General features: G+C 39.8%; 1 protein-coding gene, 1 long non-coding RNA gene and 1 pseudogene across 5 annotated transcripts; all 3 read right to left on the bottom strand.

The window, feature by feature from the left end:
- Positions 1 to 297: 297 nt before the first annotated feature.
- Positions 298 to 34,893, bottom strand: LOC102912997 (amine sulfotransferase-like). 3 transcript variants are annotated; one of them, XM_076552447.1, is made up of 8 exons: positions 34,741 to 34,805; positions 31,930 to 32,070; positions 14,068 to 14,219; positions 11,545 to 11,753; positions 10,069 to 10,195; positions 8,912 to 9,006; positions 2,614 to 2,800; positions 298 to 898 (listed from the first exon to the last, which is right to left on the bottom strand). In XM_076552447.1, exons 3-8 carry the CDS (start codon positions 14,207 to 14,209, stop codon positions 777 to 779), a joined length of 882 nt encoding a protein of 293 aa, XP_076408562.1. In that variant the 5' UTR covers positions 14,210 to 14,219; positions 31,930 to 32,070; positions 34,741 to 34,805; the 3' UTR covers positions 298 to 776. The 3 variants fall into 3 exon arrangements, with proteins under 3 accessions (XP_076408562.1, XP_006984388.2, XP_006984389.2); XM_006984326.4 differs by lacking the exon at positions 31,930 to 32,070 and having other exon boundaries at positions 34,741 to 34,893; XM_006984327.4 differs by lacking the exon at positions 31,930 to 32,070 and having other exon boundaries at positions 34,755 to 34,860.
- Positions 34,894 to 52,955: 18,062 nt separating this feature from the next.
- Positions 52,956 to 59,993, bottom strand: LOC143268858 (uncharacterized). The gene is made up of 2 exons (XR_013044993.1): positions 57,599 to 59,993; positions 52,956 to 53,810 (listed from the first exon to the last, which is right to left on the bottom strand). It is a non-coding gene; the product is annotated as an uncharacterized LOC143268858 (long non-coding RNA).
- A 39-nt stretch (positions 59,994 to 60,032) lies between these two features.
- LOC143268994 (amine sulfotransferase-like) lies at positions 60,033 to 70,862 on the bottom strand (annotated as a pseudogene). The gene is made up of 5 exons (XR_013045245.1): positions 70,530 to 70,862; positions 65,721 to 65,872; positions 62,435 to 62,644; positions 60,985 to 61,111; positions 60,033 to 60,097 (listed from the first exon to the last, which is right to left on the bottom strand). The product of XR_013045245.1 is annotated as an amine sulfotransferase-like (transcript).
- Between the last annotated feature and the right edge of the window lie 1,227 nt (positions 70,863 to 72,089).

Raw genomic sequence — 72,089 nt, forward strand, 5'->3', positions numbered from 1 at the left:
AGAGACTCTACCCACAGATATTAACATGGCCCTAGGTGGTGGCCCAGGTCCCTGACATCTGTATGGCCCTAAGTGGCACTACGGGCCATAGACATCAATGCAGACTCCATCTGTGATTGGAACATGGACCCAGACATGGTCCTGGGCAGCAGCCCAGGCTCACATGTACCATGGTCCTGATTGGCAGTGCAGGTCACTTAGATCGGCAGGGACCCAACAGCAGCATGGCCCTCAATTCCCCACATGGCCCCAGGTGTGGGCCCAGATCCTGGGCATATGCACTTGGACCAGTATGTGTTTAATCTTTGACTTTCACGTCTTTATTGCAAACTGAGACCTCTTACATTATTTTTAAAAGGCATATGTGTTTGTATATGACATCTCTTCTTTTTTATTTCACGCACCACGTTTTAACAGTCTTATCGATTTTAAAGGCAAAGAATTAAAGTCTAATTAAAAGAGTAAATGGATTTTTAATATTTACTGGATCCTAAATTAATTGAAGGGAAAGAAAATGTGGACTATAGAATATTCTCTGAAGACATCTGCAAGCCTTGTCTGATGCTTTCTGTTAAACCATTTGGTGAAGGATACCAATGCTCATGGTCACCTTTGAAATTAATGTCATGGCACGCAACCTCAGCACAAGTTAATCATTTTGTTCACGAATTGTGCTTTGTGATTAATAGTTAAGTGAGCGGAATTAATTTTAATGTTAAAATATGGCCTCTGGCTAGTACATTTTTATATGATTAATTCACATGGCAATTAAAATTCTACTCCTCATTTATATCCCAGATGAACTTTAAGGGGATGTTTTTCATGTTCTTGTAGAATATTCTGTCAAATCTTTCATTCTGCTCCACAGTCAAATGATGTTTCCAGTCTCCAATGGTACCTGATGGGAGAAGCACAGGGCAGCACCCGCATGAGCAAGGTGCTTAAGAAGCGTACGGCAGCATCTACCATTCTCTACAGCTCACACTGCACATCCCTGAGTTCTCAGCAGGGTTTGGTTGGCTACCTCTCCTCTTGTCACAGAAGAACGTCCAGTAGAAGAAACTTTGGAGTAGCAGCATAGTAAATAGGCATCACTAAGCTATTGCCACTGAGTTGTAACCAATTTTTAGAAAAAAAGAAAACCCTTTAAAAGTTAAAAAATATATTAGAATTTTAAAAATAAATTTTACTGTGCACCAATCATACTAAGAAAACACTCATACTTCAAACACAATATATTTCAAACACAACCTTATGAGGTATGGTTTTTTTTTTTTTTCATTTTAAAGAGAAAAAAATGAGACCCAGAGGTTTTCAGCAAGTCAAGTCAAGGTGACGCAGAACGTTGAAAGAGCTAGTGTTATAATTTTACTGGATAAGAATTTGAAATCATCACTATGCTAGTTAAAATGAAAGTAGACATTTGGGGTCTTCAGTTGTCAGAGACAACGATATGATTGCATTTGGAACAGAGGGCAAGCTATCATGGGCAAGACATTTAGTCTTACTGAGAAGTGGGATGTGAGAGTTTATGTTAAGTGGCAGAAGAGAAAAATAAAAGAGTTTTTGAAAAATATAAAAATGCAGATATTAAAATACAAGCTAATGCTCATAGTAGTGATATGTTAAAAGAGTATCAAGAGGGAAATGCTCATTCTTAACCACATCTCCTGGCATATAATGAGATCATAATAAGTTTATTGCCCATTTACTTAACTGAATTCATATTAGATAAAGTTATTAAGATATCACTCTAATTTTTATGATGAAAATAATCTCACAAAGAGGAAACAGCATTTTAAACATTGTCTTCAATATAAATATACCATAAGTTTACTTGTACAATATCCTAGAAAAAATAGTGAGTAAAACTCTTCTTGTCTAGGAGTTCATGGTGCTTCATGTCTGTAATCCTAGCATTCAGAGAGGGGTATGGTGCAGAGACAGGAGGATTATGAATTTAAGCCAGCCTTGGTTGCTTGGGCTACACTGTGAAACACACACTCTCCCTCTCTGCTCTCTCCCTTTTTCTTTCTCTCTCTTTCTTTCTTTCTTTCTTTCTTTCTTTCTTTCTTTCTTTCTTTCTTTCTTTCTTTCTTTCTCTCTCTCTCTCTCTCTCTCTCTCTCTTTCTTTCTTTCTTTCTTTCTTTCTTTCTTTCTTTTCTCTCTCTCTCTCTCTCTCTCTCTCTCTCTCTCTCTCTCTCTCTCTCTCTCTCACACACACACACACACACACAAACTGAACAAAACAAAACAAAAACCAAAATAAAACAAAAAAACCAACAAAACAACAGCACAAGATTAATTAGAATCTTCACTTCTAACACATCTATTGCCTAGGACAAGACTGCTGACATACTTTAAAAGATTAGGATGTATGGCCCAAAAGGAAGGAAAGTCATATCTATTTAGTAATTGAAATTGTCAGCTTTTTTTTTTTTTAAACTAAAACACTACGAGAAATCCTTCAGGTTCTCTGTCAGCTAAAATATTCGATGCTTCCAAATGTCATTATCACCTGGAGAAATACATTGGAAAACAGAGATTATTTCTCCTAGGTACCCCAAGGAACACTCAACATTTTTTTTTCTGCTGTGGACCACTAAATATCACCTTTGCGGAGGAATTTTCCCTCTTCATTTCTTGTCCCAATTTCATTTTTTATAATATCTTCATAATTTGCTCGTGGGTCAGATTTCATGTTCTGAAACATAGATTGTCTCACAACAGCATCCACATCCTCATCACTCAGTTTTTTCTCCAGAAAACTGCAGATTTTAAGCACTGAGCTTCTGAGGTCCTGAAAAAGTCATGGGTTGAGGAATTACTGACCTTATAATGGGGTATGAGTTACAGCTAACCATGTTACATGAACAGGTAGAATTTACTTTTGAAATGCAAGGATTCTTCAACATGTGAAAGAATTGTAGGAATAAGGTGAAGAAATAACTGAAAACATTATTTATTATCATTGATACAGAATAAGCCATTAATAAAACACACCTTTTTTGAGACTCTGTAGCCTGAAGCTGGCCTGGATTCAAAATGTAATCAGTCTAGGATGCTCTGAATGTCTTAGCATCCCATGGGCTAGGATTAGAAGTAGGAGCTACTACACCTGTCTCAATATCTTTGTTATATAAAAATATCAACAAACTTGCTGTAGAATATTAAGATGTGTTACTTTTGTTTATGTTGCATTTGTTTAACTCTGTGAAGCTGTGTTACTGTGCCTGTCTAAAACACCTGATGGTCTAATAAAGAACAGAACGGCCAATAGTGAGGCAGGAGAAAGGATAGGTGGGGATGGCAGGCATAGTGAATATATAGAAGGAGAAATCTGGGAGAAGAAGCAGCCAGAGAAAGAGGAGGACTCCAGGGGCCAGCCACTTAGCTACACAGCAAGCCATGGAGTAAGAGTAAGATTTATAGAAGTAAGAGAATGGGAAAAGCCCGGAGGCAAAAGACAGGATAATCTAAAGTTAAGGAAAGCTGGCAAGAAACAAGCCAGGCTAAGGCCAGGTATTTATAAGGAAGAATAAGCCTCCGTGTGTAATTTATTTGGGAGTTGGGTGGCAGGTCCCCCAAAAGAGCAAAACCAGCTAACAACACAAACAAGCAGCAACAGTCAAGTACCTCAATGCAAAATACCGTGTATTAAATACTTAGAGCCAGAATCACATTTGGTTGAGAAGAATGTGATCATTTTCTTCTGAGGTCTGCAAAAAGCTAGATTTTACTACTTCTATTTATTTAACATATTGCTGGGAAATGAGAGGCAGAGCATTTAGTCAAGAAAGAGAAACATACCCTCTAAATTAGAGACAAAGAGGTAAGATTATCCCTGTAAAGCAGACTGTATGATCTCATATGTAAAAAGAAAAACTGGGAAAAGCACAAGGGTCTGCTAAAATAGTGAGATTTTACAAAGCTGTAAGATACAAAGTCAAAGTCAATATACAAATATTAGTTGAAAGTTTAAATACTAGTAATGGGTAATCCCAAAGCAAGAAAAGAAAAAAAATACAACAATTTTGAAATGGTAGGATTAAAAAACCTAGGAGTCTTTTGTGGGGGTATCTTTGTGGATTTCTGTGGGCCTCTTTAGCACTTTGTTTCTTCCTTTTCTCATGTGGTCTTCATTTACCATGGTCTCCTATTCCTTGTTCTCCCTCTCTGTTCTTGATCCAGCTGGGATCTCCCGCTCTCTTTCCCTCAACCCTCGCCCTTCATTACTCTCACTCATGTCCAGGTTGTTCATGTAGATCTCAGCCATTTCTCCGTCATTGGGAGATCCTCGTGTCTTTCTTGGGGTCCTGTTTTCCAGGTAGCCTCACTGGTGATGTGAGTAGCAGTCCAGTCATCCTTGTTCCACATCTAGTATCCTCCAATGAGTGAGTACATACCCCACAAAAAACTGCTGGCAATGGTCGAGAGACAGCTGGAACTGACCTACTCTGGTGATGGGATGGCCAAACACCCTAATAGTTGTGTCAGAAACCCCATCCAAGGACTGAGGAATCTGGATGCAAAGATCCACGGCTAGGCCCCGGGTGGAGCGCCGGGAGTCTAATTAACGAGAAAGAGGAGGGTTTATATGAGCAAGAATTGTTGAAACCAAGGTTGGATAAAGCACAGGGACAAATAGCCAAACGAATGGAAACACATGAACTATGAACCAAAGGCTGAGGGGCCCCCAACTGGATCAGGCCCTCTGAATAGGTAAGACAGTTGATTGGCTTGATCTGTTTGGGAGGCATCTAGGCAGTGGAACCAGGTCCTGTGCTCATTGCATGAGTTAGCTGTTTGAAACCTGGGACTTATGCAGGGACGCTTGGCTCAATCTGGGAGGAGGGGACTGGACCTGCCTGGACTGAGTCTACCAGGTAGATCTCAGTCCTGGGGGAGGCTTTGCCCTGGAGGAGGTGGGAATGGGGGGTGGGCTGGGGGGAAGGAGAGGAGGACAGGAAGGGGGAGAACAAGGGAATCTGTGGCTGTACTAAATGTAGAACTGAATGGTATTGTAAAATAAAATAAAAGGAAAAAAATATAAAAAAATGACTCTAGGAGTAAAGTTAAAAAAGGCTAAAGACAGATCCACTGAAACCAACAGAACACTGATGGAAGTAGAAGAAAACAGAAATAAACAGAACAGTGTCCTACACTCATGAATTGGAGGACAGTTATTTTAAAGACACTAGACAAACCAATCCACAAATTCTATGTAGTCTGAATGAAAATTGCAATGATTTTTTTCATTTTTGCAAAAAAAACAGAAAAGAAAATCTGTCCAAAACTCATATGAAATCTCAGAGACCCTGAACAACCAGTTTTGAAATAGAGATTAAATTTGGAGACACATTTTCAGATATCAAAATTACTTTGTTACACTTATTTGTTGATTTATGTATTTGTGTGTGTGACACACACACACACACACACACACACACACACACACACACACACACTCAGTCACAGGACACCTCATAGGAGCTGGCTCTCTTCTTCCACCATGTGTGTCTCAAGGATTGAATTAAGTCACCTGGATCGGCAGCAAGCCCCTTTACCTGCTGAGCCATCTCTACCCACAAAAAGTTACTTTAATGTCTTGTAATTCTATTAGTGTGATAGTGACTTGAAGACAGCTGTGAACCAATAGAACAGAATAGGCTTCCCAGGAATCATCTCTCACTTATAATGGTCAAATGATTTTTGATATGACTGCCAAGAACTTTACATGGGAAAGGTCATTCATTTCAACAAATGTTCTTGGGTAAATTGGATGTGCATATGCAAAAGTATAAAGCTGAATTCTCACCTTAAAATGTATGTCAAACAACTAAAATTTGGGTCAAACATAAAAGTAAGAGCTTAAACTTCAATGCTCTTACAGAGAGACTTAGAGGGAATGATTTACATCAAAGGATTTCACAGTGGTGTCTTGGATATGTCTCTACAAGTACAGATAGCCAAAGAAAAATGAATTAATTGATTACATTAAACTCCATAATTCCTATGTAAAAGGGGACCTATTCAACGGAGTGAAAAGTTAATCTATAGGATGGGAACAATATTTATAAGTCATTTATCTGATACAGGATTATGCCCAGAAACCACAACAACAAAACCAACTCAATTAAAACTTTAAATAAATCATCCTCAAAGGGATTCTAGAAACATCTATTAAATGGAGGAGAAAGATGCTCTGTATCACTAGTCACTTGGGAAATGGAAACGGACAAGGAGAGCCTACCACTTGTAACCTATTATGATGGCTCTTTCTTTTTTTTTTTTTTTTTTTTTGGTTTTTCGAGACAGGGTTTCTCTGTGTAGCTTTGCGCCTTTCCTGGAACTCACTTGGTAGCCCAGGCTGGCCTCGAACTCACAAAGATCCGCCTGCCTCTGCCTCCCGAGTGCTGGGATTAAAGGCGTGCGCCACCACCGCCCGGCGGCTCTTTCTTAATAACTGACATAAACCATAAGTGATGCTGCTGTTGGTGGAGTATAAAGTGGTACATCTGTAGAGGAAAAATATACGATACTTCCTTCACAAAATAAAATCAGAATCACTATACGCTCCAGCAACTTCACTCCTGGCTTTCACTTCTCATTTCAAAACAATTGAGCCCAAAAATCTCTGAAAGATTTGCACATCCATATTCACAGCATCAGTATTCACACCAGCTCAAATGTGGAAACAAGCCAAATATATATAGATCACAGAACATAAATACAATGGGATACTATGCAGACACTGAGAGGGAATCCTGACACGTGATGCAACAAGCCTTGATGACATTGAGGACATCATAGTAAGTAAAATAAGTCAATAAAAATACAACTGCCTGTTTCCATTCATACCAAGTATTGAGCATGAAGAAATTACCGGAGGAGGAAAGCAGGGTGTTGATGTTCAGGGACTGAGAGAAGGAAAAGGAGAAGTTATGGTTTAATGATCCTAGGGTTTCAGTTTGACAAGTAGGAAAGGATTTGGAGAGCAGTAGTGACAAATGGTTGCATAACAAGTCATAAGAGTGAGATGGCAATTTTACCTTATGGACTTTAAAATCATAATTAAGAGTGCAATTGGGGTTCATAACATGACTAGGGATATAGTAGTTGTTTGTGAGAGACTAATTTTACCCAGAAAAGTTACAATATTTGTCATGATGATGAAGTGCTACTTCCAATTCAAGAACAAAAATAAATAAATAAGAATGAACACATGGATTTTCTTGGTCAATGTAATAATGAATATCGATTTAGAGAAGCTTGAAATCTCTTCCATATTTAATGAAAGCTGAACTTTAGAGGACTCTATACATGAAATACAAGAAACAGAGATGTGTTTGCATGTGGGAACCAGATGATTTGGGGCCCTGCTAGGCTGGCTTAAGTGTGTTAGTCTCTATCTTTGTATGTGTTCATTTGTGGAAGAAATTTAGTGTGTTGTGGTGAATAAAATAATAGGATTCTAATGCTAATCACTTTGATGCACAGTGACTGACTGAAAAACCAAGACCTGAAAGAACATGAAAAATAGAACAATGCAGCTAAAAAAAGATAAAAAAAGATGATAAGGCTTTGGGTGCTACCAATAATGGAGTTCTTGGAAATAATTTTAACATAATACTATATTCAAGGAGGTAAAAGACAAAGTTTTGAATTTCCCTTAACCCAATACTATAAACGAGAACAAATTAAAAACAGACTGTCTTTAATTAATGAAAAGTAAATCTCAGTGAATAATTTTAGTAGAAACTTAATCTCAGACAAGCTCAGCAAAGTCAAACTGGGAGCCAGGGGTAGGAGCAAACACTCAGCATAAGGCCTTCATGGAGAACTTTGCCCATCTTGGGTAAGGTGACACACGCTGTTAATTCCAGGACTCAGGAGGCAGAAGCAGGAGGATCTCTGTGAGTTCAAGGCTAGCCTAGTCTAAATAAAGGGTTCTAGACAAACCATGAATACACATTGAGATGCTATCTAAAAAAAAGAAACCAAGTAACAAAAATAAAACAAAGAACTGGTCAATTCTAGTTTATGGCTCTAATTGTCCACAGTTTATAATAGTTATGTGACTCTCTGCTCTTTGCTGGCTCTCATTAGGTAGTGAGCATGGAAAACTATAGTCAAGCGGATCTTCATGTCAGCTATAGCATCTCTGAGTATATAGCCAATAGAAATGAAGTCACCATCCAAAACTTATTGTTATCTAGTGCTATTGCTGTACATTTTCAACCACAATATGTGGACTCAGCCTAGTGTCCATCAACAGATGAAAGAGTACATAATTTATGTGTCATACAATATATATATATATATAATAGATTATTACTCAGACATTAAAATGAAATGAAATTCTGTCATCTGCAGTAAAATGTGTGAAGCTAAGGATATCAGGTCAAGTGAAATAAGCTGGACAATGAGACAAATGTCTGCGTTCTCTCATCTGTGGAAACTTAAAAGTCAACTTTTAAGGAGAATTGTGTTTAATAGTGATCGGGGAGGGTCTTGGGAGAAGAAAGGAATGGCAATTCGAGAAGAGTGGGAAGATGAGATCAGTGCACACTCTACTCCTGGGCCAGAATATCACACCAGATGCCATTAATGGATGCCATTGACATGTGATGATAAAGTTTTTGATTATGAAAGCAACTGCTGCTGTGAATTTTTTGAGGTTTCCTTGACACAGGTGGTCGCATGAGAAGGGATCACAGGAGATGACTGTACAGGGAGAAGAGAGTCCTGAGGAAGTCCAGGGAGTGAGGCAAGCAGGACATTAGGAATCATCTCCAACCCAAAGCCCAAAGGAGAATTCAAGAATGAAGAGAACTGGGAGAACACGGTTTCAACCAAGAGAAGAACAGGGCAAAAGCAATCATTTAAAAATACAACTTTCTTATCTTACCTTCTTCATATCTTCATAGCTCAGGAACATAATATTGAAGTCGTGTCTGTGTTCATACCAGCCTTTGATGTGGTCAAACCAACAGCTTCCTACCACTGAGAACAAAGGTAAGGAGTAAGGATGTGGCGCATGCCTTTAATCCAAGCACTTGGGAGGCAGAGCCAGGCAGAACTCTGTGAGTTCAAGGCCAGCCTGGTCTACAGAGCGAGATCTAGAATGGGTACTAAAACTACACAGAGAAACCCTGTCTTGAAAAAACAATCAACCAAACAAACAAACAAACAAAAAATTGTCAACCTGTGTGTGCACGTAGTAAATGACAAACTCTCTTCTTCATTTTCTGGTTTGGAATTTTCGGAAATAAAACAGAGTCCCTACAATGAACATCTATATCCCTTCTTAAAATGTTTAATAGTTTAGGGGAACAATAACCTGACATTCATAGAAACCCACCTATATAAGGAGTAGGAAGGAAGCGATCCAGAAACTCAAGGGCCTGAGATTGCAGATGACTTTACGACACACTGTTTCATTTTCCTACTTCTCCACAGAGGGCACGCGTATCTATTGAAACTCTTGTTCTCTATGAGGCCTGGGCAACCATGTTCACTGTCTACAGTGGCACAGAATCTGAATAGAGATCATGACTCTACATGCTATGAGCCTCTTGCATTAGTTAATCCACCTAAGTATTGCAATGAATAATTTCACCGCTGCTGTCTAAGGCCTTCCACAGGCCCATGCAAAGCACACACCCACCCTCAGCATTTGCTCTGCCAGAATGGATTATTCTGCCTTTGTCACTAGTTGGAAGGAATTAATAGACTATCTGTAAACCAAAATAGTTCCTACACGACATGCCTTTGCAACCTTGACAGTCCTCAAGTGGTGTCTAAAGATAGAAAACCCAGCCGATGACAGATAGAGTGGACATTCAATTGTCCCTAGAGATGAGTTCTTTGGGTTTTGTTTTTTGTTTGTCTGGTATTGTGCTTCTTGTTCTGGTATTCTTTTCTTGTTCCTTTCAGGAAAGCAGGGCATTTCATTGCTTTGCTCCATTTCTTTGAATTGTGTTCTGTAAGTTTGAGGATTTGGCTAAGTGTGTAATTAGCTTTTGTGTAGCTCATTTGTGTCTGGGTTGATGAATTAACACTTACCTCTCCCATCTAGAAATGTTTGCAGAAAATTTTCCATAGAATTTTCAGCTTCAAGGTTAGCCATCAAATTTGTAAAATGAAAATAGGAGGTCAAAACATCTTTAGGATTTCTGTAGATATAAAGAATCTGTAGACAGAAGTGTGGGATTATTTCCTTAAAAAAACATTGGTTATGCTTATAAGATTTAAAAACAATTTTATAGTATTTGATTATGACAATAAGCATGATTATCTCTTCTAGTTTTTAAGCTGTGAAAAGTCAAGTGGTTATTATTTACTTTTTGGTATTGTGGAGAGTACTGTAATAAACATCCTTTCTCTACGGTATTTTCTACATGTGTAAGAATGTAGCTCAATTCTCAAAAAGCAATATTATTTATAAGTTAATAAATACTGATAATTTGCCTTATATGATCAATATATATGGTATAAAATTTTTAATTAAAAAATTTAAAGGAAAATTAATTTGTCATGAGGGTCAGTTGACGAGTATTATGTCATATTAGACATATAACTAGGGTAGCAATAGAGATAAGTTCAAAAACAAAAAACTAATAGTCATATTGATATACCTAGTAATTCACATGTAATCTTCAAAAAAATGAGTTTTTCCTTCATATCTTTCCGAAAAATAACTTAAACATGAGTTAAGAGTATAAAAACTCAAATACAGAAATAATAATAATCTGGGGGAGTGTGACCACAATACTGGCACCTCAGAGTCTAGGGCAGGAGGAGGAGTTCATGCCATCTTTGGCTCCATGCCAGGCTCTCACAAAGAAAAAAAAATGAAATAAAGGAAGAGAGGGAGGAAAAGAATAAGAAAGAAAAACCAAAACTCAAAGAGCATATCTCCAGGCTAAAATGTGAATTTATTTAAAAGAAAAATCAATCAGTTTGATAACACTAAAATTAAGAATGTTATTAATCAAAACATGCATGAGAAGAGCAATGAGATTGAGTTAAAATAGATTCATATCTAGAAGTGATGGGAAGCAAACTGATCAGGAGAATGTCATAAAATGTTGGGCCTTTTCACAGAATCAAAAATAACTATGGCAAATAAACGGAAAACATGATTGCTTCCATTATGAGCATGAGCATGCAAATTAAGATACATTTGAGACACCTTTTGGTAGCTGTCATGCTGATAAACCTTTAAAAGTCTGATCTGTCGTGTTACTAGAGAAAAACTAAGAACTCATCTACTGGACATTTCAGCAAGAAATGACTAATCTGCTTTCTTCAGAGATACTGCAGAACCTCCACAAATTGAATCCTCTGATAATTGTGGCTCTGCAGTTCTATTCCTGGATGTGGATTCTAGGGAAGATGGTGGAAGAGTACCCAGGAGACATACTCAAGAATGCCCATAGCAGCTGCATTATAATAGTAAAACATTGGAATAGTCTAATTATTCAGTACTTGGAGAAGGCATTTCGTGGGTACAGTAAGTGACTAAGCTCTATGACCTACTTTGATTTTCTTGTTCTTGAGACCTTTTGGAACTAAATAATATGGGAGGTGGGAGGTAAAGATGCGTGGTGATGGCATTTTGGCAAAGTCCAAATTATGATTATTGTACTCAAAGAATGGCATTCTGTCCATGGTTTGGACATTTTCAGTCCTGTTTCGGTGGCCCTCAAAATAAATCGAGCTGAGGATCTGTTGAGTCCAGATGGTACCTATAAAAAGAGATAGCAATCCTATTTTCAATCCTGAAGTAGGTTTCAATAATGAATCCCAACAGTAATGCCATAATCTTCGACGAGTTTAGAGCTTTCCTTTCCTTAAACACTCCAAGTATGCTTGGATATGCCCACTTTTCATTCCCCGTTGCCTGTATGTAACACTCAAGTTGGCAAGGCTGAAATCAACAACTCTGTTCCTTTCTCACTTAAATATATGCAGTGATTTGGTAGTGATAACCCAGATTATTCTTGCAGCGTCCGTGTATTCTGGGCTTCGTGTGGGGTCCTTCTGGTAATATTTAACTACTCTTGGCATATAACCTTTGCAGACATTAACAGGTAAAGTATAGTATCAATACATATGGATACATACAGTGGAGCCAGATCACATCAGAAAGAGTGGCATTTCTGACTTGCTGCAAGGTGTTTTTTTTCCCCCTATTTGGAGCCTTCTACATTATTTCTTAATTTTTATAAAATATAAAGTAGTTACTGAATGCTACTTTATTGTTGCTTATGGGAAATTCTGACTTATTTCTGAAATTACTTCATTATTTCCTTGCCATTTAAAAGTGTAGAAAAGCCAATAGAATTTCCAGTTTCCATGCCCTTTGGAATTGCTTTGTCTGCTCAGATACTTCTCTGGCATAGGTCATAATACACACGTTGAAAGAGGAAACCACAGATTTCGATGTAATTGACATCTGGTCTCTTGACTATTAGATCAAGTCATACAGTGGAAGTGTTTGAGAAATACATGCAAAATTCCAATTCTATTCCCTTTAAGAGTAGACCCCATGGGATCAAATACCACGGTGCTGAGGTCTAGCCTTGTTTATTAATGGCTATTCCAGATAATTCGTTGGTGGCGGTATAGATTTGATTAACCAATGACTATTCCCAGTGAGGAGTGATAGTGCATCATTTGTAGCAGAGGCTGAAATTTTGATAGAACAGATCATGTCAAGACATCACTGTGGTGGCATTGTGTTCCCCAAAATATTGTGTACTCTAATAAATTTATCTGGGGTCAGAGAACAGACAGCCACTAAATACAAAGGCTAGAAAATGGTGGCACTCACACCTTTAATCCTAGCATTCCAGAGATAGAAATCCCTCTGGATCTCTGTGAGTTCAAGGCCACATTGGAAATAGCCAAGCATGGAGACACACACCTTTAATCCCAGAAAGCCAGCCTTTAATCCCAGGGAGTGGTAGTAGAAAGCAGAAAGATATATAAGGCGTGAGGGCCAGAAACTAGAAGAATTTGGCTGGTTAAGCATTTGGCTGGTTAAGCATGTGGCTGGTTAAGCTTCAGGCTTTCCAGCATCAGTTCAGCTGAGAGCCATAGGGATGAGGACACAGAAGCTTCCAGTCGGAGGAAACAAGACCAGCTGAGGATCCGGCGAGGTGAGATAGCTGTGGCTTGTTCTGTCTCTCTGATCTACCAGCATGGACCCCAATAACTCGCCTCAGGTTTGATTTTATTAATAAGAACTTTTAAAATGCCTGCTACACATCACAGACTCTGGGGCAGATAACATGGAAGTGTCGGCATCCTGTGTGGTACAATATAAACACTCATCACCCGTTTTCAGTCTTCCTGAGAACCTTCAGATGCACCCAGTGGCTGTCCAGGGACTGTGTTATTTAGTTACTATCTACAGTGAAACAGAGTGACTGCCTCCCAGAGTCCTTCAAGTTCTGTGTACCACATTAAACATCACAAAGACAGGAAACAAAGTAGGATTGGATATGAACAAAGAATTGCAGATATTGCAAAGTGTCTTTATTTACTGAAGTGGTCCAATATGGATATAAAATCTTGGTGTTACTGTTCATGGGCAGCAAAACTAAGCGAGGAGGGGGTATGTGAAATCTAAACACTTCTAGCTTTGCTGTTTAGTCTGTCAACCGCTGCAAAAACGTAAACCAAGACTTCCAAGTTTTACCTTCTGCTGAGGTAGAAGTTCCCTTTACAAAGGGAACTTGAGTCCCTCTTCATGTCCAACAGGACTGCATAGTAAAACGGGAGTGTTTGTGCATACTTGTCCTGATAAGCCTCATGAATCTCAAGAGTAATCCTTCTGGGAAACCTCACCGCTTAAAAGTTTTTTTTCCTTCTGTTTTTGAAAATTTTAAGTAGATTACAGTTGTCTTGGAAATCTTGTCAACAAAATTCAATGATTTGGAAATTTAAGCATTGTCTGAGATAACAGTTGACGGTGTGTGGAAAGGAGAATAATTATGCACTTATTATCAAACCAAAACAAATACGAATGCCATATGACCTACTCAAGCCACTCACCAGATTTTGGAAATGTGATTAGGAAGACATCATCATCTCTAATTTCGTAATCATCCATATTTTCCACTATGTTCATTTTAACTAAAGATCTTTCAAAATTATAGCCTTTGAAGTTAAGTAAATATTCCTTTTTATGGTCCATGATAATTCACCTGGAAATAAAAATCATAAAATTTTTTTCACAATCATAGTATTTTCCAATAGTGAGTAATGCTTGTTGAGTGGTCTACATGTACCAAGCACCACTGAAATGTCTCTCACGTATTAATATTTACTACAATAAACATATTACATATGCTAGGCTACTAAAATTTACAATAATCTTATATCACTACATTTTACTATCACTATATAAAATCTGAGGAAACAAACATAGCAGGAAGCTAGAAAGATTGTTCTATGATTCCATATGGGAAAGGTAATCTTAATGTGGTGGTGTTCTAATTGTACTGAAATGTGATTTTGATTGTATGTTAATAAATAAAGTTGCCCAGGAGTCAGAGCTATTAGAGCCATAGACAGAGTGTGGCGGTGGTGGCACACGCCTTTAATCCCATAGATCTCTGTGTGTTCAGGGATACAGCCAGCATTGGAGACATATGCCTTTAAGACCTAGGGGGCTGTACATTCAGACAGTGACGAGGCAGTCACGTGTTTGGGTTTACAACCAATGAGAAGGCAGAATGACTGGAAAATGGATTTACAGACAGGAAGTAGCTCTCTTTCGCGAAGCTGGGACAGCAGGAGGAAGGGTGAGATTTTAGCTCTGAGCTCTGACCTCTCGGCTTTCTCTTTTACATTGTTTCTGTGTTTCTTATTTAATAAGATGGTTGGTTACATCAACATCTGGCGCCCAACGTGACAAGAATCCATTAAAAACCGCTTGACTTGGCGGCAGGTCCGCTTTCCCGCAAGGGCGGCAGACCGGTCGGCCGGCATCCTAGTCCGAGCAGCAGCCCCCTAGTCCTTGGCCTCAGGCCGGACTAACTGAGCTGCTTGCTTAAAGCCTGCTAGCTTAAAGCCGGTGCTACAAACAACTCAGACCTGCCTTGCCAAACAGGGCCCTGCCTGTAATGCCAACGCCCGTGGTCGGAGCTTAAGGAAGCCAGACCCAAGCCTTGACTCGGCACAAGAGGGAACACGTGGCTGCATTTAAACTTTAGCCAGCTATGCTTTCTTGTTATCTCTCTCTCTCTCTCTCTCTCTCTCTCTCTCTCTCTCTCTCTTTCTCTTTTGATTTACACCTGGGACACTAGGTGGCTGTTTTGAAAATCCCCTCGGATTTCTACTGTTCTAAGCAGATTTGGTAAGTCATAATATATCAGATATTTTAAAGGAAACTATCTAAAAGAGAATTTTTTTCCACATTTAAAAAAAAAGGTTTTTATGTGTACATTGGAAGAAAATTGGTTTTTGTTCGAAATTTTAGGCAGTCTGACAATGGAACAACTATATAATATTAGTATTGGTGGAATTATGCACCTTATCACTATGCTAATCCACATTGTAATATTTAAAAAGATAGTCAATTTAAGTGCCAGGATAACAGCTTTAGAAGAACTTGGTAAACCTGTAAAAATTCAGACAGAAGAAATTAACAGTGAAGTTGTTTCAAGTCAGGATCATAAGGTTGCAGAAAGAAAGCCTGTTTTCACACAGTCACCCTTAATTTATCCTGTAACCGTACAGCAGATGCCTGATCAAATGGCTACACAAAATATTTGGTCTCCAATTGAAATGTTGGATTTAAAAAGGTTTAAGGAGGCAATAGTATCTTATGGCATGCATTCCCCATATGTAAAGCAAATGTTAAACTCTTGGTCAACATATAATAGGATAGTACCACAGGACTGGCGGGACATTGCACAAGGTGTTCTGGAACCCAGCCAGAGACTTCAATTTCTGACTTGGTTTAAGGAGGAGGCTAAAAACATAGAAAAACAATGGAGGGATAAAGGAATACAAGTTTGCCAGGATCAGCTTATTGGAGAAGGACAATATGCTTTAGTACAAACACAATGTTTATATGATGTCCAAACCCTAATTTTATGTCAAACGGCAGCCTTGAATGCATGGGACAGAGTTGAGGAACCAGGAAAAAAATCTGAGTCATTTACAAAGGTGATGCAAGGCCCAAAAGAGTCTTTTACAGATTTTTTACAAAGACTGGCTTCAGCAGTAAAGAGAATGGTCTCGGATTCAGAAGCTGGTAAGGCAATAATTGAATCTTTGGCCTTTGAGAATGGGAATGCAGCATGCAAAAGAATAATCAGGCCATTAAGGGCAAGATCTGCACCTATGGAAGATTGGATTAGAGAAACAATTAATGTTGAAGCTGATGAGCATGATGATACATGGGTAGGAGAAGTAATTTCAAAAGGTTTGAAGAGTGTTAGATGTTTTGGATGTGGAAAGCAAGGACATTTGAAAAGGGACTGTAGACAGGTCATTCCCAGAAACAATGTTTCTTCAAGGAACAATGGCAACAGAATGCCCTTTCCTTCTGGAGTATGCAGAAGGTGTGGTAAGGGAAAACACTGGACCAATGAATGTAGATCAACAAAGGACAGAGAGGGTAATCCTTTGCCTCAGTCTTCGGGAAACTCCCAGAGGGGCCTCAGGCAGGCCCCCAGTGCAAATCCAGTCCAAACCTTTCCTGCAGCCATAGAGGAAATCCCTGCTCTGGAGAGCGATTAAATAACCAAATGCCTATTGGAATAAATCATGCTGGTCAGGTTGATGAAACAGAGAGAATAGAAAATTCAGGAGAAAACATATAGAAAATTTTTTGGCAAACTTCTATTAATGAACAAAGACCAAAATTAACGATAAAAATAAATGTTTTGTTGTCTGGTCTGGTAGACACAGGTGTGGACGTTACCATAATTGCACCAGAATTTTGGCATCCAACTTGGCCTCTTCAGGAGGTAAACGTTCAACTGTTAGGAATTGGGACATTATCTCAGGTGAAACAGAGTGCAAGATGGCTCGAATGTATAGGTCCAGAAGGACAGAGAGGAAAATTAAAACCATATGTGGCTAACATAACTATGAACCTGTGGGGTCGAGACTTGTTGCAACAATGGAATACTCAGATTAACATCCCTCCAATCTCAGAAACAAATCATAAACTATTACATGTTACTGAGAGAAATATTAGAAGATATTGTTCTACTGAGTGGTCACCAGCCATCCATATTATACAAGAATAGGGCACAATAACTGATGATCTTCCAAGGACACCAACAGCTCTACCTTTAAAATGGTTAACAGACAAGCCTGTATGGGTCCAGCAATGGCCTTTAACAACAGAGAAACTCCAGGCTTTAGAAGAGCTGGTAGAAGAACAATTAAATGCTCAGCATATTGAAGAATCAACCAGCCCTTGGAATTCTCCTGTATTTGTTGTTAAAAAGAAATCTGGTAAATGGAGAATGGTAACAGACCTTAGAGCAATTAACAAAGTAATTCAGCCAATGGGCTCTCTACAATCTGGGATGCCTTTGCCTACTCTGTTACCAAAAGGATGGCCTCTCATAGTTATTGATTTAAAAGACTGTTTCTTTTCAATACCCTTACAAGAAAAAGACAGAGAAAGATTTGCTTTTATAGTACCTACTTATAATAATTCTCAACCGGTTAAAAGATTTCAATGGAGGGTCCTCCCTCAGGGAATGTTGAATAGCCCAACTCTGTGCCAATACTTTGTACAACAGCCATTGGAAGTGATACGTAAAAAATTTCCTAAATCTATAATTTATCATTATATGGATGATATTTTACTAGCTGACTCAAATGCAGATACTTTAGAAATAATGTTTGAAGAAGTAAAGAAAATTTTGCCTTGCTGGGGATTACAAATTGCTCCTGAAAAGATACAAAGAGGAGATTCTATTAATTATTTAGGATATAAAATAGAGCTACAAAAAATTAGACCCCAAAAGGTGCAAATTCGGAGAGATAGACTACAGACTCTTAATGACTTTCAAAGATTATTTGGAGATATTTCTCATCTACGAACTATTGTTGGGGTAAAAAATGATGAACTGACTAATTTGTTCAAAACCTTAGAAGGTGACAAGGACTTAAATAGTCCAAGAGAATTATCACCTGAAGCTGAGAAAGAATTGGCCTTGGTAGAAAAGAAAGTGCATGAAGGACACGTGGATCGTATTGATCCAAAGCTGGATTGCATTTTGGTTATTTTACCTTCTAGGCGTTTTCCTACTGGAATATTAATGCACAGGGAAGATATTATATTGGAATGGATATTTTTACCAAATAAACCAAATAAAAAATTAAAAACTTATGTGGAAAAAAATCTCTGGCTTGATTTACAAAGGAAAATTGAGACTTCGTCAATTAGCAGGCATAGACCCAGCAGAAATTGTCGTACCATTAACTAAGGAGGACATTGAAAAATTATGGACAGAAAGTGAACCTTGGCAAAGAGCTTGCAGTAATTTTTTGGGAGAAATTAACAGCAAATATCCCAAAAGCAATAGAGTTGATCTTATAAAGAGAGCTGATTGGATCTTGCCTCGAATTGTACGGCAAAAACCCATATCTGGAGTTCGTACATTTTATACAGATGCCAACAAAGAAGGAAAGGCAGGTTACAAATCAGAAAATTTAAGTAAAGTGGTTCAAAGTCCGTATAATTCAGTTCAAAAATCAGAATTGTATGCTATTCTGTTGGTATTAATGGATTTTTCAGAACCTCTCAACATAGTAACTGACTCTCAGTATGCTGAAAGAGTGGTGTTACATATTGAGACTGCAGAATTTATCCCTGATGCTTCAGAATTAACTTCACTATTTATTCAATTACAAAATACAATCAGGAAAAGGAATCATCCTTTATATATAACTCACATTCGATCCCATACTGGTCTGCCAGGCCCTCTAGCACAAGGCAATGATGAGATTGATAAATTATTGATAGGAAATGTGCTGGAGGCCTCAGAATTTCATAAAAAACATCACGTCAATAGTAAAGGTTTAAAAAAGGATTTTTCCATAACCTGGCAACAAGCCAAAGAAATAGTAAAGAAATGTCCTACTTGTTACTTCTACAATCAAACGCCATTACCAGCAGGATGTAACCCAAAGGGTACTCAGAGAAATGAAATCTGGCAGATGGACGTGTTTCACTTTGCAGAATTTGGAAAACTGAAATATGTACACCATACCATCGATACTTTTTCAGGATTTCAATGGGCAACTGCTTTGAGTTCTGAAAAAGCTGATTCTGTAATCACTCATTTGCTAGAAGTTATGGCCATCATGGGTATACCTGCACAAATCAAAACTGAAAATGCTCCATCATGTGTCTCTGTTAAAATGAAACAGTTTTTTGCTTATTACAATATAAAGCATATTACAGGCATACCACATAATCCTACAGGTCAAGCAGTTATAGAAAGATCAAACAGAACTCTAAAGGATATGCTAAATAAACAGAAATGGGTAACAAAAACCCCCAGAAATAGACTGCATAATGCTCTTCTAACTTTGAATTTTCTGAATGCCAATGAGAAAGGAACAACAGCTGCAGAGAGACATTGGATAATAGAAAAAAACTACAGAATTAAATCAGCCTATATACTTTAAGGATGTGCTGACCTCAGAATGGAAACCAGGGTAGGTATTACATTGGGGACGAGGTTTTGCTTTTGTTTCTACAGGAGAAGATAAGCTGTGGGTACCATCAAAATTGATAAAGGTTCGATTTGAACAAGAGAGACCTCTTAATTAGAGGAGGTGATAGTTCATCAACCAGCATGAACATCCAATTTAAACTAACTTGTATCAATAACACATGCCTTTTCATTTAATCAGATAATAACTTGTCAAAAGGAAACATCCCCGAAATTAGTCTTGGGGAAAGGTTTTTGTTTTTGTCTTTTAGGAGAATGAAGGTTAAGGAATTTGAAGAACACTGGACAAATGAGACAACTGAAGAAAAGGGACAAATCATCTATCCCAAGAAACAGAATGAAACGATGTATGGGTATATATTATCTAAAAAATTTTATGTCTTCCTAAATGTTTGTTTCTGCTTTTCTCTAAAGATTTAACACTATTGGTTTTCTAATAGTCCCAGTTCAATTAAAATTTAAAGCTAACTTTGGAGTTGGAGAATGTCTCTCTCCTTCTTTAAAATCAAGCATGTTGTTAAAAGGAAAATGCAAACTCCCTGTATCATGCCAGTATAAAAGAGCCATCTTCTGCTATGGTACAGGACAAAAGCAAAATTAATTAAGGGACTATTCTATTACTAATCTCAACTCTTTGATTCTATTCTGATTCTTTAAACTTTTCTCAAAGTATAAATTTTATATCAAAATTTACAAGATTAATATATATATATACATTTTAAACTTTGTTAAGATATGAATGGTCATATAGAGTACTAACTATTTCTAGAAAAAAGGCTAGCTGCATATATATGTTTTTTTTTCTTCCATCACAGGCAATTTATTTTGTTCTATTCATTCACAGTTAATACAGAAAATACTTGGAAATATTTCCATATAATGTTTGACACAGAAATCATCAAATAGAAGTATACAATGTTGACAGGAGGCAGTACATTTATAATTTATAACCCCAAATGTATTTATAAATTAGAAATGGAAAGATCTACAAATGAAATTATGAAGGTTCACCAAAGTCATTTAATCTGTCAGTTTCTCATTCATTTTTATGTCTTAATAATATTCTATTGTATGAATAAGCCACATTTTATTTCTCTCCAGTATTTGATAGCTATTTGAGTTGTTTTAACTTTTTTACTATTAGCAACACACTGCTGTAAACCTTCATGTACATGTTTCATAGGTGCACATTTTCAGTAGTTTGAGGTTATATTCCTAAGGGTAGAATTGTTGAGTAACAGAGTAACAATGTTTTGCATTTTGACCAACCATCAGACTGTTTTGCCAAAGTGGCACACCATTTTACAATCTCACCAAATCCTTGTTTTTAAGGCTCTGATTTTTGTACAAAAGCATTCAATCATTCTGTCAGACCAAACCAGGAAAAGTAAGCTATAGTTCAGAGCTGTTCTATTCCATTTACTTTGCAAAGCCAATCTTGGCGTTTGCAACTCTCAGCCCTTTTGAGTATTCTTGCAGTGTTCACCTTTTCCTCCACCACTTTTTTTTTCTTCTTTTTTTCTGGTTTATTTCTATTACAAATGTATAAAAAATCCTCCATCAACGGTGCTGATAGCAGCAGAACCTTGAGAAATATACCTTTGGTTTGCCTCAGAAAAGGAACACATATTGTACTGTAAAGTTTATAAAATTGGTGCAAAACATTGTAATAATGTTACAATACCAGTTTTAAGAGTTCAGTGACTAATGAGGAGCCGATGGGATACATGCAGAACTGTGAAAGCGATCTCACTTAGCCAGCTATACACGTAGACTGTAAATCTACATTCAGATCATTTCTGAACTAAGACTATCATCTCAGTTTATCTGTTGAGGTCAACCAGGAAACCCTAGAATATACCTTGATTTTTGCAAAAAAACAAAATAGGGGGAGGGGTTTCTTCAGCATTTCAGTCCACGAGTAACAGTATCCTAACAGGCAAAGTGTTCTCTCACTGTCAACATAGAATGAACTGCTGCTGGAGGTCAACTTGGGCTTTAATTTGCATTAGCACTTACATGCATAGTAGTCCAAGTTGTTGACCTCATGACTTTTAAAAGTAACTCTAAAAAAGTAAAATGGCACTTCTTGGAAGACTAAAGAAAGACATCCAGCCACAGTTGTAAAAAGTCTCATCAAAACAATATACCCTTTTATGAATTACGCCTCAATTAAAAAAAAAAGTAGCCCCAAATAAGAAGCAGCTCTCAAAAAGAAAATATAACTTAAGATATTTGAAAAAAACAAGGTGAATACAGGTTCAAAAGTAATTAAGATACATTTTCTTGAGGCTATCTAGAATTAGGCTTTAAAGAATTCTACCATTTCAAGTTTACCACTAGTTACTAAATACCTATTTACAAACAAGATGTTCACCTTTTTTGTTCCTTTATCAAGAGGAAAATCTACCTTCAGACTATGAGGGTGGTGATGGGGAGGGACTAGAAAACAAGATTCAAACAATCCCATGCAAATATCACATTTTTCAAATGGAAGAACTCCAAACTGCACAAAAAGTTCCAATCACTAAGACACTTTCCATTGAAATGATTTAAGTACAACTACATGGCACCAAGGTTTAGGCCTAATATAGGCCTGACAACCAAGTCCTTGTTTTCTGGAAGAAAGGCCTCAAAAATCCCACTCAATTCCACATAACAATACTTCAAAGATCAATTAGGTTTTCCTTTCCTTAATATTTTTGTTTTTGACTTCTAATCTTAAAGACTAGATTAAAACTTAGCTCATTTCCCAGAAGGCATTGCTTCCCTTTGCTCTATGAAAGAGTCCACCAAGACCTCTTCCTCAAAACCATCTAGCCCCCAGCCTCCAGCCTGTGCTTGTGTTGCATCTTTCTCAACATCCTGAAAAGGTAATGTAGGTAAAATATGCTCATAAACATTAAAACTAGTTGTTAGAAAGACGTAACTAGCTTTATAATTTAAGTTTTAAAGCATAAATACTTGCAGCTTAATCTGCACTGACAATGATTGTCGAAGCCTAGAATTCAACATTTACAAATTCTCATTCACACACACAAAACACACTATTATGACACAACTTGTGTCTTGAGAGAATCTTCTGCTTTTTAAATCTTTGGCCTCCCAGTCAATCCCAAGTTCTACCAACTTTTCCGAATTCTGGTAGTTACCTGGACCACTGAGGCATTGCCACAAGACTTCTTCTCTTTTGAAACATCCTTTTTCTCTAGATATTAGGATAGCTACAACAGCTTGTTTCTTCTGTGGTGTATGTTGGTGTGGGATTATCTATTGCTTGATTTTTCATGGATGTGTTTAGCTTCTTTGGGTTGAATTTTCCCTTCTAGTGCTTTCTGTAGGACTGGGTTTGTAGACAGGTATTGATTAAATCTGGTTTTATCCTGGAATATTTTGTTTACTCCGCCTATGGTGATTAAGAGTTTTGCTGGGTATAATAGTCTGGGTTGGCATCCGTGGTCTCTTAGTGTCTGCATGAGATTTGTCCATGATCTTCTAGCTTTCATAGTCTCTATTGAGTAGTCTGGTGTTATTCTGATGGGTTTACCTTTATATGTTACTTGGTCTTTTTCCTTTGCGGCTTTTAATATTTTTTCTTTGTTCTGTGTGTTTAGTGTTTTGATTATTATGTGGCGAGGGGACTTTTTTTTTTAGATCCAGCCTATTCGGTGTTCTGTAAGCTTCTTGTATCTTCATATGTATTTCTTTCTTTAGGTTAGGAAAGTTTTCTTCTATGATTTTGTTGAATATATTTTCTGTGCCTTTGAGTTGGTATTCTTCTCCTTCTTCTATCCCTATTATTCTTAGGTTTGGTCTTTTCATGGTGTCCCAAATTTCCTGGACGTTTTGTGTTACGACTTTTTTGTCTTTAGTGTTTTCTTTGACTAACAAATCTATTTTCTCTATCGTGTCTTCAGTGTCAGAGATTCTCTGTTCCATCTCTAGCAATCGGTTGGTTATGTTTGTTTCTGTAGTTCCTGTTCGTTTTGTCAGGATTTCTATTTCCAGCATTCCCTCAGCATGTGTTTTCTTTATTGTCTCAAATTCATTTTTCAGATCTTGGAATGTTTCTTTCATCTGTTTAATTGCTTTTTCTTGGCTTGATTTGGTTTCTTCCCATTTTTTGTTCGTTTTTTCTTCCATTTCTTTAAGGGAGTTTTTTATTTCCTCTTTAATGGAGTTTTTCATTTCCTCTTTAAGGGAAGTTTTTATTTCCTCTTTAAGAGAGTTTTTCATTTCCTCTTTAAGGAAAGTTTTTATTTCCTCTTTAAGGTAGTTTTTCATTTCCTCTTTAAGGAAAGTTTTTATTTCCTCATTGAGGGAATGTTTTATTTCTTCTTTAAGGGCCTCTATCATCTTCTTAAAGTCATTTTTAGGGTTGATCTCTTCTGTTTCTTCTGTCATGGTATGTTTAGGTCTTGCAGGTGTAGAATCACTAGGTTCTGATGTTGCCATATAGGTCTTTATGTTTTTGCCTGTATTTTTGGACTGGCGTCTACTCATCTTTTCCTCTGTGTGGTGCAGGTGGTGTCTGTGTCTGAGAGTGCCTCTCTTGTTCTAATTTTTAGTCTTGGTTTAGTAGGGGTTCTTGGTTAAATTGGTACTATTGGGCTGTTTCTTCAGGGACAGCTGATTTCAGTCAGTGAATTATATACTTATGATTCTGGTGATCTGGTTTGGTGACTGGGTAGCGCCTTCTTCTGTGTTCCCAGGTCACGTTTTGTTCATTTGTCAACTCCTCAGCTGATCTTGTTTCTTCAGACTTCAAACTGTAGGCATCTGAATCCTCTCCCAGATGGGTTTCAGCTGAGCAGGGTAGTCTCACCAACACCTCCAAGTTGTTGGGTTTCACAGGATCAGCAGTTGGGTCCTGGGTTGTCCCCAGACAGAGTGTCCAGACTCGCCCTGGTTCTGACCCACGGAGATAGCCCCCTCCCCAGGTGTTGGGGCCAGGGGCGTCCCCGTTCCAAGCTGTGTCCGCCCCTCTCGGTCCCCGGGCCTGTCCACCCCTGTGGCCCACCGCCACAGACCCACCTGAGTCCACTTGTCTCCGCTGCTGGGGCTGTATGTCCCTGTCAGCTGCCGCTGGGTCTGTCTGCCTCTGCGGACCACCAACGGGCCTGTATGTCTCTGCTGGCTGCCACCACGGGCCTGCCTACCTATGCTTGTCACTGGTGCCGGGCACATCCACCTCTACGGGCTGCCACCGGGCCTGTATGTCTCTGCTGGCTGCCGCTGGGCCTGTATGTCCCTGCGGGCTGCTGTCACCGGGCCCTTCCACCTCCTCGAGTCGCCGACCTGTGTCCACCTGTCTCTGCCGCATGGCCTGTCTACTTCTGTGGGCCGCCGTCGGGCCTGAATGTCTCTGTCGGCAACCGCCGCCGGTCCTGTCCACCTCCGTCTGCTTATCTCCGCCGCAGGGCTTGTCCACCTCTGTGGGCCATCCCTGGGCCTGAATGTCTCCACCAGCTGCCACCGGGCCTAAATGTCCCTGTCGGGCACTGCCGCCGGACCCGTCTACCTCCGTGGGCCACTGCCACAGGCCTACCTGCGTCTGCTTCGCATATATATGTTTTTGTGTTCGAGTCTCTTATCAGTTTTCTGCAGGAAATCACGGCCAGGCCTAACATCAACTGAAGTCTCCAGAAAGAAGATGGGGCCCCACAACAACAACAATTCCACGTGGACAATAATAATATCACTGAACTGACAAACATCATCTACAGATCAGCTTTGAACTTCAAGGTGCTCAGAGCAATTTTGAGATGACTAGCTGAGATGATCCAGTCTCAAAGACTACTTGAATAAGGACTTGAGATAAACCCTGAACTTTGGCATTATACATAGACTGGATAATGAAGGATATAGTTACCTTTCCTAGAATTTGACAATTAACCTAAAATTTTTCTTTCAGGATAAAGAAAACTTCGCCCATACCCAGCAGGAAGCAATTTTAAGAATACGACGCCCACATTCCCAAAGAGGTGGTGTGGGGCGGGTGGTTTTTTGGTCTTTTTAATGGGTTTTGGGTCTGGGATAATTTTCAGTATTTAGGGGGATTGGTTACAAGTTATTGTCAAGGGTTAGGAAAAAGGCTTAGCAAAGGAGATTAGATTTAAGGTTCTTGTTTAAAAAAAAAAGAAAGAAAAGAAAAAGACAATTACTAATACTTTACATTGGATTGAATTGTTTTATATTGTATACAAATTTGAAACTGATATTGTTAGGAAATGCTATATGTATATTTCTAATTGTATTTATACCATTCATTTAACAATGTAATACAAATTTCTGATCCTTGAATGTTATTATTACCAACTATTAGGATATAAAGAAATGAAAGTTAGCAGTTAGACATTACAATAGAACTTGTAGTCATATTAGATATGCTTTAAAAATTGAGCAGAGATGTTTTAGACAGGTCATCTTCAAACCCTTCAAAGATCTACAGAATATGGCATTTAAAATGTTTTAATAACTTAGAAAATTTTCCTTTTTTGAGACATGTCAGCTCCTGGCAGTACCAATCTACTTCAGAGAAAATATGGGCATTGAAGAAACTGCATATGGAGTCAACTTTCATTGTGGCAAAAGTTAGCCACTGGACAACAAAGTATCCTTGAATCAACAGGACAAAATGGACAGACAGAACACGAAACAAGGGACTACTGATTCTTGCCAAAACAAGTGTGGTTATGGCTTTATCAAAAGGCATCTTCTGAGGCCAGGACAATATGGCTCCATCCCTGAAGTGGCCTTCGCATCCGGAAAAGGTACGGTGCCCTTTTCTTCAAAGGCAGCTTAACAGGCAGAGGGCCGATGGCTTCTGTTGTGCAATGGAACAGCAGCTGAAAGTTCATGCCTCTCGAAAGTAGACTGGCATTTAATAGACAGATGTGGAGAAGAAGGGGATGCTGAGATGAAGCCATATATACACAGCCAAGAAGAATGGACAGCTGAATTTAAAAACTGTCAACAATTTCCAGAATTTAAAATCCTGAATCATGACAGGACACTAGTGGAATTCAGGTGTTTCTGGTACATGGACTGCTCTCACCCAATGTGAGGTTGAACTGTTGACCTTGTGTACATCCTACTTCACAAATGAGTCTGTCTGATACACTAAGCCTATAGGCTGAAGATGATGCCCCAACACTGCAGAGAAACCTCAGGTGACTGCCCAGGCAGCTGGCTGTTTCTATCAACTCACAAACTTTTTGGAAGTTGCTTGCATGCACTTCCTGTTTTTTATTTTTGTTAGCTAATATTATTCCCTTCTTGGGTCTCTGAGGGAGTTGAAGATTAGTTAGTTATGGTTGAAGATTAGTTAGTTATAGTTGAAAATTAATTAGGATAGAAAGTGCATTAGATACATCTTGGATTTTCCAAAATAGGATAGATAATGGAATTATTTTCTCTGATTTGTCAAATACCTATTTAGGTATTTATTACTTGTATATATTATATATAGTTGTTGTACTTTTGTATATAGTTTTTCTTTTGTTAGTTATAACCTTTTGCTTTTTTTTCTTTTTATTAAAATAGAAAAGGGGAAATGTGGTGGTGTTCTAATTGTACTGAAATGTGATTTTGATTGTATGTTAATAAATAAAGTTGCCCAGGGGTCAGAGCTATTGGAGCCATAGACAGAGTGTGGCGGTGGTGGCACACGCCTTTAATCCCATAGATCTCTGTGTGTTCAGGGATACAGCCAGCATTGGAGACATATGCCTTTAAGACCTAGGGGGCTGTACATTCAGACAGTGACGAGGCAGTCACGTGTTTGGGTTTACAACCAATGAGAAGGCAGAATGACTGGAAAATGGATTTACAGACAGGAAGTAGCTCTCTTTCGCGAAGCTGGGACAGCAGGAGGAAGGGTGAGATTTTAGCTCTGAGCTCTGACCTCTCGGCTTTCTCTTTTACATTGTTTCTGTGTTTCTTATTTAATAAGACGGTTGGTTACATCAACATCTTAATCTACACAAAGATGAGAAAAGAGGGCACAGAGAATACAACCAAATCCTTCAAGGTTGTCCAGCTGCTCAACTTAGAAAGACTTGACAAAAGACAATTTGGGTACAGAGACCACGTTTGCAACTAATGAGTTTCTTTGTATATTATATTTTTATTATGTGTACTTTTGTTATGAAAATAAGAAATTCTGTTAAGGACGATGCTTCTATTCTTCTTTTCCTAGAGTATGGATAACCTGCTGTCTCCGTGGAGTATTTCTGAGACTTGGCATCTGAGAGACCATTTCTAATATTTTTTTGCCTGGCTAAAATCCATGGTCCTTAGAAACATCATTCTTGTATAGTCCCAAATATTGTATGAAAATGTTTATTGTGATATTATACTTTTCAGCAGAAGAATTTAAAATAAAAATATAGCATATTTTTTTTATTTTATGATACAAAGCACCATGTATCCATATGGCATTTTTGTACATATTTGTACATACTCCCACACTCCTCCAGATCTCCCCACCCCCGTCCCTGCAGATGCCCACCTTCATTTTTCTTACATGTCATAAATGTTTTATTACCCCAGATGTCTTCCTTTCTTAAAAGCTTTTCCCCTTTTATTGTCTCTTTACCACTTGCATGACTTATATTCATATTCCCATATAACTGCACATATATAAAAGCTGGAAGCTAGGATCTGTGTGTGATAGAGACTATGTGACAATTCATCTCAGTGAGCCTGAGTTAGCTCACTTAATATAATACTTCTCAGCTTCATCCATTTTCCTTCAAATTCTATCATTCCATTTTATTTTTTAAATATTTACTTGTTTGTTTGTTTGTTTATTTGTTTGTTTATTATGTATACAGTGTTCTGGCTGTGTGTTTGCCTGCAGGCCAAAAGAGGGCACCAGATCTCATTATGGATGGTTGTGAGCCACCATGTGGTTGGGGGAATTGAACTCAGGACCTCTGGAAAAGCAGTCAGTGCTCGTAACTGCTGAACCATCTCTCCAACCCTCATTCTATTTTCTTTACAGCTGATTAGAATTCCACTGTACAGATGTACCACAATTTCATTATCCATTCATCAGTAGCTATATATTGAGGCTGTGTCCTTTTCTTTGTTATTGTAAATAGAAAATTAATAATAGTATCAGTAAAGGCTCATTAAGGGAAACAAGTTCCTTCTGGTCGACAGAAAGAAATCTCTGACCTGGGTGGAGATCTAAAATTACAGTTGGTCAGTGCCATGACCTGGCGATGGGACCCCCTAAGAAGACACACTTACTTTAAACCATGCTTAAGAGATAGGAGGAACAGTTGGCCTTTTACTGAGGTAATGTACTTTTCCTTCCCAGAATTCCAGCTCTGTGGTCAGTCCCTATAAGCTACCCTGAGTTTCTGTTGGGTTTGCTCAGCTTTTCTTTTTTCTTCTTTTTTTGTCTTTCACTTTCAGACATTAGGCAGAGGTAAGTATGCTTTCTCTGGTATGGTGGGCCTTTTCACCCACCTCTCAATCTCCCACCCTACCAGGGGGCTGCTTGTCCACCAAGTGGCTGACCTCTGTACTATCTCAACTGAAATGGCATGCCTTCCCCTTCCTCTTCTCTGTCTCCCTCATCCAAGCTACTGCTGAGGTTTCCAGCTTGCCTGCCATGGAGGTTTTCCTTTTAAATTCATTTAAATAAAATTGTCCTTTGGTTTACATTTCTGTCTGTTCTTAAACTTACTATTAAGAAAAAGACGCCCGAGAGGGGACTCTGATGTTCCCAGTAACATGAATGATTTTGGTAGACTTCCCTCAAATTTCAGGTAACACATGAATGTGTTGTCTATAGAATGAATCTGTATCTCTGTGACAGTGTGTAGACTCTCTTGGGTATGTGCGCAAGAGGAGCAGAGCTGGTTCATCTTGTAAGCTTGCACTCCCACTAACAGTGGTTAAAGGTCCCTCTGCTCACATCCTAACCAGTGTTTGTAGTAACGATGTAAAGTAAAAAAAGAACGTGAGTGGGATGTGGTGAGCAACACAGGAACGTGCTGATGAGCTCTCCACGGGATAACCCAGGGGCAGTGGCAGAGCCTCCATCTGTGATGTAGGTCATGGTAGGAAAACACTAGTTTCCATAGCAAGGGAAAAACACATTTCAGAAAGCCGAACAGAAGGAGACTCCAGAGTCTGTTTCAGAGGGCTCAGCTTCAGTGAAGGGTGAGTGTTACTGCTGGGGGCTGGAACCACAGCTCAAAACAGAGAAAGCCTCAATATTTGTACTGTGCTTTTAACAGCAGTGCATGTTAAGGAGAGGTGGAGGGACGGACACACACACACACACACACACAAACACACATACACACACATACACACACATACACACACAAACACACATAAACACACACACACACACACACACACACATACACACACATACACACACAAACACACATAAACACACACACACACACACACACACACACACGCTCACATGGATAGAGATAGAGGCAGAGATGGGAAGGAGGGAGGGAGGGAGAGAGAGGGAGAGGGAGAGGGAGAGGGAGAGGGAGAGAGAGAGAGAGAGAGAGAGAGAGAGAGAGAGAGAGAGAGAGAGAGAGAGAGGGAGAGCCAGCCACAGGGGTGGGAACTGGTTATGGGAGGGCATGGGGCAGTGCTAGGAAATTCTCACAGAGGGCTGACAAAAAGCCACTTTAGCAAGAATCTTAGTGAGCTGGAGGTTAGGCCATTCCGGAGGCAAAGATCCCTCCCTGCATGGCTTATCCTGGGAGTTCAGAGGAAGTGCCACGGCACCGTATTCTATCATCTGTCCTACAGAATATTTCTAGCTAGAGAGGGAAAACTTTGAATCAGAATGCAGCAATGCTCTGTGATATGGGTATCTGGTTTGGCCCATGGCTTGAGGTGGACTGCAGAGCCAAGCCTGGAAACTGTGCCCATGTGAGAGACCTGTAGGGTACACAGGGTCAAAGGGGCCAGTTTATCTTTAGACAACATAGCACAGATATTGATATAGTATGAGCCAAGACAAACAGTGCAGGATGTTAATAAGTGAGCACAAAATCGATGACACCAGGGATCTGCAGACAGTAATATATACTGTTATACAACCATTCCTTGCAAAAGAGATACTTTTATGTGATTCTGTATAAACGTGTCCTTAAGGAAAGAGGCCTGAGCTTTCATCGTCTCCCTACCATTTGACAGTCTACCTGCCTGTCTCTGTTGGTCTGTGCCTATACCTCCGAACAGCCCCAAGAGCCAGTGAATAAAGCACATCAGATGTGCCTATGGCTCCTTCCATTCCCTTCCATCTCCTGGCCTCCCATTACTGGTACAGGGGCTTGGATCTTACAGGACTATGTACAGACCACATCCTGTAATATGCTCTCTCTCTCTCTCTCTCTCTCTCTCTCTCTCTCTGTATGTCTGTCTCTCTCTGTCTCTGTCTCTCTCTCTGTGTGTCTCTCTCTCTGCCTCTCTGTGTGTGTCTCTCTGTCTCTGTCTCTCTGTGTCTCTGTCTCTCTGTGTGTGTCTGTCTCTCTGTCTATCTCTCTGTGTCTCTGTCTCTGTCTGTCTCTCTCTCTCCCTCTCTCTGGAGTTGTGAATGTGGTGGCATCTCCTGCCTCAGCATCCTGAGTGGTAGGATTATTTTAGGTTTTCTGTTTGTATTTGCTTACTCTTTTCTTTTTCATTCTCCTTCTGGCTGGATCTGACTTACCTCCATTCTCATCTTTACTGTTCCCCCACTGCTTTTGACTTTTCTCTCTTCTTCTAATTTTTCCGTTCCTCAAATATGAATTATTAGTCTTTCTTGTCTGTCTCCTGTCCAGCCCTCCTCTTGCCAGCCCCCTTCCTTTATTTGCCCTTGTCATCTGAGTTGAGAGAGTTGCTTGTTTTTAACTAGCTGTTACTATGTTTTCATTGTGGACCTATCTACCAGGTGTGGCTCTTTCCATAGAGTTCTGCTCTTGAAGCAGAAGTGACGCTCACGCCTGGTGCCTTGAAGCTATCTGGGAGGTTATAATTGCTGAGCTATGCCTGAAGTCCAGTGGGGTAAAAGGATGCCTCAACCTTACAAAACCCCTGTCCTCCTTGAACACTGCCAGCCCTACCAGTGAAACAATATCAGGAATTAAAACACTACAAGTAATGCCCCAAACAGAAGTCCCAGCCCAGCACCATGAGGAACAGGGCAGCCATAAATCTGAAAACTGCTGACCTACTGTCATGGACTCTAAGGAGAGAGTTTGGTGAAAGACGGCATGCATGGAAGAATGAAGCCGGATAACATTCTCTCCCTCTGTACAAAAGTCAATTCAAAATCTGCCAAATACCTTCAAGACCAGACACTCTGAAACTACTAGAGAGAAACAGAAAAGAAAACACTTTGTGAGGTAGGTAAGGTTTTCTGAAAAGGACTCCCAACAGCTCAGGAAATAAGTTGAAGAGTTTCTACACACCAAAGAAATCAATTCATTCAGTGAACACACAGACTACAGAATGAATGAAAGTCTCGATGATTGCTGTGGGATGTTCTGTATGCTGTGAATACGTATTGCTCTGATTGGTTGATAAATAAAGTGCTTATTGGCCAGTAGCCAGGCAGGAAGCATAGGCAGGCAAGCAGAGGAGGAGAATTATGGGAAGAGGAAGGCAGATTCAGGAGACACCAGCCTGCCGTCCAGGGAGCAGCATGTAATGATACACAGGTAAAGCCACGGAACACATGACAACATATACATTAACAAAAATGGGCTGAGTTTAAATGTAAAAGCTAGTCAGTAGGAAGCTTGAGCTAATGGCTGCAGTTTTAATTAACATAAGCCTCTGTGTGTTTACTTGGGTCTGAGTGGCTATGGACCAGTGGGACACAGGAAAACTTTCAGCTACAGTTGCTTACTATACCTGTGACAGGATACTGATATCCAGAATTTTGTTTTGTTTTGTTTTTGTTTTTTGAGACAGGGTTTGCTTTGCTGTGTAGCTTTGCTCCTTTCCTGGAACTCACTCTGTAGCCCAGGCGGGCCTTGAACTCACAGAGATCCACCTGCCTCTGCTTCCCGAGTGCTGGGAATAAAGGTATACACCACCACTGCCCAGATGATATCCAGAATTTATAAACAACTAAAAATTCCCACAGATATAAAAAAAGCAAAAGCCCAGAAATAGACTAATGAAATTACTATATATTCATATTTTATCTCATTTCTGGACCCTAGATTTTCTGATACACAAAACCACGTATAAATGAGGGTCTTGGGGAGGAAAGGAGATTGCAGTAGGTGAAGGGGATATGGTAATAAAGGAGGTGTTCCTGCTGGAAACTCCACCTCAGTCCCCCTCCTCCCTCTCTAAACCTTGCCCTCCTGAGCTGCTCAAGACTGCACCTACAGGCTGCTTAAGCTCTGGTCCATAGACCTACCACATGATTTCTCTTCTTCCCCCGAGATTACCCAGGAATGCTTTGCTCAGATTAAACCTGGTCTTATTAATTCAGCTTGATTTAGCTTATTGCTTTCGTGGAGAAACCCACTACCGGGGATTCAAAATACTTACTAGGGGGCATGGAGGTAGATATGTTCAAAGTGCATGATAAATTAATGTTTGAATAATATTGTCTTTATTAAACCTGGTGCAATGGAGATATGCCAATAAACACAACATTGATCTAACCAACAGCAGGTATAAAGATGCTTAAAAATAACAACCAGTTGTGTGTGCACTAACATCTCAGTTATGTGAAGTATGTATTGTCATAAAGCATATGAATAGGCACAGATGAGTAAGAAATATAATGAATATAAAATAGTAACTTAAAATGCATAAACACATTATTTGATAGACTAAAATAGATAAAATTCACCTGTTAGTAATTAGTAGCAAAATTGCAATTAGCATAATGTCCGATAACAAAAAGTTTTAAATATTAGATTTTTGACTTAATTATTAGTTTTTATTTGAAATTAACTTCAAGAAAGTGGTAGTTAAAATAAAATAAGAATAGCTATGCTAATTCAATGAATTTACTTTCATTCAGAGAGAGAGAGACAGAGACAGAGAGAGAGAGAGAGAGAGAGAGAGAGAGAGAGCAGAGAGAGAGAGAGAGAGAGAGAGAGAGGAATGAACTTAAAGACAGATTACATCTTTGCAAATTCGGTCCAGACAAATATCTGCACAGGATCTGTCAGATAAATCTCTACGTAATGCTTAAATAGATTAGAGGATGCCATAGTTTCTAATAGCATTAGAACTGCAGATTTCGGTTGTTTAATCCAAAAGAATTTTTGTGTACATTAGGAAAATAAATGTGTCAAAGTCTAAAAATGCAGCTCTGTCTAAATTGCATGCCAGCAAACAATGTTTAATTTCTTCTAAACCATCTAAGTCACTTGATCGATACAGGTCGGGGTTTAGATTTCTGCAAAGAGGAAATAGAAAATCTTTTATGTTAGAGTCACCTGTGTAAAGCCTTTGGAGGTTGTTGAGTACAACTGAAAAATATAACATAAGCCTCTAGTGATTATCTTTCTGTGAGGCGAAGTCCAGGCAGCCTGACTAGTGAGTAATAGGAACAGAAGACCTGGGGTCTGCTCACAAATAATGGTTTCAAGATGGTAGGTGAAGTGACATGTTGACATTGCCACCATGAATTTCCCATCGAGTTACCCACCTACTCCCCACATTACTGTGATTTCCAGAAAGTCTGGTCACCGAGCAGTGTGTCAGGCTGCCCCTAGAAACACACTGAAAGAAACTGTCATCCTTTGTTATCTGTCATGATCGGCCACTCAAGTAGTCTGACTTTCACAGTATTAAGAGAGAATTTTAAGAGCCATGCCTCTCACAAGTAAGGGGAGAAAGGTGTGTGTGAGAAAGATTCATACAGAACCTTGACATTGGTGTTGCAAGGTGGTCTGCATTTCCTTATTATCATTTAAGTCCAAAGAAAGGAGAAAGTCAGAAAATTCAAGAGAAAAGAACAAGCCATGCAGAAGAAAAAAATAGGGCTTGAAAGATGCCAAACATCTACCTTTTATTACTCACGGTTGCAGATCAGCAGAGGATACAAAACCAAGTCAGCTAAAATGTGAACGAGTGGCAAGGACTGAAGGGTGGCTGAGGTACAAATAGTCCTGGCAGGGTTTGTTTTGGCAGATGAGAACTGATCTAGGGAAGGCACTAGTAGTTCAGCCTTGATAAATTGGGTAAAAGTTGACTTCTGTAAAAACCTACCATGTTTTTACAGGACCTACAAAGAACCACAGGAAAACAAGGTTCGTATTTACTCAGTTATTGACTAAACAAACATATGATGTATTTGAAAAGGGAGCCAAGATGATCTTTGATGACCAGCTCAGATCAAAAGTAATCCTGTTCAAGCCTATCTCGGGTCTGGGGCTGGGTCCATTCCTCAAGGTTTTGTCTCCACTATCCCATGCTCCTGTGTCATGGAGCCCCCTCTCCCATTACAAAAGCAGTTTGTAGCAATAGAGGGTTCAGTGGCTGTTTAACCTTGCTGAGTGAGTAAATTCATTTTCAAGTGCTCAAAGCATCCTTTTTAGCAATGATTTTCCAATCCTGTTTGTTTTCTTTTTACTAGATATAACCTGTCCTTTGTTTTCTACAATAACAGGTGTTTGCCCCCGTTTTGTCCACCTCTCTTCTCTCATGTTTTAATCCATTCTTCGGTCTTCTGTTTCCCACATAAGCTGCTCTTAGGTAATGATGGTTCTCGGGTTCCCACAAAACACAGAATTTGACCCCAGGAGAGGTTTTTAATCTGCTTAATGTACAAATTTTCCCTGAGAAGGGAACAGGGCATCATCGGAGGGTAATTTAATCTTCTAAACATCAAAGTTGTTCCTGTGTGCTCAGTGTTGCAAACTGAAGCAATGTTTGCAAAGTAATCCATTTTGTGAGGGCACAGGAGTACAAAATGTGGAAATCAGGGTAGTAGATGACTCACTCACAGGAACAGCCTAGCTAAGCATTTCTGACTGTGCAACACTAATTGTCACTGAGCTGAATGTTTTCAGGCTCCTATGAGATAACTGGATCTTATATGTATGGAAGGAAACAGAAAAACTACACACACACACACACACACACACACACACGCACGCACGCACGCACGCACGCACGCACGCACGCGCACTCACACACGTGGAGGGTTGTGCAATTGGAAGGAAATACGAGCAATTGTTGATGCAATGATGGGGAAAGTATGAACAAAATTACCTTTCCACTCAAAGAACTTTGGTTGAACTTTGAAAGTATGTAAAGAAAATTTAGCACACGAAGCATGGCAGTGTGTACCTTTAATGCCACCACTTAAGAGGCAGAGGCAGGTGAATCTTCATGAGTTCCAGCCTGGCCTACATAACAAGTTCCTAGTCAGTTAAGGCTATATAGCGAGATCTTGTCTCAAAAAACAAAAAAGGATTTATCTAATCCAATAAAAGGATAACTATCAATGAGTCTGATTTATTGTACATAAATTAGTTTAAAAAAGTAAACAACCCAATAGAACAAAGGACTGAAATCATGAATAAGTATCAGTGCAAAAGAAATCTGAATAGGGTATTAAGATATACACTAAACTTTCTATCTCGGCCACAATCATGGCCACTTAAAATATTTCACATAAATTAGATCATCATTTCAATGTTTTAACCTAAGATATCCAATTTAATTGTCTTGCTTAGAAAAGTCTATTACAGGACTATTATAAAACAGTATGTGATGATGTCTGTAACCCTTGTAGGTATTTTATTCAATTTTGGATATTTAATTTGTCAGGAATATTAGTTTCATTGATGATAGATATGTGAATTAATCTATTTGCACCCACACTGACTGTGCAACAAGTTTATGATTAATGGCCCTGTGATTTGAAACAACACATTTACTCATATGCACAATGGTCCCAAATTTACCATGGCTCAAATGCCATTTATTCCTCTCTCCAATTTTATTGAACTTTTATTATTCTTCTGGAGAATTTTGTAAAATATGTTTTGACCATCTTCATCCACCCTTCCCCAGTTCTTCCCATTCCCCTCCAACCCAACTTTGTGTCTTTTTTTTTAATTTCTTTTACCAATCAAGGCCAATGTATACTGCCCAAATATTCTTGGGTGTGTGGTCTTCCACTGGAGTATAATTGATTTACCAGGGCCTATACTTTTAAAGAAAACTGACCCTTCCTCTCCCAGCAGCTTACAGTTGCAAATAGCTCCACGGGGGGGGGGGGTGGGGGGTGGGGGTGGGGGGGGAATGGAGCTTCTTGCCCAATGCCTCCATGTTTGGATTCAATCTGCTTTCGGGTTGTACGGGTCTTGTGTGTGGTGTCACAACCAGTGTGAGCATATGCACAGCTGCACTGCTGTTTCCAGAAGACACCATTTTCTGTTGTCATCCACTGCCTCTGGCTCTGACACACTCTCTGCCCCCTCTACTACAATGATCCCTGAACCTTTGGAGGAAGGTATGAAGTACACATTCTCCATTTAGGGCTGGACACTCTGCAGTCTCCTCTTCTCTGCACCTTGATGCGTGTTGCAGGGTTAGTGAACCAAACCCAGCCTCATGCATGTGAGGCACATGCTGTCCCATGGAGCTATGTTTCTAAGTCCCAACGTGCAATTCTTTTGAGTCCCACTATCCACAATAAAGCATAGTCACAGAAAACTCTAGAACTGTATAGTGCACTGTGTCACTGAGCTCTGCTCTCCAAGAAGGTGGGTGTGTCAGATGCACTGTCAGCCTAGGACATTTGAGAGTAGCTGCAGGCCACTGGGACCCAGTCCTCTCATATAGTGAGGAACATCTTGACTGGCTTTCATTTCTACCCGTTCCTCTCTTTACCCTCCTGCCATTGCATATTGATGGCAGCACTTTTTGTTCTAATGCTTTAATGCATGCAAGAGGACATTTCTTTCCCCATCTACCAAGGAATGTGTCACAGGGTTAGGGGATAACTCCATGGGTAATGGCACTTTCTGCATAAGGGTTTAAGTTAGGATACTCAGCATTATGTAAAACAAAACAAAACAACAATAGAAACCCACAAGGCATGGCTGCTGTGGGATGTCTTTCTGTATGCTGTGAATATGGGTGGCTCCCATGGAATAATAAATAAAGCTGTTTTGGCCTATGGCAAAACAAGCAGAGATACAGAGAGAGGAAGGGCGGAATGAGGAGAGACCCCAGCCCTCCACCAAAGGAGCAACAAGATGTCAGCAGACTGGTAATGCCACGGCTACATGGAAACACATATATCTATGGAAATGGGTTCATTTAAGTTGCAAGTGAAGGGTTTATTTACCAGGCGGACACTTCTGCCTAGCCATTTCCGGATCAAAGCATCTCTCGTAGCCAGGTTACCCGGCAGACCCGGACGTCTCCACCTAGCAAGTTCCGGGCCAAGGGGTCTCGCATGATCAGGGTCTGTGACGTTACATGGTCACGTAAGCACGCAACGTGACCATGTGATCTACGCACATGCGTAGAGTAGTGACGTGACCTGGCCACGCCCCCAGCCGGTTTTAAAAGTGGAGTGCCATGTTTCCCAGTTCCTCTTCACGCACGTGTCTCTCCCACAGGCCTGCACACTCTCTATCCCTGTATTTCCAATAAACTCTTATAAGCGGATTCTGTCGTGTTTCGTGACGTTTCCTTGCAGGGTAAGAACACAACCCAGCTAAATAACTAACATTTTGGTGCCGAAACCGAGCGGGTGCTCCCGGGCGCTTTGCGCCCGGCAGCCCACGAACCGGGGAATCTGCTCCGTACGCGACAGACCGCTCTCCATTCGCCTGAATCGCATCCGAATTGCATCCAACACCGCTTTCTTTTTTTCGGCCAGTGTAAACGGTTTCCTGAACCTGTGAGACCGACCGTTGATTGTCCGGTGCCTCACACGTGTTCTTGAGACCGGGGGAACCCCCGACCACGGTCTTCAGTGGCTACAGTCGGCCCCTATCGCTGTCCTAACTTTTCTAGCCATCTCCCAAGTCTGCAGCCTGAGATATTTTTCGTGTTGGGGGTCACCGTCGGGGTGCACCCCTGTGAGCCACGTGAGGTCAACAGGTTCATTCTTCCGACGGGGAGACAAACGCTGTCCGGATTCTCAGAAATCCCACTCCCTCACCGTGGAGGAGGCCACTGTCTCCCGCTGACGAGCGGTGACACAGATCGTGCCTGAAATCCGCCCTTGATCCTGGGGACGCCTGAGGTCTTGGCTCCGGATTACGTTTCTTTTTTATTTTTATTTTTTTATTATTTTTCGGCCTCTGCTGCAGACATGGGAAACAAGGCTTCCAACCCTGTTAGTCCCTCCTCTCCGTTGGGCTGTCTTGTTGAAGCTTTAAAACCTCTCAGTTTAATGCCTCACATAAAGATTTCTAAGCTAACTCGTTTATGTATGAAAAAGTGGCCAAAATATACTTTAGACAATAACAAAAACTGGCCACCTAACGGCTCCTTGGATCCCGATATTTTGCAGGAGCTATCCAATTACTGTCAGCTTTCAGGCAAATGGAAAGAGTTACCCTGTGTGATAGCATTTTTCTTTCTCAGTGCTAAACCGTCTCTTCTAGATTCTTTTTCTCCTGCTCATATGATGTTAGCTATGCCTAAACCAGAGGATTCTCTAACTCCGGACTCTCTAACTTTAGACCCTGCTAATGAACCTCCGCCCATCCAACCTCCGGCTCCAGCTCCTAGAACAACCGTTCCTTCTGCTCCAGACTCTTCCTCTTCTAAAGCTGTTTCTTCCTCGGCAGCGGCTGCTTCCAAAAGCCCTGCCCTGGCTCCAAACTTCACTCCCCCTACCACCCGCTCTCGAGCTGCTAAATCGGCTGATTCCAGCCATCCAGAACCTTCCACTGTTCTCCCTTTGCGAGAGGTGGCGGGTGTGGATGGACTGGTTAAAGTTCATGTTCCATTCTCTCTAGCAGAACTCTCTCAGATAGAAGGTAAGCTGGGTTCTTATACGTCTAATTCTGCTTCCTTTATTAAACAATTTCAATATATTACTCAATCTTATAGTCTCACCTTTCATGATATATTCATGATACTTTCTAATAATTTACTCCTGGAGGAGCGCAGGCGGGTATGGGAGCAGGCTAGGATTCACGCAGACGAAATTCATCAAACTAACCTTTCACACCCCCCAGGAGCCGAGGCGGTTCCTGACCGGGAGCCACACTGGGACTACAACACCCAGAGTGGCTGTCTAGCCAGAGATAGGCTTATTACTTGTCTCCTGACAGGCCTCCGTAAGGCTGCCCTAAAACCAGTAAACTATGAAAAACTAAAAATGGTAATTCAGGATAAGGATGAAAATCCGTCTAAGTTCTTAGAGCGGCTCACCAAGGCTCTACTTCAGTTCACCAGCTTAGACCCGGAGAGCCCTGAGGGCAGGCAGCTGTTAATGACCCACTTAGTCTCTCAGAGCTTCCCCGACATTAGAGACAAACTTAAACGTTTGGAGAATGGCCCACTGACTCCACAAGCGGACATGCTGGCGATAGCTTTTAAGGTGTACCATGGTAGAGATGAAAAAGCCCATAAAAGGAGCTGCCAAATGCTGGCAAGCACTGTCCGACCGGCTCCCCAAAAGCCGTCTGGTCCCTGTTACAAGTGCGGGAGAGAAGGCCACTGGGCACGGGCGTGCACCACCGGCACACGAAAGGCACCAGCAAAGCCTTGTCCAAAATGCCACAAAAGGGGTCACTGGTCAGCTGACTGTCCTGATGTCCCAAGCGACACAGGAATGCCAGATGAGGACGAATGTGACAATGACCCTCCGGCTGACTTTGTAGGCGTGGCTTACAGCGAGGACTGATGCTGCCCGGTTTCCGCCCCGGCCACTCCCATCTCACACAGGGAACCAAGGGTAATAATTAAAGTGAATGGGCGCCCCATCTCGTTCCTTTTGGACACCGGAGCTACCTACTCTGTCCTGAGAGAGTTTTGGGGGCCCACTTCTCCTGCTTGTCTCCCTATTGTCGGGGTTGGAGGACAGCCTTATCTACCTCAGCAGACACCGCCACTTAATTGTATTTTCAGAGGCATCCCTCTCACACACACATTCTTAGTGGTGCCAAGCTGCCCTGTACCTTTAATGGGGAGGGATCTCCTAGCTAAGGTAGGGGCGTCCATTTCTTTCGCCCCACACATGTGCCTCATCCCAGACGCGCCAGCGGCTCCCCTCCTCCTCCTCCTAGCCACTAACTCTTCTGACTCTAACAATTCTTTTCCCTTACCAGCTTCTCAGGTAGACCCAAAAGTCTGGGATACCCAAAATCCTTCTATTGCTAGACACCATCAGCCTGTTATTATCCAGCTACAAGATCCTGCCAGGTATATCACCCGAGCTCAGTATCCTCTCTCACTCGAGAGCCTGAGAGGACTTAAGCCCATTATTTCTGACCTCCTCAGGAAAAAGCTGCTCCGCCTAACCTCTTCATCTTTTAACACCCCCATACTTGCAGTTAAAATGTCTAACGGAACCTACCGCCTGGTTCAAGACCTCCGGCTCATTAATTCTGCAGTGGTCCCTCTCCATCCTGTAGTGCCTAACCCTTACACTCTCCTATCCACTATCCTCTCAGGAACCTCTCACTTCTCGGTTCTGGATCTCAAAGATGCCTTCTTTTCTATTCCTCTCAGTCCTCAATCTCAAAATATCTTTGCTTTCACCTGGACCGACCCTGACACTCACTGGTCCACACAGCTGACCTGGACTGTTCTGCCACAGGGATTCAGGGACAGTCCACACCTATTTGGTCAGGCTCTGGCCTCTGACCTGCTTTCTCTGTCTCTCCCTGATTCTAAGCTAATACAGTATGTAGATGATATTTTACTTTGTAGCCCAGGTAGACAATCTTCACTCACTTCCCGTCTTACCTTGCAATCTCCCCGGTCTTATCCCCAGCCCTGTGCCAAACTGCTTGCAGGGGTCTGTCTCCACTCTGTGGGGACTCAGCGGAACCTGCTTGCAGACCCAGCTTTCTCCCTTCCTGTGGACCTCCTCAGTGGCCCCATCCCCAGCCGGTATCCTTTCCTTTGTATGCACTGCTAATACCGAGAAACACTCGCTGCCTGGCAACCCAGCGTGCTCACCAGCCTGGGCTGCAGATAGGCCATCTCCACTCTCCTTCCTGTCCTCGGTTACTCCTCTGGTCCCAATAAGACCTGGAGCAGGCTGCTTGGAGGATCCTGTCCTCTCACTCTCCTCCTTTCCCTGGGTGCTCAACCAAGCCTAGCAGCAGACCCAGCTCTCCTCCTTCCTACAGACCCTCTCAGGCTCCACTCGGAGGCATCCCTTTTCCTTTGTGTCGGTGCCCAATGCATGAAAACAGTTTCTGCTTTCATGTATTTTCAATACATGAAAACAGTTTCTGCTTGGCACAAGCCCGGTCTCTAACCCAGAAGGTATCTCCAGTCACTCACAAATGAAAACGTAGTCTTCTCCAATAGTCTCACTGGGGATTCAAAGCACTCCTATGCGCAGGCACTATGCCCATCAGTAAATGCCAGAAGCAAAACGAATTCAATGCTATCTTTGGAGGTTCTGTGGGTCATAATGTTTGCCATTTCCCCCCCTTTGTTCCTTTTCTTCTTAACCTTACAAGTCCTTTGTGTACGTATTATGGCTTCCAGCCTTGGGTATTTATGGGATTCCCGTCTGTGCCTGAACCTGTGTGCTTCTGAGTCTATATGTGTTTCTTGTGATTTTTCTTTTGCTCTTTTTCTTCTGTTTGTCTTGTCTCATTCTGATTTGTTTGTTTGTGTTTCATCTTACTCTTTTTTGCTTTATTACTGTTTGATAGAGTCATGTTTCTTTTCTAAGGAGAGACAGAAATAGTGTGGATGAGGATAGGAGGGGAGGTGGGGAAAATTTCAGAAGCATCGGGGAAGGGACGTCCACTTTCAATAAAAGAAAAATAGAAAAAATAAAAATAAATTAAGAGCATAAACATTTAACAGTAGCTCATTGGGAACAAACATGAAATGCAAACGGATGGGTTAAGAGGGCAGCATCTGTAGCACCTTTCAGTGTTTGATTGATTGGTACCACTCTTGTGGGGAATCTGCTGCTCTATGCTAGCCAGCTGCGTCAGTCACATGGGGGACCAATCAGACTGTTGCTGTCCTGATGGTGAGCATCCTGGTGTTCGTTATCTCTCTGCCCCTCTGTCCATCTGCCCTTCTGCCTCTGGTCACTACACCCAGCTCAAAAGCTCTTAATATGCCAGAGAACTAGTGGTATGAAGGCTTTCAACAACATAGAGCTTATCTGAGAAAAACTCACTTGTAAATAACATTGTCTCTTTTTGCTTTCATTGGCAGTGAGCAGTTTGGTATAACATGATTAACAATTGAAAGCAAAACAGTAGAGTTCTATTTTGAATAATTGGACAAGTTTTATAGAAAAAAATTAAAAGTTTTCTACTCACTTTATCTAGTATATGAATGAAGAGCTTTCCAAGGCAACACAAAATTACCTACAATTATGTGAATCAGAATTACACATATCTAAATTAACTGTCCTAATTAGGGGTTTTTATTGCTGACCACAGCAACTCTTTGTTAATTTTTTTTCTTTTCTTTTCTTTTGAAACAGGATTTCTTTGTGTAGCTTTGAAGCCTGTCCTGGATCTTACTCTGTAGATCAGGCTGACTTCAAACTCACAGAGATCCACCTGCCTCTGCCTCCTAAGTGCTGGGATTAAAGGCATGCGCCACCACCATCCCTGGGCAAAGCAACTCTTATAAAGGAAAACACTTAATTGGGGCTGGCCTACAGTTTCAGAGGTTAATTCCATTATTGTCGTGGTGGGAAGCATGGCAGCATGCAGGCAGACATGATGCTGGAGAAGGAGCTGAGAGTTCTACATCCAGATCCTCAGGCAGCAGGAAGAGAGAGACACACTAGGCCTGGATTGAGCTTCTGAGACTTCAGAGGCCACCCCAGTGACACACTTCCTCCAACAAGGCCACATGTCTCAATAGTGCCAGTCCCTTATGAGCTTATGGGGACAACTTCATTCAAACTACTACATTAATCAAGGTTTTGAAGATTATATAATTTCTTTAATTTGCTCTGGTCTTGATTCCTTTATTCTTTGAATTAAACCATAGTACAAATTTATTTTCTTTTTCTTTCCCTCTTTCCTTCCTTCTTTCCTTCTTTCTTTCTTTCCTTCCTTCCTTCCTCCCTCCCTCCCTTCTTCCTTCCTTCCTTCCTTCCTTCCTTCCTTCCTTCCTTCCTTCCTTCCTTCCTTCCTTCCTTTCTTTCTTTCTTTTTGTTAAGTGATGACTTAAGTCAGGCAGTGGTGGCACATGCCTTTAATACCAACTCTGGGGAGACAGAGGCAGGCAGATCTCTGTAAGTTTGAGGCCAGCCTGGTCTACAGTGTGAGATCCAGGACAGGCTCCAAAACTACACAGAGAAACCCTGTCTCAAAAAAAAAGTGATGACTTTATTAATAAATATACATCCATATAATAATATTGATACAAGTCAAGAACACTATTCCATTCCCATAGACATAAATGTACATAAGTAGCTCAAGTTCATGGACAATAAAGCATACACAGTTTCTATTCAGACTTTTACAGCACACATTTAATATTCCAGGTACCTGCTTATCGAACAGTAGTAAATCCAGTTTTTTTAGGTGATATTGTCCATCCACAACTGTAGCCTTCCATCCCCCCTTTCCTGGAATAGAGCTCCTGGTTATAGCACTGTTATGAACATCTCTCCTTAGACTGATGTCCCACTTCATGAACATGTATACAGAACTCATCACACAATAATTCACCCACTCTGTCTTCTGACGCACAGCGCAGCACCACTGAGTAGTGGCATGCTGCCAGTCTCTGTGAGTTCACACGTGTGTCAACACTCCCGTGCTTACAGGGCCTCGTTTCCTTCATGCCCTCCATCCCCTCTGACCCGTACTCTCTTTCCTCCTCCTCTTTTTTAGGGTTCCCTGAGCCATGGGGGAAGGATGTGATGGAGACATCCCATTTAGGCCTGAGTGTTTCGAGTCTCACTCTGCACTTTATCTAACTGTGGATTTCTGTATTTGTTCTTTTCTATTTCCAGAGGAAGCTTCTCTGATGATGGCTGAGCAAGTCACTGATCTACGAGTAAAACAGATTATCATCAGGGAGTCATTTCATTGCTATGTTCCTTTAGGAGAACAGTAGCGTTTGGGTTTACTCTAGGTCGCTGGCTTATCTAGTCTCAGGTTCTAGCAATGTCAGGCATGGGTTCCATCTCATTGATGAGTCCTTAAATCCAATCATTCATTGGTTGGTTACTCACACAAGTCTGTGTCTCCATTGTACTAGCAAATCTTGCAGGCAGGTTATTATTTTACATTGAAGAGTTTGTAGCTAAGTTACTGACTACCTTTCTCCTCTGGAAGCATGCCGAGTACCTTCAATTAGCATGAGCACTAGTCAGCAGAGGTGAAGGCTCTAGGCAGGCACCAGCTTGACTTCCCCATGTTCAATGAGTTGTGGAGGTGTTGTCTTCATCAACAGGGCCTTACTGTGAGGTTGTATAGAGAAGGCATTAGCTTTGGAAATAGCCTGGGTTGTGTGGGCATTCACGTGGGACCCCTTTGGCAAACAACTCAATTAGATGTAACCCATTCCCAGCACTTAGGGATTCATTTGGTGACAGGTGATGTCCAGCTACACTCTGTATCCCCTATTATTTGGTGATTTCATTCAGATAACCTTCACAGATGTATAAATTTTAAGACACTTCTACTGTATTAGGAGTCCATCTGACTCCTCAGATGACCCTTGGTGTCTAGTTGTTCCTCTTCATATTCCTTCCCTCACCCCTCTTTTTCCTCCCCTTCCCCATTTGATCTTCCCATTCCAGTCCCCACCTTGTTCATCCATAACTATTCTATTTTCTCTTCCTAGGGAGATCCATCCCTCCTTGCTAGTCCCTTACTCTGTAGCTAACCTCTGTGGTTCTATGGATTGTAGCTTGTTTAATGAGGACTTTAACAGCAAACATCCATGTAATAAGTCAATAATACCATATTTGTCTTTTTAGGTCTGGGCTACCACACCCAGAATAATATTTTTTCTAGCTCTATCCATTTACCTGTGAATTTCATAATTTAACAATGTAATGGCTGAGTAATATTGCATTGTATAAATGTTTATAATTGTAAATTAACTGAACTTTTAAAGTTTTTACCATGCTTTTATGCTGTTAAAATGTTTCTCCATTTGAAAATTATACATAAATCTGACTGTTTTTAGTTATTTAAGTGGTTTAGGATATGTAACAAATCCATGTAGCATAGGTTTAATGAGTGATACATTACTTGTAGAATTTTTTTCATCCCAAGACTTAGTGATTAAATCCATGTATATTTCATTCATCTGATCTCTTTGTCTTTAAGCCAAACTGTAATTTGTTACACTACTAAAATACATATACACGTATATGACTTCTCCATTTGAGTTTTTCTTGAGTTTTAATTCTTTAACTGGCAGAGAAAATAAGTTTAATCAGGACCCCAAGATGGAAACATGGGTACAGGCAAACATTTCCTGAAAAAAGTCCAATAGCACAGGATGATGACAAATATTGGCAATGGGATTATATGAAATTAAAATCTCCAGCACGGCAAACAGTCTGCAGAGTGAAGAAACAGTCTTCAGATCAGGAAAACATTATAGCTAACTGTCAATAAGAAAAGGGAGTTAATATCAGAGACATGAAGAGAATTGCAAAATCTAAACACTCAAGTCCAACTCATCCAGTCAACAAATGGACTAGGGAAATAAGTAGACCATCCTCAATATCCAATAAATATTTGAAAAAGTACTCAACAATTTAAAGACATCCAAATTATAAGTGCTTTGAGACTCCCTCTCACCAAAGTCAAAACAGCTATAATCAAGAGCAGGTGAGGCTGGTAGACTTGAGACGTTCTCTGGATCCCTTTGTCCCTCTTCTCGATGTGGCCACACTGAATAATCCTTTTCTGCTTTCCACTACTAATTTGGCTTTTGATTTGACTTATTGAGGATGGGTAGCAGGACCTGACTTGGGCCACAGGCTATGACCCCAAGCCCAGTAATAAAATGGTGACCATGAAGCAGCAAAAAGACTCATATTGGGGATGCCTGCCCCTCAGAGTGAGCTGACTCCAGGTAGAGAGAAAAGAAAAGAACGCACAAGATTTGTTGGTGCCATTCACTGCTGGGATATTTTCCTCTTTGTACTTCAGCAGCAGCAGACATTGTTTTTGCCTCTACTTTGGTGAAGCAGGAAAACAAATTTGAACTTTGTTTTGGATTCTGACACTTGTGAAGTTTCTCTCTGACTAGTTCACATCCTGTTGCGCCAGCCTGTTTGCCTTCGGTGTCTCTTGAGCAATGAGGTTCTTTGAACTGGACTTGCCTTACCTTTCAGTGGTCCTCTCTTGAAGAATATTGAGGTATTACTGTAAAATAGGGAAACACAGAGATTCTGGGAACAGAAGAGAGCTTTCACAGCATTGGTAGCCTTCCTGACCCTAACTCAAAGTCCAGGGTTGTAGACATAGGAAGACACTTCTCTGTCATCCCCACATTCAGGAACACATCACACATTGTCATCTTTATCTTGGGTGTGCTTTTTCCAGCCAAATGTAATTGTTTCCCTTCCCTACAGCTAGGTTAGAGTCCTGACCACCTGCGCCCTGGTTCAGCTTGAAGCAGCTATGGAGAATACATCATCCTGAGCTCCCTGTTCCCAGGACAATTTGAAGGGCTAGGTTAGGAATGAAAACTCCTGAGCATAAAGGACTGATTGGCTATCTAATGCCCATTGATATTTATTAATTAAAATGGATCTGCAATAAGCTAAGACACTTGACCTTCTTTATGCAGAACCAGGGAGCAGGGAGATATTGTATGATCTTAAGGAATTATTTTTTTCTATACAGATCATTCAGGATGGAGCTTCTGGTCCACCAAGAGGGTCCCTTTTCTTTACTCAGGGTCCTTTTCTCAGAGTTGGGTTGCCCCCTAACTCACAAACCCTTTTCTCCTGTTCACATTTGGCCTTGGGATCTTTCCCTGTCACTCTTCTTTGCCTTCTCAGGAGACAGTTTAAGAAGTAATTATTTCTATATAAGTCGTTCAGGATTATAGTCTGGCTGTACTCAAAGATCAGTCCCCCCATTCTTGCTAAACTCACTAAGCCATAACTAACTGGGAAACCTGTATATTCAGATTTAAGTCATATATATGCTCTCAAAGTTATAAATACACTTACAGATTCTGTTCCACCAGTCCTCAAACACCCGTAGAGATCTGAGAATATGGCATTTAATGTAAAAGTTTTTTTTTTAATTTTTTTTATTATGTATACAGTATTCTACTTGTATATATCCCTTCAGGCCAGAAGAGGGCACCAGATCTCATTACAGATGGCTGTGAGCCATGATGTGGTTGCTGGGAATTGAACTCAGGACCTCTGGAAGAACAACTGGTGCTCTTAACCTCTGAGCCATCTCTCCAGCCCCTGTGTAAAAGTTTTTTTATGATAAAGAGACATGTCATCTCCTGGCAGCATTCTGTATCGTCTCCAAGAAAATAGATGGCCACAGAAGAACTTGGAAGCTTATGGTAAGGCTGGCCACACAGCAAAAAGCTGAGCTCCTGTCCAGATCATGAATAAAGAGGAGCAACAGGGATTGATTGTCCTTTCTGCCAAGACAGGTAGGATGACCTCCTCAAATTTCTACTCCACTGAAAAATCAGTCAGATCTTCAGGGACTATCAGCTGAATAAATTCTACCACTGTGGCCACAGTGACCCCAGAGAAACTAGAAATTGCTGCCTAGATAGCTTGGAAACTGTCTCACTTCTTAAATTTATTCTTCTCAGAGCTGACAATGTTTGACGACTAGGGTGTATCAGTTTGACAGCCCCAAATCCTAGATTACTGACAGTTGATTAATAAGTTTCCCATTGAAATTACAGACACCTATGATTCATTCACAGACTTCATGGTACAGGATATCCTGGTTTCAGATATAACTCCAGAGGTTCAAAACTTTAACATTGATTAATGCAGCTTTGATGAACTTATACAACATTGAGTACAAACAGTTGTTAAGAGTCCTTAAATTTCTATAGATTTTCAACCCTTTTGCTATGATGTAAATCTATTCCAGCTGTCTTACAGATAGTGGCGCACGCCTTGAATCCCAGCACTCGGGAGGCAGAACCAGGTGGATCTCTGTGAGTTCGAGGCCAGCCTGGGCTACCAAGTGAGTGCCAGAAAAGGCACAAAGCTACACAGAGAAACCCTGTCTCGAAAAACAAAAACAAAACAAACAAACAGATACCTACACGTCCCTGGGAAAAGTTCTGCTACTGCATCAACAAATCTGGTCTGATAAAAATGAACAGTCTCCAGAGCCCATTTTGATTTTATCCATTTTCGAGAATATTTCTGCAGTTCCCTCCCCCTCTCTCTCTCTTTCTGCTTTTCCTCCCATGAGGTGTGCACCTCCCCTCTCACCCTTCCTCTTTCTCTCTCTCTCTGTGTCTCTCTCTTTTTGTTTTTCTGCCTCTTCATCTCTCTATTATAATAAACTCTCCGCGTGGATGCAGTATCACATGTATCTTGGGTCATTGCCACCACCACGCCTACATGGCGTGCATCTGCCCAGCCTGCCACTGCATCTGTCCAGCATGTTTACCTGTATACGTGGGATACCCTTGAGGGTGCCCCCATGTAATTAATCATAACGGCCATCACCCATAGACAACAGGCAGTAATTTTAAGAATACAATGTCCACATTCCATAGAATTGGAGTGGGTGGTTTTTGGCTGTTTGGTGGCATATAGAAGTTTCCTGTTGTTTGGAGGGCTTAGCTGCAAATTATTATTGGTCATAGTCAGGGAGGAAACTAAATTAAGGAGATTGGATTAAGGGATTTGGTTGTTTGTTTCTTTCTCTTTCCTTGACCCTTCTTTCTCTCTGATCTAGTGGAGAAAAGGGGTGGGGGAATATAGGAGTGATGGGGTAGAAGGGTAGATAACAGAACCTAATAAAATGCAACTACTAGTGTCAACTATTTAATATTGTATGGATTTTTGTATATTGATACAATTTTAAGGTTATTTTGTTAAAACATATTTTGTATATATGTTCTTACTCTTGTTTAAGTTATTATGACTGTGCAGCTCATTTAAAAATATGTAAAATTCCAGTCCTTGAAAGTTACTATTACAAGCTTCTTAGGATAATTAAGAAATGCAGGTTAGTAGTTAGCCACCTGTAACAACCAAACTTGTAGTCATGTTAGGTGTGTTTTCAAGGTTAAAAAGAGTTATATTTTATATAGATATGTGGTCTTCAAACACTTCAGAGATCTACAGACTATGGCATTTAATATGTTTTAGTAAAATAAGACTGTTCATGACAGTGAGATATGTCTGCTCTTGGCAGCACCAATCTACATCAAAGAAGAGGTTGGGCATCAAAGAACCTCCACATGGAGTTTGCTTTAAATGTGACAAAGCTAGCCACTGGGCAAGAAACTACCCTTGCCTCCACTGCTGATAGTATTCTAGACACATAAGGTTGTCTGTATTGACACACGTGGCTGCACTAGAAGGAATCACAAGAGATGACCACTGGGAAAAGAAAGCCCTGAGAAAGACCAATCAATAAATGAGAGGCTGGATCTCAGGAGCTTCCTTCAATACTGAACCCAAGGAAGAATGTGCTATGAGGACATTCAGGAGTGTGTTGTTTAAACTCAATGATATTAGTCTTGAGCATATACCCTAAAGATGCTCAATCATATTACAAGGACACTTGGTCAACTATATTCATAGCAGCATTATTTGTAATAGCCAGAACGTGGAAACAACCTAGATGCCCCTCAACTTATGAATAGATAAAGAATGTGGTACATTTACACAATGGAGTATTACTTAGCTGTAAAAACAATAACATAATGAAATTTGCGGGCAAATGGATGGAACTGAAAAAAAACATCCTGAGTGAGGTAATCCAGACCCAGAAAGACAAAAATGGTATGTACTTACTCATAAGTAGATATTAGCTATCAAGTAAAGGATAATAACCATGCTACAATCCACAGCCCCAGAGAGGCTTGGTAACAAGGGGGGCCCAAAGAGGAATGCATGGATTTCCCTGGGAAGGGAAGTAGAAGAGATCTCCGAGGTAAACTGAGGACAGGGTTGGGTGATGGGGTTGCATAGGAACATGCGGGATTGGGTTGGGTGGATTCAGGGCAGGATGGAGGGGAGAGTAATGAAAGATATATCTTAATAGGGGAGAGCACTTTGGGGGTCATGGAGAAACCTGGTTCCAGGGAAACTTCCAGGAATCCAATAGCATGATCCTAGCTAAGACTCCTAGAAATAGTGGAGAGGGTGCCTGAACTGGCCATCTCCTGTAATCAGATTGGTGAATACCCTTATTGTCATCATAGAACATTCATCCAGTAACTGATGGAAGCAAATACAGAGATCCACAGCCAAGCACTGGGCCAAGCTCTGGGAATCCTGTTGATGAGAAGGAGGAAGGATTGTAAGAGCCAGGAGTTTAAGGTCATCACAAAAGAACTCACAGAAACAACTAGCCTGGGCTCATAGGAGCTCACAGACTCTGGACTGACAACTATGGAGCCTGCATGGGACCAACATGGGCCCTCTATATATGTATGACTGTTGTGTAACTATTCCTCATACTGGATTGCCTTGTCAAGCCATAGTATAAAGGGAGGAACTTAGTCCTACCTAAATTTGGTATGCCATGCTTTGTTGACACCCATGGGAGGCTTTTCTCTTTCTGAACAGAGACAGAGGAGGACTGGATGGGGGGACTGGATGGGGGATGGGATGGGGGGCAGGGGGACGGGACATGAAGAGAGGACAGAGGGGAAACTGCAGTTGGGATGGAAAACAAATGAAAAAATTTCATTAGTAAAAAAGGCTAGAATTAGGCCGGGAGGTGGTGGCGCACGCCTTTAATCCCAGCACTCGGGAGGCAGAGCCAGGCGGATCTCTGTGAGTTCGAGGCCAGCCTGGGCTACCAAGTGAGTTCCAAGAAAGGCACAAAGCTACACAGAGAAACCCTGTCTCGAAAAACCAAAAAAAAAAAAAAAAAAAAAAAAAGCTAGAATTGAATACCACTGTCTGTGCAGGTGTGTCAGGTGTTATGCCTAAAATTAGTATCAAAGATGCCAAAATAGCCAAGTTTTTTATGCATTAAAAGAAGTTAGAAAGCTAAGAAAAAATGAAAAATGAAAAAAATGACATCAAAATGTCTTTGGGATTTCTGTAAACATAAAGAATCTGCAGAAAAAACACAAAGTTGGTTTAGTAATCCTTGGTTATACTGATAAGTTTGAACAATTATGTGATAGTTCATTATCCAAATAAATCTTAATTTTCATCCATTTCACAATTTATGAAAGTTTAGTTGTTTATCAACTTGTCCCATGCTATAAAATTGAATACTTTCACTTACATAGTATTTCATACATGTACAAACACAGGTCAACTTCGTAGAAGTTATAATACTTGTGAAGTTGATAAATAAACAAGGTTTCCCTAAGGTTACAAATGACATCATTGAGTTTTCTGAGATATTTGATCTATAGCCAAGGTAACATTGGCAATAAGTGAAAAATAAAAGAATGAAGTATTTATTATGTTGGTACAAGCATCAACAAAATCCACATGGAATTTAAAAAGAAAATTCTTTCACACTACTATAAATACTAACTAACAAGTGTTTTAAGAGTATTAAGCCAAATATAAATGCATTAAGCAAATATAAATTCAAACCAGAGAATATTTCTTAAGCAAGGTCCTGTTGTTGTAATAGCCTTTTGTTTGATTTTTTTTTAAAGGTTTATTTATTATGTATACAGTGTTCTGCCTGCATGTGTCCTTGCAGGCCAGAAGAGGGCACCAGATCAAATTGCAAGTGGTTGTGAGCCACCATGTGGTTGCTGGGAATTGAATTCAGGACCTCTGGAAGAGCAGTCAGTGCTCTTAAGCACTGAACCATCTCTCCAGCCCCTTTTGTTTGATTTTTGAGAAAGAACTTAAAGTTGAATGAATAGGGATGAGGAGAAGATCTGGAAGTACTTGGGGGAGGAGAAGAATATATTTAAAATAAAAGAATTTTTGAAGTAATAAAAATATAATGAAAAAGAAAATAAATGATTTATATTTTAAAAGTCAGTATGTTTGATGATACTAAAATTAAGAATGTGACTAATCAAATTAAATCACAGAGTTATACAAAGTTCCAAAACATGAGAAAAGTCACAAGCATATTGGTATCCAGAAGAGACAGAATTTAAATCAATAGGAAAATTATACTAAAATTATAATAATGACAAACTGGACTGATGATAGAACTCATTCACAGAATCAGAACTGATTATGATAATCAATATCAAACATGCTTGATCTCATTAACTGGTACACATAAGCAAATTAAGGCCAGTGTGCAAAAGCATTCAATAACTGTCACATTGGCAAACATTTAAGTTCAACATGTCAAGTTACTAGAGAGGAAACATAAGAATTGGTCTTTTGCTGGTTTCAGCAATAACTAATTATCCACTTTTTTCAGAAATAATACACCACCTCCATAAGTTGACTACTCTGGTATTTGTGACTCTGAAGTTCTATTCACAGATAAGAATTCTAGGGAAACTGGTGGAAGAATTCCCAGGAGACACAATCAAGAATGTTCAGAGAGATGTAGCATCATAGCAGAAATCCTGAAATAATTTTATTATTCAATATGTAAGGTATTTTATCTGTTTAAAGAGTGATGATATACTTTATCCTTTTTGCCTTGAGACATTTTGGTACTAAGTAATATGGAAAGTGGGAAAAGAAGATGTGAGGTGATAGCATTTTAACAAAGTCTAAATTATAAACATTGTACTCTAAGAATGGTGCTTTGTTGATAATTTGGATGTCTCCAGTCCTGTTCTGGTGGCTCTCAAAATAAATCAAGCTGAGGATCTCTTGAATACAGAGGGTACCTGCAAAAATAGATAACAATCTTGTTTTCAATCCTGAGGTAGTATTAAGTAATAAACATCTATGTTAATACCATCCATCTTCAAGCCACTGGTGCTTTTTTTTATTATTCCATGTATGCCAATGAGCCAATGTAGTATTTGTCTGATTTTTATTTTTATTTGGCAATAATATTAGAAAAGATTAAATCAGGGCTCTGAGTCCCTTTTTAATTGTACAGTTGTTTTGTTCTGATTTCTTGATAATGATTGTTGAAATTACTCCTATTCTTTGTATTCTATGTCCCATGGGAAATCCTTTTGTAGTATTTTAAACTTCTCATTGATGGATATTATTTTTAGATATTAATGGGTACATTCTTATTATACCACACATGTGCACACTGTGCTAAAATCACACCAGGGCGAATAGCATTAACTTCTTACTAACTTTTTTTTCTGTTTGGAGCCTTATGGCTCATTCTTCTTGGTCTGGTATGCATGAGTGTATGCCTGGTGCATGTGTGTGTATGTGCTGTGCATGTGTATATGAGAGAGAGATTTGTGCATATACATGACAATATGTGAGTGCAGGCTGGTGTATGTGGAGTGGTCAGAGTACAATTGCCTTCAATCTTGGTTGAGATATGTTCATTTTCTGAGTATGTAGTCCAGCTGGTTCATGAACATCTGGGGATTCTCCTGTCTCTGTCTACCACCACAGCATTGGAAGGTCAAGATTATAGACACACATTACCACATCTGGCCTACAAGAGTTTAAGTGATTCCATCTCAGGTCCTCAGGCTTGCAAGGCCAAGACACATATTTTGCACATTAAGCCATCACCTCTGCCTTGAAAAGAATTTTATAGCCAAACCACGTACAATCCCGTTGTCTGTAGTGTTCAGCAACAGCCACACATAAACTAACTTTTAAAATGGTATGGTGTTGGTGCATGTACCTTAAACTGTTGTTAAGTAGGGCTCAGTTCCCGTGGAATCTATTTTAAAGTAAATGACATGTGGTGGAAAATTCATCTGAAATTATGAAGCATTTGCGTTTACAAAAACAGTATTTCAGACCCTGTGTCACCTCTGTCCACCATCAGAACAGGTCAATGTGGAGAGAGTGTATGCTCAAGCTGGGACAAACGAAAGGGCTGGTGGGTAGCAGCACATGGCACAGATGCATGACACAGAGCGGCAGAGGCTGGGCAGAAGGAGCTTGGAAGTTCTGCGGGACTCACTTGGAGCTGGGAGCATAGGGAGTAGTCGAGGCTACAGGCCATGGGGCTCAGCCCCACGTTGGGTGCCAGAAAATGTGAGAAAGCCACAGAGTCTGCTTAAAGGATGAAGGAATTTATTAGGGGAGAAAACTCACTACAGCACAGGAGATTTATTGTAGGGTCCTGGAAAGCTGAGTACAGTCCAAAGCTGTTCTGCTGCTGAGATGGTCCACACCATATAGCCCATGAGCAAGGGAGGTATTTGTTCAGAGCTTATGACTTCACTTCTGACTGAAGGGAGTAATTGGTGAAGACTATCCATCAATTAGCATCCCAACAACTGTTAATTTACTCTGGTAAGTATATTTGGATGGTTGGAATCTAAGGGTGTACTCTCTGGGTAAGAATTCTACATTCGTCTGAAGGGCACCTCCTGTCCTGGCACTTCTTGCTCCTTGTTCAATGTGGGTTATTCCTTTTCTCTTCAATCTGGATGTGCTTTATCTTCTCTTCCTTCCTGGATGATAATTCCTTTACTCTCTGGAATGGAATACTTCTTCCTGTCTTCCATTGACATTTCTCTAACCCTCCTATTGGAACCTCATTTTTCCATGGGTACATCATTGCACCTGGAACCCATTGCTCAATTCCCATTTATTACATTGCCACCAACTCTCTTTCTTGTTAACATTATTCTGCTTAGGAACTTTGATGGCCTTGAGAAACATATAATCCCATTTAGGAGTCTCTTCCAATATATTTCTCTTATTTCCACTCCTATTTCTACCTCTCATTTCTGGGGTTCTTTTCTTAGACTCCTTTTCTTTACCCACCCACCTTCCCACTCCCTTCCTCCCTTCTTCCCTTTTCCTTCTTCTCCCTCCCCTATTTCTTTCTTTCTTTCTTTCTTTCTTTCTTTCTTTCTTTCTTTCTTTCTTTCTTTCTTTCTTTCTTTCTTTCTTTCTTTTCATTCTTTCATTCTTTTCTTTCTTTCATTCTTCTTCTTTCTTGGGACTGAGTTAAAGAACTCTTTCACTCAGTAACACTCCCAGACAATCTTTAATGCCCATGTATGTCCCCCTTCAAACCTATACCATATTTATATCTACTATTTATTTATCTGTATTTATTTCTACCATTCCCCAGACTTCCCTAGCACTTCAGTCATCTGAATTTTGGCCCCCCTGCCCTTCATCACAGGTGTGAATTGAACACAGCTCTCTCTATAGCCAACAAACCATGGCTAAAGAAACTGCTACCTGTGATTAAGAATAGAAGATATTATGGTTGGGTTTAACATCAACGTCCAATAAATCAGAATATCTAAGTAGACAGCCTCCCCTAAATAAGTGTCCTGCCTTGGTTGATGTGGAAAGACCCTCCCCAATTGTTGAACTTGCTGATAGTAGTCCAGATAAAGGCTATAGCAGAAGGACGTAGTAACTGTTGTGTGCTCAGCTCTCAGGTGTGAGACTGTTGTTGTTACTATTTAAAAACTGAGTTAATAAATTCACATGCATCTAATTCACTAGGACAGACTTTGGAGACATTTAAGTATGTCCTAGATATTTCCCCAGTCACTAGCTTAAAATTTAGTTCACAGTATCAATTACATTATATGTAAGTGTGAAAGAAAATCTTAAGTGCATTATCCACAAATTTGGTAAAAATAGTAATTACGATTCATTGTATATAAGTATAAAGTCATCAAACAACAAAAATAATCAACTAAAAGTTTAGATCTGTTAAAGTAGGGAATACTTCTTCTTCCCTCTTTTCCAGTTCTTGTCACTTCTGATTTTTATTCAATGCTTGGTTATAATTTTCCACATTAAAAATTCTAATATCCCCCTCCTGATTTCTTGAATCAGTGAAAGTTCAAGATTCATTGTGTGAATGGGAAGATGTTTTTTTTTTGATACAAAAAAATTTAATTTTTATTTCCATTGGTGTTCTGCCCACACTCATGTCTGTATGAGAGTGTTTGATCACATGGACTGGAGTTATAGATAATTGTGAGCTGCCATGTCGGTGCCGGGAATTTACCCAGAGTGTTCTACAGGCTGAGCCATTTCTCCAGAGTTCTTGATCCAAATTTTCATCATGGAAGATGAAGAAAAATTGTCCACTACAGAGAACTCTTTGCAGTGATTTTCCTACATCACAAAGCACCATGTTTTATGCTTTTAGTGCACAGTACCAATGCTAACTAGAACCAAACTAATTTAATTTTGAAATTTGAAATCATTCATTAAACTTATTGCAATTTATCCAGGCATAGTTTATTCATTTTGTTCCTTAATAAAATTTGGCATTTAATGATTAAGATACAGAAACATCGCCGGGCGGTGGTGGCGCACGCCTTTAATCCCAGCACTCGGGAGGCAGAGCCAGGCGGATCTCTGTGAGTTCGAGGCCAGCCTGGGCTACCAAGTGAGTTTCAGGAAAAGGCGCAAAGCTACACAGAGAAACCCTGTCTCGAAAAAACAAAAAAAAAAAAAAAAAAAAAAGATACAGAAACATATTAATATTGATATAAAAGTAGGCCTTCTGCTTAATTAACTTTTATGTTTCTTTTATACTAACATTAGAATTCTATTCTTCATTTACATCCCAGACAAACTTCAAGGGAAAATTTTTCATGTTCCTCTTGAATATCATGTCAAATCTTTCATTCTGCTGCACAGTTAAATGATGTTTCCAGTCTCCAATGGTACCTAGTGGGATAAGCACAGGGATAGGCACATAGGTGAGTAAATGAAACTATCAAAGCAAAGGTCACTCTAAGCAACTTCAGTATCTTCTCCAACCCATGCAAAGTCATTGTGAGTTCTCTGTGGAGTTTAGTACCTCACCTTTCTTTATGGAAGACTGAGCAGTGAAAGAAACCTATGCAATAACACAACAAATACATTAGATCACTGTCCCTTGCATTATCTAACCAGTCATAACCAATCTTTAGCAGAAAACAAAAATCCTAACAAATATAAATACATTAAAAATATTGATACAATGCAGCATATCTCTCAAGGTTGTAGCTGCATATGCTCATGTTTCAGTCTTCCATTTTATCTCACTGGTCTATATGTCTATTTTATGTCAGTACCATAGTGATTTTATTATTATAGCTTTATAACATATTTTAAAATCTAAAATGGAAATCCCTACAACATTATTCTTTTTGGTCATGCTTGCTTTGGCTATCCAAGGTATTTTATAATTTCATATGAATTTTGGGTTGGCCTTTTTTATATTTCTGGGAAGAATGTTGTGGATATTTTGATTGGAGTTGCACTGTATCCATAAATTCCTTTTGGTAAGATAGTCAATTTCTCTATCTATCTTAAATCTCCCAATTCATGAACATGGGAGGTCTTTCCAGTTTCTAATGTCTTCCTAAAAACTATTCACAGATTTCAACTTTTCATTGCAGAGGTGAAACCTAACCTTCTTGGTGGGGTTTATTCCAGGATATTTTATTGCCGTTGACGCTCTTGTAAGTGGGATTGTGTCCATCATGTCTTTCTTAACATGTATGTTGTTGATGTGTAGAAAGGCTACATATTTTTTGTAAATTGGTTCCATATATTCAGAACTCTGCTGAAATTGTTGGTGGTTTCTACAGGTTTTTGTTGGAATTTTAGGGTTCTTTTATGTATAATATCATATCATATTCAAATAGGGATAATTTGGCTTCTTCTTTTCCTGTTTGTATCTCTTGAATTTCCTTCTCTTGCCTTGTGCTACTGCTTCAGTCGCTTTGTTAAAAAGAGAAGTGGACACAGTGGACAGTCCTGTCTCATTCCTGGTTTTCATGAGACAGCTTTAAGGTTGTCTCAGTTCAGGATAATGTTGGCTGTACATTTGTCATAGATAGGCTTTATTATGTGAAGGTGTGTTCCCTCCACTAGATAGGCTTTATTATGTGAAGGTGTGTTCCCTCCACTCCGAGTCTCTCTAGAACTGATATCATCAAAGTATGTTAGATTTTGTCAAAGTCTTTTTCTGCATCTTTTGTGATAATCATGTGATTATTGTCTCTAAGTACATTTATATGGTTCATTACATTTATGGACTTACATATGTTGAGTCAGCTCCACATTGCTGGGATAAAGCTAACTACTTAAGGCTTGTAAGGTCATGGATTTTATTTTATTTTTTACTTTTTTTTTTTGAGACAGGGCTTCTTTATGTAATGCTGGCTGTCCTGGAACTTGCTTTGTAGAGCAGGCTGGCTTTAATCTTAGAGATTGGCCTCCATGTGCCTCCAAAGTGCTGGGATTAAAGGCATGTGACGCCATGCCCCAGAAAGGTCATGGTTTTTAGAAAAAAAACCTACTACCACCAGTTTAAAAGACAAGAACAATTCCTAGCTTCATTCTAAAACATTTCCCTATACCACAGATGAGTGTAGCTTATCATCAAAGAAATTTCTCTTTAAAACAAACAGAAACCATTACAGAAAAACATAACAGTTCATAATGCAGCTACCGATGGCTTCTGCAGAGTTCAGCACCAAGGAACACACCTAAAACAGGAATCCTGAACCTAAGACTCAGGGAACATTGTGGAAGAGGGGGCAGAAAGATCTTAAGAGTGATACTGTGCCTCCTAGAAGTGACAGAGATGCTCTACCCCATGGTATTTCAAGAACATAGCTGCCTAAGCAGGGCCTGAACAATGATAACGTCAATGGGCACGCTAACAAGGAAGGAGGAACTTTCAAGGGTCCAACCCCTAGACACTGAAGAGGCAACTAGTGAGGGCTGAGAGAAGGAGAACTGACCATTCAAGGATGAGCCCACTAACTGGTTAACCAATACAAAGTGGTTAGCCCTGAAACCATACACCACACGACTCTCGCTAGAAGAGGTCAGCAGGTTGTGTTTATGTACTTAGGCACTGACATACATAACACTAAGAATCAAAACAAGGCTGTCAGTTTAAGAGGGAGAGAGGAGAGCACATGGGAGAGGCGGGAGGGAAGGGGCATGCCAAGGGTTAGAAGGGCAGGGAAGGAGGCATTGAAGTCATGTCTGTGTTCATACCAGCCTCTGATGTGGTCAAACCAACAGCTTCCTACCACTGAAGGGAAGATAAGTGAGTAACAAAGTCAAGACACTATACTTATTGAACAGCAAACTTTATTTGTTCTTTTCTGATTTAGACTGCTCAGAAATCAAAATGAAGCCCCTCCAACTGGATGTCTACCTGACTATTTTAAAAGAGTTATTTTTGTGTAACAATTACACAAGCCTCATACCAACCTACCAACCTACCTATTTAGGGATGTAGCAAGACAGACTTTGAGAAAGTCTTGGGTCAGGGGCTGGAGGGACTGCTCAGTGGTAAAAGCACTGCTGCTCTTGCTGAGGACCCAGACGTGATTCTCTGCACCCACATGGGGGATCAGAAAACATATGTAAGGTCAAGTGTCTGAATTCAAAGTTATCCTTAAGTGATGTTCATATTTCTCCTCTCTCTGAAGTCATGTGTCTTCATTTCTCATATCCTCTCTCTGAATAAGAGTGTTTCCTTGCTACAATGAAGCAGAACCTGACTATAATTTTAGCAATGTGTGAGGTCCTGATTCCACACCCCACAGCCTCTTTCACTAGTCAATTTTCCTCAGTAGTAGCATGTATAATTCCAGTTTCCCAACAAGTGTGTGCCACTGAGAGCACACACTCACCCTCACCTTCTGCTGCGGGACTCTTTTTATGTCATTAGCTAGAAAGAATTCATAAAATGTTTGCAAGTCTCTGGTTGTCTAGCCAAAGTACTTCCTAAATAATACAACGCTGCAAGCTGGTACCCCTCAAATGGTGTGAACAACAGCAGGGTAATTATTGTGTATCAGATTATGTTGGTCCACTGCCCCCTCCATCTCTTAGATATATGTTCCCTACTTTGAGATGACTTAAATATCATCTGTACTTTATAAACTAGTGAGAGAGAATAAACAAAGTTACCTTTTCCATCTAGAAATTTTTCCAGATACTGGTCTATGGTATCTGTAGATTCTAAGGAAACCACCCAATTTGAAAAATGAAAAAACGAGATCAAAACATCTTAGGGATTTCTGTAAATGTAAATAATCTGCAGAAAAAAAAAACACCGAGTTGCTTTAGTAATTCTTGGTTATTCTAACAAGTTCTGAACAATTATATAATAGTTCTTATCTAAATAAATCTTTATTTTCATCTAGGTAATATTTATGAAAATGCAGTTGATTATCAACTTTTTGTTTCATGTTATAAAAATTGAATACTTCCATTTACATAGTATTTCACATGTGTACAAGAACACAGGTCATATCCTAGAAATATATTATTTGTAAAGTTGATAAATATGGTAAACATGTTTTCCATATAGTTTAATGCTATAGCAACTGATAGTCATTGAGTTTTTGAGCTATTTTATATATAGCACTGGAAATAAGTGAAAATGTAAGAATGAACTATTATGTTGGTACAAGCATTAACAGCACGTACATGTAATTTAAAAAGACATGTTCTCTGCTATTATAAATAATTAGCAAGTTTATTAAGAGTATCAGGAAAACAAATGCATTTCTAGTCTTTAAACAAGGAAATATTTCTTAAATAAGGTATTGTTGTTATATTAGGCTTTTGTTTGTGTTTTGAGAAAGAACTTAAATTTGGGTGGATAGGGATGCGGAGAGGATCTGAAAGGACCTGGCTGAGGGGAAGAATATGTTCAAAATATATTTAAATTTAAAATTGCTTTAAATGATAAAAACACAATAAAAAGAAAATAAGTAAATAATGAATTTATATTTTAAAAAGTCAATATGTTTGATTATACTTAAATTAAGAATGGTACTAATCAATTTGAACCACAAAGTTACACAAAGTTCTAAAACAGGAGAAAGGCCACAAGTATAAGTCTATTAGTATGCAGAAGTGATGGAATTCATATCAGTAGGAAAATTACACTAAAGTTATAATAATGAAAAGCTGGACCAGTGGTAGAACCTTTCCACCGAATTATAATAGGTCCTGGTCAATAAATATCAGCATGTGTCATCTCATTATTGAGTCCAGATGGAAAACTTAAGACCACTGTGAGTGGGCGTTCAATAACTGCCACACTGGCAAACATTTAAGCCCAACGTGTCAAGTTACTAGAGGAAAAAACGAGAAGTGATCCTTTGCTGGCTCCAGCAACAACTTCTGAAATACTACACCACCTCCATACGCTGACTACTCTGGTATTTGTGAGTCTGCTGTTCTATTCACATATGAAGGTTCTACAGAGGCTGGTGGAAGGATGTCCAGGAGACACACTCAAGAATGTTCAGAGAGAGGTATCATCATAGCATAAATACTGAAATTATTTTGTTATCCAACACTTAAGATATTTTATCTGTTCAAAAAGTGACTAAGCTCCATGACATACTTTAGCCTTTTTCTCCTTGAGACCTTTTGGTACTAAGTAATATGCGAGGTGGGAAGAAAAGATGCGTGGTGACGGCATTTTGACATAGTCTAAATTGTGAATATTGTACTCAAAGAACGGTGCTCTGTCCACTGTTGGCACGTTTTTCAGTCCTGTTTCGGTGGCCCTCAAAATAAATCAAGCTGAGGATCTGCTGAGTCCAGATGGTACCTGTGAAAATAGATAACAATCCTGTTTTCAGTCTTGAGGTAGGTTTAAGTAATAACTATCTGTGGTAATACCATCCATCTTAAAGTGATTGATGCTTTTTTAATATTCCATGTATGCTAACACACAAAGGTAGTTTTTATTTGATTTTCATCTATACTTAACAATAACATTAGAAAAGATAAAATCAAGGGTTCTGAGTTCCCTTTTTAATTGTATAGTTATTTTGTTCTGATTTCTTGATAGTGATTATTCAAATTATTCCTATAGCTTCTCTGTATTCTATATTCCATGAGAAGCCTCTTTGTAGTATTTCAAACTTCTAATTGGCAACTATTATTTGTAGATTAATGGGTACGTTCTTATAATACCACACATGTACACACTGTGCTAAAATTACTTCTTGGTACTGTTTGGAGCCTTATGAGTTATTTCTTCTCGATCTTCATAAATATAATTATCTAGGATATTGGATGCCCTCTCACTGTGTGTTACAGGCAGTCCTATTCCTCTATGAGACTGTCTTAGAAGTTTGCTGTCACAATTTTAGAAAACTTAACAAAATTGACATGCATTCAGTTCCTTCCTTTTTGTGCTTCTTAAGCCCAATCCTAGGTGTTCAAGTTCCCGTGAATAAATACACTGTAGGGAAGGAATAGGTTCAGGTTTCCGGTTTACTTACTGATTCTTGGGTTAGTAACCAAGTAAGAACAACAATGAAATTCTTTGGGAAATACTTACAAACGCCCAACCCTATTTCCACTTCAAATGAGTGTGGGTGTGATCAAATGTAATGGTACTAGTGTTTGACCTTATTTATTAATGATGACTCAAAATGATTTGCCCATGTAAATTTTGACATGAGCATTCACTCTCATTATTCTGAGGATGAGATTATGGTGAATTCCATCAAACTGTCCCTGCAATTTTGAAATGACCGTTCTGGAGAAGATATCGCAGACTCCAGAGGTGTAACAACTAAAGTGTCTGATCTCTTGCATGGCTCATAACCATCCATAACCATTGTTCTAGCCTTCATCCAAGACCTCCAGGAGCAGTTAGTCATTCTCTAGGGAATACCAGGTTATTTAAGGCACAAAACCAAAGGTGTGATAGGATGAAGATGCTTGGTTCACACTTTGCTCTCATTGCCATGATGAGGCCAGGTTGGCAATTGGCAGTATGGACCACAGCCAGGATACAGATCATGTTGCAGTGTGTAAATGTACATCTACACAAATTGGTCCCAGGCCCATAAAAGGAAGAATCTCCTAAAATATTTCTGTAAACCTTGGTGTGGTTATACACTGGAAAAATAAAATTAATCTCCAAATAACTATTTTGTCTCACAAAAAATACCTAAGAGGAGCTTCCAGAGCACAGGAATAGGTGAAGATTGGTGGGAAATGACCCTTTAAAGGAAAGCCATGCTTGCTGTTGGCTGTACTGCTAACTGTAAAACAAAACAAAACACAAAAACCTCTATTTCTGACCAGTCTCTTACTACACAGGTATTTATAAAAATTATACACAGCAGTTTAACTTGCTAGTGTATACCAAGATGAAGTGTTTTTCAGAACTTGACAATTAAGGTCTAGAGTCCAGGATCTACAGTAAAATGAGATGGTTATTCTCATAGTCTTGAAGTTCTGTGACACACGTAACCATTCCAGAAGTAGAAAGTAAGGCAGCACTTGAAGTGAACAATGAAATTGATTTTGAAATTTTATTTTTGTCTTTGCATGCTTGTACATGTGCCTGTGTGTGTTTGTGGTGCATGTCTGGTGATTTGTGTATATGATGCACATGTGGTGGGCAAGTGTGTGTGAGAGAAAGATTGATGAATGCACAAGTTCATATGTGGGTGCAGGCTGGTGCATGTGTGGTGGTCAGAGTACAATTGCCTTCAATCTTGGTTGAGGTATGTTCATTTTCTGAGTGTGCAGTCCAGCTGGTTCATGAACATCTGGGGATTCTCCTGTCTCTGTCTACCACCTCACCACCGAAAGGTCAAAATTGTAGACACATGTTACCACATCTGGCCTACAAGAGTTTACGTGATCTCATCTCAGGTCCTCAGGCTTACAAGGTCAAGACATGCACTTTGCACAATGAGCCATCACCTCTGCCTTGAAAAGACTTTTATGAACAAACCACGTACAATCCCATTGTCTGTAGTGTTTGGCAACAACCACACATGAGCTAATTTTTAAAAGGGCATGTGAAATTTTTAGGAGGATGGATTTTGTTTGTTTGTTTGTTTGTTTTGCAAGACAGGGTTTCTCTGTGTAATTTTGGTGCCTGTCTTGGGCCTCACTCTGTAGACCAGGCTGGCCTCGAACTCACAGAGATCCACCTGGCTCTGCCACCTGAGTGCTGGGATTAAAGGCGTGTGCCACCGCCACCCAGCTTTTTTTTTTTTTAAGATGTATTTCTTAAATTGTATCAACCACAGTAAAACCAAGACCTCCAAGTATTGACCTTGGAAACTCAGAGTTACCACTGAAATAGGATTTTCCTGTCCCCAGCAGGACACTACTGCTCCAGCACTGCTCTGTACTGATGGACTTCACACCTCAAGAAAGTGTGTGTGTGTGTGTGTGTGTGTGTGTGTGTGTGTGTGTGTGTGCACTTCTGAGTGCAAAAGCTTCTTAAATTGTATTAACTAGACCTCAGTTCCTGTAGGATACTTTTAAAGGAGGTGATATATGATGGAAAATTCATCCTAAACGATGAAGCACTTGCATATTTGCACCCAGGAGAAATTTTTTTCATACTATGTCATCCCCGTCCAACAGACCAAACAGGTCAGTGCTCCCCGGGTGTCTGCTCCTGGCTCTATGTGGCACATCTCATTATCTTAACATTCCTACTTTCCACCAGAGTGCACACTGTGTTCTCTCTCCAATGGTGGCCTTCTCTCCCACAGATTGGGGTCTCATTTAGATTTTGTCTGCTCATAAATTGTTATGTAAGTGCAGGTTTGATGCTGCAGATGAGTTGACAGGAGCTGTGTTTGCCCACATAATCCTAAAGCAAAGACAAGACATTAAAGCACATGCCCACTCCTGGCACTTACCAGATTTTGGATACGTGATTAGGAAGACATCATCATCTCTAATTTCAAAATCTTCCATCGTTTCTAACTGCTCAATGTTCACAAAACATTTCTCAAAATTATATCCCTTAAATTTAAATAAGTATTCACTTGTACTGTCCATGGTTATTCACCTAGAAGTAAATACATTGAATACATTTTGTGTGTCAAGTATTATACAGTACTGAGTAATAATTACTGGGAGGTCAGTATGTGCCACGCACCATTTAAATATCTTATGTATATAAATATTTACTGTGAAAAACAAATTTCATAGATTATGTTATCTGAATTTCATAATACTTTAATGATGCTTTATTTTTCAAATCACCTCATGAAATACGAGGAATAGAAGAGTAAAATGTTAAATACATTTTCCTGTAATTCCATGTGAGAAGGATTATCACAATCCTAAATATACAGATGGAAAAATGGGGCTACAGAGATGTTAACCACATTATTCAAGGATGCCCAGCTAGCCACCCTCAAAGGATTTCATAACCAAAAACTGGGCACAGTCCACACAGATAATCTAGAATATTTTGTGGGGTTTATTTTTAACCTGCATGTTTTAATTCTTACAAAAGTAAGAAACGCTCCAGGGTGATCTTTTGTATTTGATGTAGGGTTTGGATAATCTGCTCCCTCAAAATGAGGCTTCTGCAACTTATTTACTTAGTGGCTCTAGAAATGGGCAACATTTGTGTTTCTGCAAGTAACTTATAATTACAGTAACCTATAGTTACAGTTATAGTAACTTATAGTTGCAAGGTCTCCTATGAAACTTTTCATGATTTTAATTTCCAAAGAATCTAATATCAGAACTGCAATTTAAGTCTAAATAATAAATGGAGTAAAAAATATAAATCAAATAATCTCAAGATAAAACCTGATCTTGTCAATGTCTGATCAAGCCATATATCTCCACTGAATCTGCCAGAGTACTCGCTGAAGGATAAGGTGGTCAGAGAATGCTCACTGTTCTGGTAGTACCTTAGCACTAGTATGCTTCCCCATGCCAGTGGTTTATTTTAAAAAATTCTGTCCCCAAGAAATTCAATTTGATAAAATCTAAAAAATAAAGCACCGACTAAATTGCATGTCAATAATCAACACTTAATTTGGTGTGTGGATGATTTGGGTGAAGCAAGCACTCGCTATATAGTCTAGGCTGGCCCAGAACTCAGTATGTAGACCAGGCTAGCCTCAATGTGCATGGATGATATTGGCTGTATTGGGATTACCTTCATGTGGCGGACACCTGACAAATTTCTTTACAGACATCTATCAGGCAGATAATCACTTAACTCGACCATGACTTATAATGCCTGATTGGGAAGCTCTTGCCTTGCAGGTTCCCCAACTGACAGCTCAAGTCCAAGCATCCGGACTATAGAGTGTTGGAAATAAAAAGGTTGTTCTAAAGGAACACACGCAATTTCAGTGGAGGTAGATGGCAATAGTATTGAAAAAGAAAACTTAGATTTATCCTCTGGAGTGTGCTGAAGAAAATGCACATCACATCACACTGACCAATGGAGAGTCCATTCATAGAGACTGTTGCTGAAGTACAGAGGAAACAGAGGTGAGCCGATGTCACATCTCACCTAACACCCACAACACCTTCCACACACCATTTAAAGAGCTGTTATGTATTCCATCCTGACCATCCTGGATAGGATGTCAGAATGCCGCTGTGAGCACACAGGATGAAATTTTCACTTGTTCTTTATTGTGTTCAGTGGCCCGCCTGGGCTGTCTTTTATGAGAAAGAGAAGGAGAGGGGAGGCAGAGAGAGAGGAAGAAGAGGGACAATGGGAGAGAGACAGAAAATTTCATTCTCTAAAACAAGGAGAGGAAAGAAGGTATGAAGAAGGTTCACTATGGAAATAGACATCGGAAGTTTTTAGTGACAATAGGAAAAATGATTATTCAATGAAAAAGCTGTATTTTTGTATTTAACCTCAAGAAAAAGAGGAAAACAAAATTAATAAGAAAAAAACTATTGAGACAAGGTCTCTTCATGTAGTCCTGGCAGGCCTGGAACTCACTGCATAGGCCTCCAACTCACAGAGATCCACCTTCTTCTGCATCCAGAGTGCTGGGATTGAAGTCATGCACCACCATACCCAGACCATAAAAAGATAATTGTACATATATTATACAGAAGAGAGGGAAAGCCTTGGTAGTCTCTAAATCTATTCCTTTCTACTCACAGTTTGCAGATCAATAGAAGGAGCAAAACCAGTTCTGATGGAATGTTAAGAAAAGCAGGAACTGATGGTTGCTGGGGTATAAATAGTCCCTGCCACATTTTTCTTGGCCAATTACAAGTGTTCTTGGAAAAGTAAAGTGAACTCAACCAGGACACATTGGGTAAGATTGTGCTGGTAACTAGGAAAATCTTATCAGATGTTCTTAGGAGAGTGAAATGTTACACATTAGGAGATTATAGTTAAATATTATAGAGGATTATTGTGCAAACAGCAAGTTATATTTGATACCTACAACTACAACCTGCTTGGATAAATTCTGGAACATGGTGGTGACCAAATCCTTTTAAGAATATCTGAGTGGGTAGTTTCAATTTTTCAGGGCTTTATTACCCTTTCCTTTATCCCAATTGGTCCTGGTTATGGATTTTTCTGTTTGTTTTCATTTTTGTTGGTTTTTTTGTTTTGTTTTGTTTTGTTTTGTCCACTTGGCACATGATAGGCCATCTGTGAAAAGGGAACCTTGGTTGAGGCCTCATCAAAACTGCCTCTAGAGGAGTCTGTGTGGCATTTTCTTAGTTAATGATTGGTGTAAGGAGCTGAGCCCACTGTGGGAAGCACCACCCTTGGATAGATTGTGCTGGGTTGTACAAAAGAGCACACTAAGCAAGCCATGTAGAGTAAGCCAGTAAGCAGCAATCTTCCATAGACTCTGCCTCAGGTCCTGCCCCCAGGTTCCTGCCTAGAGTTCCTATTCCAACTTTTGTTCATGGTGGGGTATAAGTGGTAAAATAAAATAAACTCTTTCCTGCCCAAGTTGCTTTGGGTCATGATTTTATCACAGCAACAGAGAGAAAACTAAGTTACCATCTGTGCTGGCTAGTTTTATGTCAACTTGACACAAGCTAGAATTATCTGAAAGGAGGGAACCTCAATTGAGAAAATGCCTCCAAAACATCAGGCTAGAAAGCATGTTCTTAATTAGTGGTTTATGGGGTGGCCATTGTGAGTCATGCCATCTCTGGACTGGTGGTCCTGTGTTATATAAGAAAGCAGGCTATGTAAGCCATGGAGAGCAAGCTAGCGAGCAGCACCTCTCCATGGTCTCTGCACCAAATCCTGCCTCCCGGTTCCTGCTCTGTTTGAGTTCCTGTCCTGACTTCCATCCATGATGAACAGTGATGTGGATGTACAAGCCAAATAAACCCTGTCCTTCCCAAGTTCCTTTGGTCATGGTCAACAGCAACAGTAGCCCTGAGACGCCATCCTTCTGTTAACTGCACCTAATCTGTTTCCACCATTGCATAAAACAGATCCTACCAGTGAAGGTTCCAGTAGTTTTATAAAATCATTGTATATATTAATTTATTTTCCAGTACCTTCTTAATGATATCCTTCCAACCCTGTTCCTCTTCTTTGATGTAGATATTATCTGCCCTTGGCTTTCTACTTAATCTACAGTACTGGGCTTTTGTTCAAGATCTGTTCTCCCATCTCTCAGCCTTTTGTTTCCCAATGCACTGCTGTTAGGTAATGATTCTCAGGTTCCCATAAACACAGAATTTGACTGAGGGAGAGATTCTTATTCTGTTCATTGAACAAATATTTCCTGGCAAGAGAATAGAACACAATCTAAGGGTAATTTAAGCTTCTGACATTGAGCTTGTCCCATTTTACATAACACTTTAAACTAAGGAAATATTTGTAAAATAATCCAGGTTATTAGGCAAGCATACTATAAAATATGGATATCAATAGTAGAAAACTACTTAGCAAAATAAACAGCTCAGCCAAGACTTTCTGGTCATGCTAATATGAATGTCATTGAACTGGATGCTTTCAGGGTCATAGATGTATGGAGCTTATGAACATGGAGAGGATGGGAGAGAGGGAGGCCGTACACTTGGAACAGAATGCAAATAATCTATGATACTGTAATTGGTAGAAGGTACAACAAAATCCTCCTTTCACTCATGGGATTTTTACTAAAGTTTGAAAATATAAAGAGATGAATAGACAACCCAGTTCATGAGAAAATATTTGTAACAAATACAAAAAAAAGAAATACGGATATTCATTTTTTATGAAGAATTTCTTCAAATGAGTAAAAAAAAAAACCAACTCCATAAGAAGGAGCAAAAACTGTGACTAGATAAATAGACATAATAAATCTCAGTGAGTATTCAGATTTATGGTGATCTTTCTCTTTAATATTCATTGGAATACAAATTAAAAATGCATCATAGACTGATTCTATAACTTGATTATTGTGAATAGCACATCAAGCACATGGATATGTGTTCAGATCTGTTCACCACAGGACAGTAAATGTACTTGTGAGAGCTCTTTGTCTTGGTCTGTGTTCTGTTACTATGTTACCGTTTTATCCCATGTGTTTAAGGGGAATGGGTCCCCCTGACTGAACTGAGATAAGCTGGTGGCTCCTGCCAGGTGTGGCTTGGGTATCGCAAGAGAAGCCATCTGTTAGACGGGATACCACAAATGAGGCCATCGTCTCAGTGCTGAAATACTGGTATTTGGTTGTCTGTTTAAGGGTTGGTTGTGTCTGTCTACTCACCTCCCTCATTTTCCTGGAAGAGAAGGAGAGCAAGGGCTGCCTCCCTCTGTCTTGCTACCGGGCCAGCAGCACAGGTGGAGCTGGTCTTGGCCAGCAGGAGAAGCCTGGGGCCAGCCAGCCGCTTTCAGAGGGTGAGGGCACATGTTCTCGGTGCAGGCAGACAGGGACAGGAGCTACGGGCGAAGTGGCAGGGAATTTACTGTCTACAACTGACAAGCTGTGTGAAAGCTGAACAGAGAATCTGGGGTTAATTGTTAATTATTATAGTCAGGGGAGTTAACAAAATTCTTTTTCAGGAACACTGGCGGCCAAGGACACACTCTGTGCCCACTGTTCCCCTCCCTCCCTCCCTTCCTAGGACAAGTTCTTCACTGTGATAAGATCAAGGTCTCTTCTGCTAGCCAGCAGCTGCCCACTTTAACCCTTCTTTGTCCTGATACTTATTGAGAAAGGATGTTGAATGACCAGCCTGCATACTTTGAAAAGCTTTTACTTTAGAATAAAAGTCAAAAGTATATTATGTTTGGGGAAAAAATTACGCTTTTGCCTCCACAGGAAAAGAAAAATACATGGAGTGTGGTCATTTGAGTTCAATGGATTACAAATACTTGTCATCATTTAAGAGAACTGATTACAAATTTTTATTGGTTAAGATAAGAAAACCTCCTGCTAATCTCAAATGTTTCACATTGATACAGGTTTTTATATATTAATGCAATTATAAGTTTTTTTGTTATGAAATATGCATATATATCTATGTTTCTATTCTTGTTTGAAATGTTATACCTATTTGATGTTCTAAACTGCTGGGAAGAAACCACAAGAAAACGGACTTTGATGGAAATTTGCATGTTGTCTAAAAAGCAAGAGAAGGTGAAAGACTGGAATAGTGAGATGAAAGGAAAAAAATGAATTTGTCTATGTCTGTCTGATCCAGAAGAGCAAACATAGAGAAAGGCCTGATCTGGAGGTACATGGAAGTTATAGACGGCCAGAGAGAACTAAGTATGTAAACTATGCTGAATTTGAGGGGAAATTGTAAGATATATTTGAGATTTAACCACGTTATGTTAATTCTGGTTGGTTTTCTTCATTTTAAAAATAGCTGATTCTCCATTGCAAAATGTTTATGTTAAAAATGGAAATATGTACATGTATGTGTATATGAACACTCATGTGACTTAGGTTTAACTCTATATATGTGAATATAAGCTAGCTTTAATTCTCTACAGTATGAAAGAAAGTTGGATCCAACAGTGTGTATGTGTGCTTGTAACTATTGTTTTATCTTAAACAACAACCACACAGTCTTCCTCCATGCCTTGTAAAGACTTTGTCCCATCCTGTAGGCTGTCACTTCCCTCTGTTGTTTCCTTTGATGTAAGGAAGCCTTTAAGGTGCACGAGGTCCCACTTGTTACAGGTGCTACTTCCCGAGCAACTGCAGTCCTGTTCAGAAAGGATTTGTCTGTGCCAATATCTCAAAGGGTTTTCCTTACCTTTCCCTTATCAATTTTAGAATTTCAGGTTTTACATAAAGGTCTTTGGTGCATTGGAAATT

Source organism: Peromyscus maniculatus, chromosome 16 (assembly GCF_049852395.1).
Source record: "Peromyscus maniculatus bairdii isolate BWxNUB_F1_BW_parent chromosome 16, HU_Pman_BW_mat_3.1, whole genome shotgun sequence".
NCBI classification, from domain to species: domain Eukaryota; kingdom Metazoa; phylum Chordata; class Mammalia; order Rodentia; family Cricetidae; genus Peromyscus; species Peromyscus maniculatus.

What these genes read in the sequence shown, in the direction of transcription:
- LOC102912997 (XM_006984326.4), bottom strand. Translation starts at nt 14,209, where the DNA reads ATGGACCATAAAAAGGAATATTTACTTAACTTCAAAGGCTATAATTTT. An exon ending in TCAAGAACAAGAAAATCAAA is followed by an intron (nt 10,196 to 11,544) that starts GTAGGTCATAGA and finishes TTCTGTCTACAG; the next exon opens with ATTCTTTATATCTACAGAAA. An exon ending in AACATTTCTAGATGGGAGAG is followed by an intron (nt 9,007 to 10,068) that starts GTAAGTGTTAAT and finishes CTTTGTTCTCAG; the next exon opens with TGGTAGGAAGCTGTTGGTTT.